General features: G+C 36.2%; 10 protein-coding genes across 24 annotated transcripts; 3 read left to right on the top strand and 7 right to left on the bottom strand.

Annotated features, from left to right (window-relative positions):
* The first annotated feature begins 3,081 nt into the window (after nucleotides 1-3,081).
* On the top strand, nucleotides 3,082-10,929 carry LOC105109591 (pumilio homolog 1-like). The gene is made up of 11 exons (XM_011004340.1): nucleotides 3,082-4,225; nucleotides 5,593-6,196; nucleotides 6,234-6,577; nucleotides 6,622-7,076; nucleotides 7,162-7,303; nucleotides 7,487-7,594; nucleotides 7,887-8,099; nucleotides 8,189-8,299; nucleotides 9,027-9,221; nucleotides 9,600-9,774; nucleotides 10,482-10,929. The coding sequence occupies exons 1-11, from the start codon at nucleotides 3,614-3,616 to the stop codon at nucleotides 10,523-10,525; spliced, it is 3,003 nt and encodes a 1,000-aa protein (XP_011002642.1). The 5' UTR covers nucleotides 3,082-3,613; the 3' UTR covers nucleotides 10,526-10,929.
* Nucleotides 10,930-12,120: 1,191 nt separating this feature from the next.
* On the bottom strand, nucleotides 12,121-13,681 carry LOC105109599 (S-norcoclaurine synthase 1-like). The gene is made up of 4 exons (XM_011004348.1): nucleotides 13,406-13,681; nucleotides 13,078-13,325; nucleotides 12,620-12,947; nucleotides 12,121-12,381 (listed from the first exon to the last, which is right to left on the bottom strand). The coding sequence occupies exons 1-4, from the start codon at nucleotides 13,679-13,681 to the stop codon at nucleotides 12,121-12,123; spliced, it is 1,113 nt and encodes a 370-aa protein (XP_011002650.1).
* Nucleotides 13,682-16,900: 3,219 nt separating this feature from the next.
* Nucleotides 16,901-18,819, bottom strand: LOC105109589 (protein SRG1-like). Its single transcript, XM_011004339.1, has 4 exons — nucleotides 18,544-18,819; nucleotides 18,200-18,447; nucleotides 17,774-18,101; nucleotides 16,901-17,204 (listed from the first exon to the last, which is right to left on the bottom strand). The coding sequence occupies exons 1-4, from the start codon at nucleotides 18,817-18,819 to the stop codon at nucleotides 16,944-16,946; spliced, it is 1,113 nt and encodes a 370-aa protein (XP_011002641.1). The 3' UTR covers nucleotides 16,901-16,943.
* Nucleotides 18,820-20,634: 1,815 nt separating this feature from the next.
* LOC105109588 (thaumatin-like protein) lies at nucleotides 20,635-21,842 on the bottom strand. The gene is made up of 2 exons (XM_011004338.1): nucleotides 21,645-21,842; nucleotides 20,635-21,521 (listed from the first exon to the last, which is right to left on the bottom strand). The coding sequence occupies exons 1-2, from the start codon at nucleotides 21,709-21,711 to the stop codon at nucleotides 20,845-20,847; spliced, it is 744 nt and encodes a 247-aa protein (XP_011002640.1). The 5' UTR covers nucleotides 21,712-21,842; the 3' UTR covers nucleotides 20,635-20,844.
* A 3,436-nt stretch (nucleotides 21,843-25,278) lies between these two features.
* Nucleotides 25,279-30,961, top strand: LOC105109586 (uncharacterized). 12 transcript variants are annotated; one of them, XR_839292.1, is made up of 7 exons: nucleotides 25,279-27,351; nucleotides 27,773-27,974; nucleotides 28,073-28,260; nucleotides 28,372-28,463; nucleotides 29,362-30,112; nucleotides 30,244-30,559; nucleotides 30,609-30,961. XR_839292.1 is itself a non-coding variant. In XM_011004337.1 (4 exons), the coding sequence occupies exons 1-4, from the start codon at nucleotides 25,554-25,556 to the stop codon at nucleotides 28,437-28,439; spliced, it is 2,256 nt and encodes a 751-aa protein (XP_011002639.1). In that variant the 5' UTR covers nucleotides 25,279-25,553; the 3' UTR covers nucleotides 28,440-30,138. The 12 variants fall into 12 exon arrangements, 1 of the variants encoding a protein (XP_011002639.1); XR_839290.1 differs by having other exon boundaries at nucleotides 28,900-30,112; XR_839291.1 differs by having other exon boundaries at nucleotides 28,372-29,504; nucleotides 29,961-30,112.
* A 5,982-nt stretch (nucleotides 30,962-36,943) lies between these two features.
* On the bottom strand, nucleotides 36,944-39,595 carry LOC105109585 (L-type lectin-domain containing receptor kinase S.4-like). Of its 2 annotated transcripts, XM_011004336.1 has the most exons (2): nucleotides 39,258-39,595; nucleotides 36,944-39,174 (listed from the first exon to the last, which is right to left on the bottom strand). In XM_011004336.1, the coding sequence occupies exon 2, from the start codon at nucleotides 39,127-39,129 to the stop codon at nucleotides 37,171-37,173; it is 1,959 nt and encodes a 652-aa protein (XP_011002638.1). In that variant the 5' UTR covers nucleotides 39,130-39,174; nucleotides 39,258-39,595; the 3' UTR covers nucleotides 36,944-37,170. The 2 variants fall into 2 exon arrangements, with proteins under 2 accessions (XP_011002638.1, XP_011002636.1); XM_011004334.1 differs by having other exon boundaries at nucleotides 36,944-39,595.
* A 4,560-nt stretch (nucleotides 39,596-44,155) lies between these two features.
* Nucleotides 44,156-46,923, bottom strand: LOC105109584 (ribulose bisphosphate carboxylase/oxygenase activase, chloroplastic). 2 transcript variants are annotated; one of them, XM_011004332.1, is made up of 7 exons: nucleotides 46,775-46,923; nucleotides 46,058-46,377; nucleotides 45,812-45,917; nucleotides 45,612-45,697; nucleotides 45,014-45,489; nucleotides 44,581-44,862; nucleotides 44,156-44,459 (listed from the first exon to the last, which is right to left on the bottom strand). In XM_011004332.1, the coding sequence occupies exons 1-7, from the start codon at nucleotides 46,817-46,819 to the stop codon at nucleotides 44,344-44,346; spliced, it is 1,431 nt and encodes a 476-aa protein (XP_011002634.1). In that variant the 5' UTR covers nucleotides 46,820-46,923; the 3' UTR covers nucleotides 44,156-44,343. The 2 variants fall into 2 exon arrangements, with proteins under 2 accessions (XP_011002634.1, XP_011002635.1); XM_011004333.1 differs by having other exon boundaries at nucleotides 44,179-44,459; nucleotides 44,546-44,862.
* Nucleotides 46,924-51,258: 4,335 nt separating this feature from the next.
* LOC105109582 (LOB domain-containing protein 29-like) lies at nucleotides 51,259-52,386 on the top strand. The gene is made up of 2 exons (XM_011004331.1): nucleotides 51,259-51,744; nucleotides 51,854-52,386. The coding sequence occupies exons 1-2, from the start codon at nucleotides 51,466-51,468 to the stop codon at nucleotides 52,229-52,231; spliced, it is 657 nt and encodes a 218-aa protein (XP_011002633.1). The 5' UTR covers nucleotides 51,259-51,465; the 3' UTR covers nucleotides 52,232-52,386.
* A 2,584-nt stretch (nucleotides 52,387-54,970) lies between these two features.
* On the bottom strand, nucleotides 54,971-60,103 carry PUR4 (purine biosynthesis 4). 2 transcript variants are annotated; one of them, XM_011004329.1, is made up of 4 exons: nucleotides 59,988-60,103; nucleotides 59,797-59,856; nucleotides 55,404-59,605; nucleotides 54,971-55,328 (listed from the first exon to the last, which is right to left on the bottom strand). In XM_011004329.1, exons 2-3 carry the CDS (start codon nucleotides 59,839-59,841, stop codon nucleotides 55,409-55,411), a joined length of 4,242 nt encoding a protein of 1,413 aa, XP_011002631.1. In that variant the 5' UTR covers nucleotides 59,842-59,856; nucleotides 59,988-60,103; the 3' UTR covers nucleotides 54,971-55,328; nucleotides 55,404-55,408. The 2 variants fall into 2 exon arrangements, with proteins under 2 accessions (XP_011002631.1, XP_011002632.1); XM_011004330.1 differs by having other exon boundaries at nucleotides 59,797-59,842.
* A 5,481-nt stretch (nucleotides 60,104-65,584) lies between these two features.
* On the bottom strand, nucleotides 65,585-67,030 carry LOC105109580 (putative DNA-binding protein ESCAROLA). Its single transcript, XM_011004328.1, has one exon. It carries the CDS (start codon nucleotides 66,915-66,917, stop codon nucleotides 65,907-65,909), a length of 1,011 nt encoding a protein of 336 aa, XP_011002630.1. The 5' UTR covers nucleotides 66,918-67,030; the 3' UTR covers nucleotides 65,585-65,906.
* Between the last annotated feature and the right edge of the window lie 1,026 nt (nucleotides 67,031-68,056).

Here is a 68,056-nt window from a genome sequence, read left to right as displayed (position 1 = left end):
TTTTATTTATTTTTTTATTAAAACGACGTCGTTTTGAATTTTTTTAAAAATAGAAATTGACCCATTCGACCCGGTCAAAACCCGAAACCCGGGCCTTGGACCGGGTCAGCCACCGGGCCGGGTTTAAAAACTATAGAACTACATTTTTTTAAAAAAATTGCGCTGTCTTCACTATTTTTTTAAGAAAATAAAGTATTCTCTTGAAAAATTAATTTAATTATCACATCATGAATTGAGTCACCAAATCAACTAAATTTCTTTAAACCAACTATATAGCATTTTAAAAACGCCTGCACGGTCCAGTGTCCATGTGGACAATAAAAAAAAAAAAAAACCTGCACGGTCCAGTGTCCATGTGGACAAGTTCTTATATCAACCCACCATACCGTGATGAGTTTCAAAACACTGGTTCGTTGTCATCAATTCAAGTTTTCACATGCTGGGAGCAAATTTGTTTCCAATCTCGCCCTTGATTTTTTCTCCCTCGTTTCCCGCCCTTTTTTTCTAAGAGCATCGTACATCGACTGTGACATGCGTGGGCTCTTGTTTTGAGCTCGACGGGCTTGACCTTGCGCTGCCTAATCTCTGTCTCTGATTAAGGATCAAACAAAAACACCTCGACGCACACGTTAATTTTTTTTTTTCATGATTAAAGATCCATTTAATTCATAGATATCAATCACAATCCCAAATGAAATCCAACACACACACGCACATGTTATTTATTATATATTATATTCGTTTTTTACTTTAATTTTTCAATCCTATCTTATAATTTATTTAAGCCTGGAGAGATGATGCATGAAGAAGAAGCTGTGTCGGATGAGATGGAAATAACAACAAAAAACTACAAGAAAAACCACACAAGGTTTACTGCGAAGAATGTTGCTCATGTGAATTCATAATTTTATTTTTTTTTAAATAAAATATATATGAATTGTTTCTTTAAAAGGTTTACAAAATATTTAAATAAATTAAGAAAACCAACATTCCTTAACAAATAATAAACTCCAAAATAAATTCGTCGTAATAAAACTCCTAATAAACATAGAAAAAAATTGACTCGATCAAGAGCATCTGGCCCTGAAATATAGTTTTGGAATATCCAACTATTCAAAAGCAACGCCATGGCTTTTTAACAAGAAAATTACCTAGAAAAATTTAAAATTGATTTAATAATTAGATTTTTTAATATCTCAACTCTAAGATCTTTTCTTAAACTTGGATTTATACCACTGATCCATAAAAATATGGATTATTATCCGAATACAGTATATCTAAGTTAGGTCCCCGTCTAATAATGTTGGATTATTATCCGAATTTAGTCGCTCTTGTCTACATCAGAAGGTTTCAAATCTGTCACGTGTCATCTTTACTAGCATCCCAGGTGTTTTTTTACCCTACTTGACATTTTTCTTTAACTCTCTGTTTTTATTATTTCTTGGTCTAATTTTTTTTTCAAATGGAATTAAGAACTTAACAGGTGTCATCATGCTCATGAACCATGCTATCATTTATTAGATGTTTAATTGGTGGGGGATGTCACGACCCACGCACCACTACTTAAATATAATAATATCAAAATATAATAATATATTTGATATGAAAAGTTTTTTAAAGTATTTTCTAAATATATTATAATATTTTTTTTATTTTTAATATTAGTAGATTAAACTAATAAAAAAATTTAAAAATATATTAATTTAAAATTTCTTCAAACCAATCATATTTTTAAAACATACTCAACCGCAATTTCAAGAGAAAAAAAAAAAACATGCAGGTAAAATTTGAGAGAGCGAAGACAGGGTGTGAACTTTCACAGAGATGTCGAGCATTCCAGATGAAAATACGCCGGGGGAGGGTGTGGCTATGATACCAAGGCTTGAGGGCATAAACAATTACAACGAATGCCATTCTATTTGTCACAGTGAATTACTTTTGTGTCCTTGGGGGTTAGGTTGGTCGTGTGGGGGCCGACTGCTCTATATTTAGGGATTGACGACCACTTCAACAAAACAGATAAAATCTAGCTGTCTGTTTTTGATTTTCTCTTCAATTTAAATTATTATAAATACATTAATTTATTGAAATTTCAAATTAAATAAGAATGTATTTTATATATTATCATATTAAATACCACTCAATTTATACATTATTTTTGAATAACAGTACACAACCTTTTTATTATATCAACAACTTTTTTCCAAACCCATCTATTTTTAAAAATCTTATTTTATTGCTTTTATAATAATAAATAGTTCATTGTTGTATAGTTAAATAAATAATATTTTAATTTTTTTTATTAATTTGATGGGTCTATAATTTGAGTTGTGAATTTAACAAATTAGTTTAGATTGACCTAAATTAGTTTAAATTATTAGTATTTTGATATATATTTTTTAAAAATTTAATTTATATACATTACATTTTAAGTTCATTATTAAAATTCGATGTGCAGATAAAAATTATACTAATCAATTACCTAGCAACAAGTTAAATCATTACCATAGGAGGATATGATGGTACATTAACTCTGACACATGATTGATAATGGATAAAAACAATATGATCTCTATAATTGTCGTAAAAGTTAGTTCCTTCTCCTCTCCCTTTTTTATTTTTTATTTTTATTTTAAAATAAATGCCTTGTGCTTAGATTTGCATTTGTGGATCACAAATCAGTTTGCTTATTCATAAATATTTTTGGAAAAAAATTATTATTATATTATTTTAATATATTAACATTAAAAATATTTTTTATAAACTTTAAAAAATATTATTTCAATATATTTTAAAATAAAAATATTTTAAAAAATAATAACTACCATAACAACAAATAAATTCTAAAATAAGATACAAGAAAAAAGGTTTCAACGCAACGCAACATATTTTTTAACCAATAGCTAGAGAGAGATCCCAAGAGTGACAGGAGGCAGGAGCCTCTTCGCAATTATACCCTAAGAAAAGCAAGAAAAAAAAACAAAAGAGGCAAGGAGCCTAACGCCACTATATATCAAGATGAGAAAACAAACGTGACCTTGTTGCTGCTATTACTTATTACCAAACAAACAAACCAAAGATACCGGTAAAAAAAGAAAAAAGAAAAAAAAGAGAGAATGAAAGATCAGTAATTGGGCATTAAATCATAAGAAATAAAACCCTAAAGACCCTTGTTGTGAGAACAAATCCGGCTAGAATCAATCCCTGCCTTCAATTGACAAATCCAACGGCTCAGATCTGTCCACCGTTAGTGCTTATCACTCTCCTCTTTCCTCACTTCACTCTGCTCCTTCCCCACTCTCTCTCTACCTTCTCTCAGAATAACATGGCTGAAGCCACCATCTTCATTGATCACCTGCTACACTTTTAACTACCACTCTGATCTCCGTGTTTATAATCAAAGTCCCAATCTCTGCCACAAATCCACTGTTTAACACGAAATCAAAGATTCTGCTTTCAGTTTCTTTCTGAAGTTTTAACTCCTGGGGTACATGGGTTCTTGGTTTTGATCAACATACCTACTCATTTGAATCTAACAAACAAAACCCGGTTTTGTTTTATCACTTTTTAACTAAAATTTAGCTCGAAGTTTTAATCCTTACACTTATATCTAATGATCACAGACATATATTCAAAGGTTTTGCCTGACATCTCAAAGCGATCAATGCTCAAAAACGAGGAGTTCAACAAGCTAATTAGAGAGCAAAGGCTACAACAAGAGGCAGCAAGTGAAAGAGAGAAAGAACTCAATATTTATCGAAGTGGGTCAGCACCGCCTACTGTAGAAGGGTCTTTAAGCTCTATTGGAGGCTTGTTTGATGGTACTGGGATTCCTGGTATCAAAAAGAGCAATAAAGGTGAGTTTTTGAGCGAAGAGGACTTTAGGTCTGATCCAGCTTATGTTAATTATTATTATTCTAATGTGAACTTGAATCCAAGATTGCCCCCTCCATTATTGTCAAAGGAGGATTGGAGATTTGCACAGAGATTACATGGTAGTAGTGGTGGTTCTAATTCCGTGGTCGGGGATAGAAGGAAGGGAAGTAGAGGTGGTGATAATGAAGGGCAAAGGTCGCTTTTTGCAGTGCAGCCAGGGTTCGGAGGAGGGCAGGAGGAGAATGGGAATGGAAATGGAAATGGAGTGGAGTGGGGAAGAGATGGGCTTATTGGATTGCCAGGTTTGGGGTTAGGGAGTAGGCAAAAGAGTATCGCGGAGATCATTCAGGTAAAGCTACAATTTTTTTTGTTTATTGTCTGGATTTGTGTTGGTATTAGGAAGATTGGTTGTTGGTACTGTATTTTTCGTTATCTGATAAGGATATTCTGTGGTATTGAGTGTAAATTTGTTGATACCATCATTCTTTTTATGTGGATTTATGTTGCCTAAAGTTGACTCGGTATAGCTATACAAAATTCTTGTTCGCTATTGCATGGCATGAAAACTCCACTTTGTTTTGATAATTAGCTGAATTAATTATATTGTAAAACTTTGTATGTGTTTAGACGTCTTTGTATGCTATACTGAGACTCACTGATACCATCGTTCTTCATAATTTTCATTTCCAGTTATTTGTTTCTTCCTTCGTGATAATTTACTGCAATACTAGAAGAACTCCACTCTGTTAAATCTTATTCCCAAGCTAGGCAGAGTCAGCTACAAGGATCTTTACTCTCCTTTCTGTTTTGTTAAATTCAATTTTTTGATGAGGTATCGCAATTTTTTGATACTTGATCCTCTTTCACCACTTCAGCCAACTCTCATATTTTTAATGAGAGTTAATAAATCTAATTTTCTGTTATTTAATGCCTTCTAGTATTCTCCTCATTGGCAGCTATGGCTCTTCTCAGTTTGGCTCCTCTTGCTTTGTTTGTTTGCCAACTATTTATTGTGCTTAAAAAGACGTGCCTGTCATTATCTCTGGAAAGGAAGAACAAGTTATGTTGTTATTGCTATTATTTTTCAATGGCATTACTCTGATGTGTCGAGGAGTGAGTAGTGACACTGGAGAGGGACAGAGGTCTCACCCCATGACAACTTTTCTATTTCCAGAAAGAAAAATTTAGGGTATTCTAGTTTGATGTTGATCTGAGAATGAGGACCTCTTATGTGATCCTTTTGCTTTCTTTACATGTTTTAGATTTCTAACTGTTTGCTTTCTCTGATCACTTGTAGTGCTGAAAAGTTGTGTAACTATACGTGATGGGGTCATTATTCTCTTTTGCTGTTCCTATGGATGTTGACTGAATCATGCATAAATGTCTACATGCAAATTTCTTTTATTGTATGTTAAAGCATACTTGATTGCTATGGCAAGCCTAATGAAACAGAAGACTTCATTGTTGTGAAATATCTACAGTCTACCAGCAGATTCTTTCCTTTTTTTTATTTATTTGAACACGTAATTGATGTAATTTGCTGATGATGGTTTTGGTGGTTAATTCATGTTATAAAAACTAGTTTCTATTTGAAAGAACTTTCCCTTTTGCATTCCTGTTGTTCTTGATTGATTGTATTTGCTCAAAATTTTTCTGAATTTCTGTCTATCACTTGCTTTCTTGATGATAGATTAATGGTTTAGTTTTGCAATATAGGATGATATGGGTCATGCAAACCCCATCTCAAGGCACCCTTCACGTCCCACTAGCCGCAATGCATTTGATGACAATGTAGAAACTTCTGAAGCTCAGTTTAGTCAGCTGCATGGTGATTTGGCATCTGTTGAGGCTCTATGCTCCAGTTCAAACAAACAGGGCATTTCTGCAGTTCAAAATGTTGGCGCATCAGCTTCTCATACCTATGCTTCTGCATTAGGTGCCTCCTTGTCACGAAGCACTACACCTGACCCTCAGCTTGTGGCAAGAGCTCCTAGTCCTCGCATTCCACCTATTGGAGGAGGTAGGACCAATTCCATGGATAAAAGAGATGTGAGTGGTTCACACTCATATAACAGTATCTCAACAAGCTTGAATGATTCTGAGCTCATAGCTGCTTTGTCTGGGTTGAAGATGTCAACAAATGGTCTAGTTGATGAAGAGAACCACTCACGGTCACGAACACAACATGAAATTGATGATCGCCATCACATGTTCAATTTGCAAGGTGATCAAAACCATGTCAAGAAACAATCATATTTAAATAAGTCACCTGCCAGCACAAACCTTAAAGTACCCACGCTGACTCTGAATGGTCGAGGAGGTTCTCCTTCTCACGCTGGCTCTGAATGGTCGAGGAGGTTCTCCTTCTAACCACCAGAATGCAGACAACATGAATTCTCCATATGCTAACTATGGCTTAAGTGGGTATCCTGTGAATCCTTCATCGCCGTCCATGATAGGAAGCCCTCTTGGGAATGGGAGTCTGCCACCTTTGTTTGAAAATGCTGCTGCTGCTGCAATGGCTGGAACCGGGTTGGATTCTAGAGCACTAGGTGCTTTAGGGCCAAACTTAATGGCTACTGCAGCAGAATTGCAAAATCACAGTAGACTAGGGAATCACACTGCAGGTGTGCCTCTTGTGGACCCATTGTATCTTCAGTACTTGAGATCAAATGAGTATGCTTCTGCACAGCTTTCAGCTCTCAATGACCCCATGCTGGATAGGGGTCAAATGAGTATGCTTCTGCACAGCTTGCAGCTCTCAATGACCCCATGCTGGATAGGGAGTATGTTGGTAATGCATACGATCTCCTCCAAAAACTTCAATTGGAAACATTGATGTCCTCCCAAAAGTCTCAGTATGGTGTTCCTTACCTTGGCAAATCTGGTAGCTTGAATCATAATTACTATGGAAACACTGGATTTGGTCTTGGCATGTCCTATTCTGGAAGCCCATTAGGGGGGCCCCTTCTTCCAAACTCATCTGTTGGATCAGGTGGTCCTTTAAGGCACAGTGAACGGAATATGCGTTTTTCTCCTGCAATGAGGAATCTGTCGGGGGGTGTCATCGGATCTTGGCACTCAGACGCTGGTAGTAACCTGGATGAAAGTTTTTCTTCCTCTTTACTGGAAGAGTTCAAAAGCAATAAAACTAGATGTTTTGAACTCTCAGAAATTGCTGGTCATGTTGTTGAGTTCAGGTAGCTACGTGATTGAACTTTTTCATCATTGTAGTTTAGGCTTCTGTAATTTCACTTATTTTATTTGTACATCTTCAATGAACAGTGCTGATCAGTATGGGAGCCGATTCATTCAACAGAAACTTGAGACTGCAATGACAGAAGAGAAGAACATGGTTTTTGATGAAATTATGCCCCAAGCCCTATCACTAATGACTGATGTTTTTGGTAACTATGTGATTCAGAAGGTATTTTCTCATCAGAAGAACTTGAATTCTTATGATGTACTTATCATGCCTTTGATTCTACTGTGACCTTTAGTGCTTATCATGTGCTTAAGTCTTTTCACACACCCTCACCTACTCTAAAGAAAGCGAAAAAGAAAAGAAAAGAAATGAGTTACATATAAAAACTTTCCTGTTTGTCTTCAGTTTTTTGAGCATGGATCTGCATCCCAAATAAGAGAACTGGCTGACCAGCTAACTGGCCATGTGCTGACCCTTAGCCTTCAAATGTATGGCTGTCGTGTGATCCAAAAGGTATGCTTCCTCAATGACCATGCTTATGGAACCTGTGCTATTTCTAAAGGTGTCTTGTATATTCTGAAGATAGTTTCTTCTATAATCTGCTGTTGTGCCTTATGCCTGCATAATTCTGTTTTTATCATAAGCTAGGCTGAAGACGTGGCCAAATCACTTTTCCTGGCATCTTACTGAAGCCCTTGCTTTGCTATTACTTGCAAACTAATGTTTGACTAAATGTAGAATGATGTGTTAGACTTGGTTAAAACCTAGCCTCTTAGTTTTAATGCTCATTGATCATTATAACCAGGCTATAGAAGTAGTTGAACTGGACCAGCAGACTAAAATGGTGACAGAGCTTGATGGTCATATTATGCGATGTGTACGGGATCAGAATGGGAACCATGTCATTCAGAAGTGTATTGAATGTGTACCTGAAGATGCTATACAGTTTATTGTCTCAACATTTTATGATCAAGTTGTGACACTTTCCACTCATCCATATGGTTGCCGTGTGATACAGGTGTGTAAACTCTGTTTTTACCTGTCACAAACATCTTTGTATGTTTGTCTATATTATTACATAGATTTGATTTGAATTTTATGTGACAGAGAGTGCTGGAGCACTGCCAAGACACCAAAACCCAGCGTATAATGATGGATGAGATTTTGCAATCTGTTTGCATGTTGGCACAAGACCAATATGGAAATTATGTTGTCCAGGTTTGTTGTACATATGTGAATGCTTCTTAAAGTATATGCATTTATTTAACATGGATGGCAATCCAGGGGCAGTTTGTGGGGTCATGTATGTAATTTTATGTTTTGAACATGTTTGGCAAGCAATTGCCAGTGCCAAAGAAGTGCCAATTTCTGACCTGTTGGTCATAGCCCCAGCTCCCACATAGAAGAATCCCTCTTTATTGCATTTTCTGCTTGTTGAGAACTTTAATTCTGATAAACTATTCTTTGATTGGCAAGTTGGTACCCGCCCTTAATTGTACAATTGATCAATGCTAGATAGCAACTTGTGTATAGTTCCATGCAGCACATTATGTTTGATCCCTTTACTGTTGTGGACTCAAAGATGTTCAGTTGATAATAAAACAACCAACTGTCATAATATTTGTGGAAACTTCTCGTGTTTGTATCTGTTAAATGAGCATAATGAACACATCCTTCTTTACCTGATTAATTTGGGGATTTCTAATCAATGACATCATTTGTGAAGTTCATCATGAAGTTTAATTGCCGCCAAAGCATTTGGCTGTTATTCACTGCTAACACCTTTGTATTTCCCTTCTTACAGACACGATTCATGTCCATCAAATCTGTTCTGCAGATTATTATGATAACTGCAATCTCCCTCCCTCTTTCTCTCTAAACACATATTTGGTTTCGTTTTATTTTTAAACATATTTGCTCTAATTGCTTTCAAATAATGTTGCAGCATGTGCTGGAGCACGGGAAACCACATGAGCGTTCAGCAATAATAAAGAAATTAACTGGGCAGATAGTTCAAATGAGCCAGCAGAAGTTTGCCTCCAATGTTATAGAGAAATGTTTAACTTTTGGCACTCCTGCAGAACGCCAGGCCCTGGTGGATGAGATGCTTGGCACCACTGATGAAAATGAGCCTCTTCAGGTCTATGACTTGTCTGTGTGCTGTACCCCTCATAACTAAGATGCTGATAAGCATTTAAAGTTTCTGCGTATTTATTGGCTTATTACCACATTGCATTCTCTCACATCTTTGCCTTGGTTATTGCTATTTTTTTTTTTTTAATTAGCTAATGGTTAGGTTCATTCTCTATAGTTAAAGTTTTAATTGGTGGACTGTGGCAAACTCTTCTGTTTAGCTGATATAATGTGAATCTGTGTGACTTTATTTGGTAATTTGCTTGAATGGGCAATTCTTCGGAGTCATTGATTCCCTGTTTTGACATCATTTCTTGTTATTCCCGCTTCAATGTCTCCGGAGTCATTGTTTCCCTGTTTTGACATCATTTCTTGTTATATGCAGGCCATGATGAAAGATCAATTTGCAAATTATGTTGTACAGAAAGTGCTGGAAACTTGTGATGACCAGCAACTTGAACTGATCCTCAATCGAATAAAAGTTCACTTAAATGCTCTGAAGAAGTATACTTATGGGAAACATATAGTTGCACGTGTAGAGAAACTTGTTGCAGCTGGAGGTAAGCATACTCCCTTTTGCTGCTGATTATATCTGGTTCTCTTGTAACTGATTTGCACAAAAGGAAGAACATCCCTAAATGCTGCAAGCCTTCGGTTCATTGATTTTTGTCCACTATTTGTTTAGTACTCGTTTTTTGATGTTTGATTAAAGACACTCTATTTGTTTAGTACTCTCGTTTTTTGATGTTTGATTAAAGACACGAGTGCTTGGATGAACATTTTGTGGTGTTTCATGAGCAAGATGAGCAGGAAGATTAATGATGTTTCATGTCATGTTTTGTTATTTCTGTAGCAAGTGAAAACATTATTCTATTTAGTATTTTATTGCTTGAAACATGCAGGTAAAATATTAAGATTTTTGAGGGCTGCCAAAGCAAGCTTTTCCCAGACAAGTGCCTGGATTCCATATGCATGTCTCATACACTAATTTAGGAAAGCTTTTGATAGTAATGCATTTTCTTACTCTAGATTGAAGAGAAAAATGCATGCAAAATATCTTTAAATGATCTTCCATATTCAGTTTTATTCTCCTTTTCTTTTTCAATGACATGAAGGACTAATGATACCTAGTATTCTGTCTTTCCTATTGGGGATGCTACATATTAAGATTTTCAGGTGTGGAAGATTAATGATCCATGTTAAATTGCATTGCTTGTGCAGAAATGGCTCTTACAAGTTCTCTGCCTTTTGTTTTGTTTTTTTGCAGAGAGGAGAATTAGCTTCCTTACTCTGCATCCTGCTGCTGCTTAGAAGGCTAGGGTTGTACAGCTAACTGAGGATAGTATTGAGCACCTCTCTCTTTGTACTTCTTTTCATATCTAGTAAGGGCTCTGTCTACTAGTTGAATAGATTGGAGCTGAATGAAAAATAAAAACTGTCGGTTGGACTGAAAACTGTACATTTTTAGTTTGAGGATATAGCTAGAATCAGGATAGCTGAGTTCAGATGGTGAACATGCCGAAGTTCTTGCAGAGAAGATAAAGAATTACTGTACAAGTTTTAAGGGTGTAAAAAGGGAGGTAGTTAATTTATGATCGTGACTGTACAAAATGTTACCAGGCGGAAACAGCTTTTGTGTTTAGGAGGGTATGGAATTTTCCTGATGTATGGGATTTGCTTATCTTTCTTATTTAAAAAACTTTTACTCCCACTTACAATGGTTGTCTGCTTGCCTGGTACAGGAATGGATTTCATTATGTGGGTATATCATGATTTGTCTAAAATTTTATGGTGCCCCTTGAATCATGTCACTAATTGGGTTCAAGAAATATATCATATCCCAGTTGACAATTTCAATTTTATTAGTATTCGGAAGTTTTCTTGGGCGTTGCTGCTTCGCTCGGCTGTCGTCAGTTCTATAGACCAGACCAAAAGAGTGCGTTGAACTCTCCTTTCGGGCGCTCCAAAAGTGTGCGTTGAACTCTCCTTTCGGGCGCTCCCATGAAAATGTGATTGTAAAGAAACGCTTTTCACTCAAAAATCTGTTCTGTTAGGATTTTTCTCTTCATATGCCAAACCCAAACCGTTCGGTCCCCCTTAAAAGCTACTGTTCGGTCTACCTTAAAAGCTGATTAGATAATCAGCTACGTCAACGGCGAAGCTAGAAAACAGAGCTTTTGGAAATGGGTTTCTGAGTGTCATTGAGATGCTTAAAATATTTTCAATAAACATCTACATCCATGGCAATACAGCTACACCAGCAGCGGTAGTCACAGCCAACATTTGTGCAACATGGACACAGATTTAGGCATCCGGTTTCCTAAAATTATTGAAACCCCTTGCAATTCTCTGTATGGGGGGATAAACGAGGCCGAACGAGTAGGAGCTCATAGATATGAACGAGCTGAGCAAAAATCAAAACCAAAAAAAAAAAAAGAGAAGAAAAACCAGCTTTTCTATATAGTAGAAAGCTCATGTATCCTGTTGCTGGCTTGTAATCCACTCAGTGCTATCTTAGATCATCTCCAATGACAAAAATCATTTAGAAAGGCTAAATTGTTGATATGGCTTTTTAAATAGTGTAAATTTATATATATATAATATGCACCCAATGGAAAAAAAACCATTTTAGCAACCCAATTGTATTTTAATATATTTAATATTAATACTTTTGGTTTTTTGAAAAAAGTTATTGAGAAAAATTTAATTGATGAGAAAAGAAATCTTTAAATAATATATTTTAATGTTTTAGCTATTTTGATAGATGCACAGGAATGCTTTTTCTATGATAACCTTCGATTCTCCCATTAGAACTGCAAAATCATAGAAGGAATAGTGTTTTTATTTTTGGCTTTTCTATAGAAGATGCACTTGCTGTGCTAAAATAGAAACACATGGCAATAAGTTCAGTTGCTTTCTCTCTCGACTTTGAGAAGTTCGGTGTTGGCTTTTCCATCCATTTTCTTTGACAAAGTATGTCTAAGGTAGTCAACATACTTAATCGCTTTATACATTTTAGGGCGATTATAATCATCCGCCATTGTCTCAACTGGACCTAGTTCCGCGTCATCATCCGGAATTACAAATGTTGCAATGGACATTCTTGCCGCTGTCACACTCGTCACCGCCCTGTGCTCAATGCTTTTGTATACTCCATTGCTCCAACTCTGGAAAATATAAGAATAGAATCAGACTTGCAGACTACTTTTCGCAACACTAGAAATGCCTTGCCAAATTCTTACCATAACTTTTTTAGTCTTTTTATGCAACAAAAAATCTTGAAGCATTGCTCCTTGTGAATTTCAATAAAATCTTTATCATTCTTGGAAGGAAAAAACAGGAAACATATTTTTAATGTTGTCCTCGCAACCGAACTGAAGAGTATGATTTTGAACTAGAAAATACCTCAATAACATCACCAATATTCACTACTATGGCATTTGGAATTGGTTTCACAGGAACCCATCCTTCCTCGTGCCTTGTCTGGAGACCAGTGATATCATCATCCTGGAGAAGAAAGGTTATGGAGCTCGCATCAGAATGCGGACCAACTCCAAGCACAAGTTCAGGCCTCGAGCAGGTTGGATAATAGTTCATTCGTATTCCTTGCTTCATCATCTCCCCATGCAACCGTTTTAGAGCATCTTTGTCCATTCCCATTAACAATGATATGTTGGCAAAGATGTCCTCAGTCAGCTTAAGAATTTCTGCTGAGTACTGTTCGACTGCCTCCCTAAAAATTAAAGAGAGAACCACAGAGGAAAAAGGTTTGACTTGTTTTTAAACAATAGAGAAATACCTAATATGTTACATAAGCTGTATAGTTATGTCATCTCCTATTGGAAAAGCGCTGAAGTACATACTTGAAACCTGGTATCGTAACCGGCCAGTATTTCATTTTCTTGTATTTTGGGGGTGATGTCACCAGGAACATCAAGTCACACCAGTCGAGTTTTTGATGCTCAGAAACTACATAGCCTTGGCCATATCCATGAATATCATTAGCCGCCATTGCATAATTTCTTTTCTCTTCCAATGGAAATTCAAAAAATGCTGCCACAGCGGCCTTCATTTGCTTTATCACCTCTTCTGACACATCATGATTTGTTATCTACAAAAGAAAAATAAAAAGCATTCTCAGCTGTGCTCTAGCACAAACAAAATTCCAGGCAAAATCTCGTTGATTTGTACCTGAAAGAAACCCCACTCCTTGCAGGCAAGATCTAGCTTCCTCCGTTCATCCTCGTCTCCATTGACTAGCAAGGAGAAATTTATGACTGGTATCTCGGATGAACCTGTACAAATTTCAGTTTCTACTGGTCTGTCTCTGTGTTCCTGTATGTATCTTTCAGGGACACACTGAGAATCTTTTCTCACTATTTCTTGGACACTCGGTACCGGCAATGATTTTCCCCAACCCAACACCTTATCTCCCTGCATGTCTCCATTTTCAACATTTGGATCCATTTCTATTCGTTAAATCTTGTTCCCTAAGTTCAGGTATATATATATATATATATATCGACATTTGGATCCATTTCTATTAGTTAAATCTTGTTCCCTAAGTTCAGGTACACACACACACACACACACACACACACATATATATATATGCCCAAGCTGGTACGTAGCAGACTTGCTTCTTTTAAACTAAAGGACAAAAAGGAATCTATTGCTTCCGCTTCTTTATAGATCCCCTTAAAGAAATTATTGGAGCTTTGCACCTTGTTTGACTAACCAAATTTCAATGTTTAGTGTAGAGAGATATTCTCCAAGTGTTAGGCGGTGACAACAACATGGTTTATTGAAGAGCCAATGTTGCTTAGTTCTTGTTTCACACACCTGTTTTCGCTATAATATATTATGATAGCAATTCTATCTAGCTGGGAATAATGAATATAGTGCAAGAACTGGTAAAAATGTTGTCTTGGCGTGTCACGATTCATCGATAGTTCGATCTCAAGTATCTTTCTACGAGTCCCTTTCCATCAATTTTGTATGATTATTTTTTTCTGGAGTCTGCCAAACACAAGATCGTAATTGTTTCTTGTAATGTAACCATCATTTTCCCCTTTCAATAGTCTTCAATGTTACTCATAATCAATTTGAAGGAGGGTTTGTATGAAAATTTTATATGCGTACCGTTACTTCTTTTATATAAAAGATTTGGAGTTTTCAAATATCGTTAATTTTCACTGCATATCATTGTCAACCTCTCGAGACAGTGTTCGCTTTTCCATCCATCCATCAATTTTCTTATACAGAATATCTAAGGTACTTGATCCTTAGCACGTTAGAGGGCGATTGCAGACATCCACCATTGTAGCATTCAGTGTCGCTTTTCCGGTTCCATTACTTCTTGTTTGATTTCCAAACTTGATAGATTCTTGATTTCGGTGCTGATGGGTTGCGACGGCATGGTAGCTTGAAGGGTCATCGTTGTTTGGTTCTTTTTCCGCAGTACTCTGTTATGGCTTTGTTTTACACTGAGGTAATTGTTATAGTTGTGGTTTGAAAAAAATTATTTTTAATTTAAGTTAAATTTAAAAAAATATATATTTACTTAAAATTGAAATTAAATAAAAAATAATTTAATATATTTGATTAAAATTACTTTTTAAATTAAAGTTATAAAATAACTAAATATATATATATATATATATTAATATTAATAATTTTTAATTAAAATATTATAATTTAATATTTTTTGTCTTGCACAAACCAACCTAGTTATAATATTAACTGAGTCTTGATTGACTTATAGGTACAATATAAATTTAATAATTATGAGATATTAAAGATGTTCAAATTTAAGATATCGTTATAGTTTATTGAATTAAATATCATCTGCTTCATTAACATGTGACTTTTGTTTTTCGGTCACCAAAACCAAACGTGCACAAGAGGCTTGACATGATCATTTGTTAGTTTTTGTTACAAGTTAGCAATACCCTATTATTTGCTATTTGTTTTCATGAATATATAATTTGATTTGTACGATATTTTTACAAAAATATCTTTTAATTAAAAGCATGCCAAGATTATGTTTACTTAAGTCTTTTTTTAATATGAATACAATAAAATTATAAAAAATAACATATAAAAAATAATTTATACTTCTTTTAAACAAAAAACCAATTTAAAAAACATGCTAATAAGCAATTTATTACCGCGTAGTTAGTGACATAAAAATGGCTTCATACATTAGAAATCCTTGTCTCCGAGGGCCTTTTTTAAGAACATTGGAACTTAATTTGAATTTATTTTTCTTTTGAAAGATTACATATTGAAAGTTCATGTTTAGGTAAAAATGATCAGCAAACAAAATAGATCCTATAGTTGAACATAGTTAATGGTTTATTATAAACCCAAGCTCGCAGTTAAAAATAATTAACCTTTTTTACAAGAATCCACCAACTTAGCCATGACCATGTAAGAAGATCCTCCGTCACTCTTTGCCACCACCGCATCTTCTCTAGTTTCAGAGCTCTTTCTTGAACAGCTTCGCCTTTCTTCGAGTTCATCAGTTCAATCACATGCTCCTCTAGCTCGGCCGCATTGACAAATTGAGTCCTCATCTACTCTCCACTATTCACTTTGCAGAACAGTGGAGAGCAGCTAAATGCAACAGAAGAAGAAAAAGGGGAAGGGGAAGAGCGGGCTATCCTAGGTGGTGGCGATGTCTGGCCGGCGGTGGAAACGACGGAGACCGGTGGTGAACTGATGGTCCAATGCTCTTTACTGTTCATTTTCACTGCTAACTTTTTTCCCCCTCTGTTTCTGCTATTCTTCTTACACGTCTCTGGTTACTGTATTGTAACACAGTTTGCAACAAAACAGCTTGAAGTTGCTTTAACAAATTTTGCAGTTCAAACACAAATGATGATGGGTCCCACAAACTTTAAATTATGGTTATATCTTAACTAAATATATATAAATAGCTTTTTTATATAAACACAGTTGCAGCGCCAAAAATGCTTCCTTGTTTGAGTGAGTAACGGAGGAACTGGTACAAAAAACTGTCTTGAAGTCAAATCACTTCTTCGACAGTTCATAAGTATCCTTCCAGGAAATCATAGAAGGTCACTTTCTGTCAACATCACACACAAATATATAATTAATGCAGTTACTGGATTTCAAGAGGACAGAAAATCATGACGGAAATTAGACGGAACCGATTCCTTTCTTTTTTGCCTCTTATCGCATCACTTGTATTTCAAACAATCGATGCCTAGGAAAATTAGAATTCTGTTGTTTTTTTCTTTCTAAATCACATAAAATTTTGCTTTTCAAGCTCGCATAAAATGTGTTGTTTGAGTGTGTTGACTGTTGAGGAATTTTCATGGAATGCAGGCAATGCCCCCTTTCGGGCAAATTATATAGGGATTAAATTTCCTAATTTTTCTGTTCGTGTGGCTAAAATTGTTGAAATCCTGTACAATTCTTGGTACCGGATAAGCCTGGGCCTAAATGCCAACGATTTTATAAGTAACGTAATTGGCATCCACTTTCCCTTTTCTTTGGATCAAATGTCACAGAGCATGAATCTCTTTCTCGTAACAAGATCAAACTTAAGGCCTAAATAGCAACAGCTGGTCACAGAAAAAAAGAAACCCAATAAGTTCAGTTTATTTTTGAATCACAGAATACTCCTGTGTATTCTGCTGCTGACATGGAGTTCATCTCTTAGCTCTCATTATCCCAAGTAGAAAGAAGCGGTAGCGGCAATTCAAATGCTTTCGTTTCCGACTTTGAGAAGCTCGGTGTTGGCTTTTCCGTCCATTTTCTTTGAAAAAGTATATCTGAGGTAATCGCCATACTTGATGCTTTTGTACATCACGGGGCGATTATAATCATCCACCATTGTCTCCACTGGACCTAGTTCCACGTCGTCGTCCGGGATCACAAATGTTGCAACGGACATTCTTGCCGCCGTCACATTCGTCACCGCTCTGTGCTCAATGCTTTTGTATACTCCATTGCTCCAACCCTGGAAAATACAAGAATAAAATCAAACTTACACAATGAGCTATCGAATTTCTTTTTTTCAAACTTGCACAGGAGCCAAGCATGGGCTGCACCTTGGTGATCTTTTAATTCTAAACTACTCAATTTAGGGTTTCTAGTCTCCTTGTTAATAAAAGAGGCAGAGAGGAGTGCTTTCTGCAACACTAGAAAGTAAAGGTGAAAAACATCCAAAATCATCAGAGACTAACTTGATGCAGATAACAGAGATTTCAGCCAAAATCTTACGTGATTCGCTTCCGGCATCACCTATTCGAAACTTGTTTAGCGATGTCTCCACTTGTAATGGGAGCAAATTAAGGCACAAAAGCATGGAGCATTACCATCACATTCAAAAATATCCGGCAAAGATTTTTTCCGGGTAACAACCTGATTCATTCCTCGTTCCTTTCTTCCTATTCCTAATATACATGTGTTGTAGACTAACTTGATGTCTTTGCTTTTTGTAAATTAATTTCAATAAAATTCAAATAATTGTTTGAAAATTAAAAATAGAAAACCAACTGATAAGTATGGTTATAAATTATAAAATACCTCAATAACATCACCGATATTTGCCACTATAGCATTTGGAATTGGTTTCACAGGAACCCATCCTTCCCTGTGCCTTATCTGGAGACCAGTGATATCATCATCCTGGAGAAGTAAGGTTATGGTGCTTGTATCAGAATGTGGACTAACACCAAGCACAAGATCAGGCCTCGAGCAGGTTGGATAGTAGTTCATTCGAATTGCTTGCTTCATGATCTTCCCATGCAACCGTTTTAAAGCATCTTTATCCATTCCCATTAACAAAGAGATGTTGGCAAAGATCTCCTCAGCCAGCTTAAGTGTTTCTGTTGTGTACTCTTCTACTGCCTCTCTATAACATAAACAGACGATAAGAATTGGACAGAAAATTAAATATATGATATGGTGCGCATACACACGCATTCTGTGGCAATCACTGAGAATACATACTTGAATCCTGGTATTGCAACCGGCCAGTATTTCATTTTCTTGTATTCGGGCGGGAGTGTCATCAAGACCATTATGTCACACCAATCGAGTTTTTGATGCTCAGAGACTACATAGACTTGGCCATATCCTTGAATATCATCCGCTGCCATTGCGTACTTGCTTTTCTCTTCCAGTGGAAGTTCATAAAATGCTGCCACAGCAGCTTTCATTTTCTTCAGCACCTTTTCTGGTACACCATGGTTTGTTATCTACAAAAGAAAATAAAATTGCACTCTAGTTCTGCTATTGTAGCACAAAACAAAATTTCCAGGAACATGCATGCAGTGGCATTAATTTGTTTTTACCTGAAAGAAACCCCACTCCTTGCATGCAGTATCTAGCTTTCTCCGTTCATCTTCGTCTCCATTGATTAGCAAGGAGAAGTTTATGATTGGAATTTCAGAGGTAGTTGGAGATAAATTAGTAGCTACTGCCCTGTCTTTGTGTTCTTGAATGTATCTTTCAGAGAGAAATTCATGATCTTTTCTCACCATTTCTTGGACGCTGGGCACTGGCAAAGATTTTCCCCAAGTCGGCACCTCATCTCCCTGCATTGCTCCATTTTCGACTTTTGGATCCATTTCTATTTGCTAAATGTTTTTCCCGAGGCTGATCAGATATATAATATTTCTGCAAGTTGATAAAAAGATTTGCTTCTTTTAAACTAAAAAAGGAATCCATTGCGTCCACTTCTTCATAGATTCCCTCAAAGAAATTATTGGAGTTTTGCTTCTTGTTTGACAATTTCCAAATTAAAGTTTTTTTTTTTAAAAAAACAGATTCTTGATTTTGGTACTGTAAAAAAAAAAAAAACAGATTCTTGATTTTGGTACTGTTAGGTGGTGACAACATGGTAGCTTGTAGAGCCACTGTGGTTTAGTTTTTGTTGCACAGGCTGCTTTGGCTATGTTATTATGACAGCCTTCCTGGTATGAATAAATAATGATGCAACTAGTAAAAAGACTGTCTTGATGTGAAATCAATTCCTCGACAGTGCTTAAACATCATATCAGGAGATCATATAATTTTTATATATTAAATTTCTTAGCCCCTGGATTTCAAGAGGCCTCTTAATCATTTATCCTCGGGAAATTACTTATTCAGATGATTATTAACTCAGCGCCACTAAAGCATTAACCCTCTAGGAAAGTCTAAATCGATGATACAAAGAATATTTTAACCAGTTTTCACATCCAGTGAGATCTTAAGTAAGTTATCCATATTTAAATTGATGAATTTACAAGGACGTCTTACCCTTCTTTTTACCAAAAAATAAAAATAAAAAAATGAAACGAAATCCATGCTTGTTTCATAGGGGCTGCAACCATCTACACATCCTTATGGCATTCAGAAGACAAAGATAAAGGAACTGGATTCTCCATTCCCCTCTTCAAAAAAATGGTGTCAGTGTGGCACGATTTGTGGTCATTTTGATGGCATAATTTGGCTGTATGGAATCCATCAACCAGAGAATACATGTCGGTGCCATCTACTGATGATTCTGTTCAGCACTCTTCCTCGGAAACTTTGGGGTTTGGTTATAATTCTTTCACTGATGAATACAAGTTGTAAGATTGAAAGAATAAATCTTCCAGTCGCATGAAAAGTTACAACTTTCCAGCTCGCTTTGATGCCAGCTTTTACTGGGAACGAAAGAACCAGGATGGAAAAACCATTGTTCTTTTGATTTAGCAACAGAGAGGTTTAGTGAGGTAACAACGCCTGATAAGTTCTGGTTACGAGAAATATGGTCAGGGGTTGTAGGAGAGTGGCGTGTTGCTACTACACGCCGCGGTTCAATAGCAATTTCAATGCGTGGACAGTGACAAAAAATGGAGAATATTATATCAGATGGTTTACCTACAAATATGAAATTATGAGGCCGATTATGTACATTATAGCATCACAGAAACTGGGTTTCTTGAATTTGACGAAGATGAAAATTTTACAAGCAGATTCGGTGCATCATGGGACAAATTTCATGCGGGGTATGAGATGAAAGTTTTCAATGAATCTGAAGCTCGAAATTATTGGTGCCTCTTAAGTATAGCGATCAATTTTACCATCCAATTTCTTTAGCATTTGATAACGATTTCGCACAACTGTTTCGGATATCTTTGTCTTTACATTCTTCAGTTGAAAAAAGTTTGCGTTGTTCCTCCTACCCTTAATAAGCACACATTCTGGAAACCGCATTGTCGTTAAGTTGTGTGTTCTCTCCTATGTGTTGTAGTCTCCATATCTGTTTAGATTTTATTCTTTGTTCGAAATTCATGAAGTTCGACTTTGTTGTATCTTATTGATCCAAAACCACTTGCATAAAATTCACTCGTTCGTGGAAATTAAACGACATCTATAATAGCACGTAAAATGAAGAACATCCTTATAAGCACAGCGGCAGAGGAAATAGAGAGAGGACATCGAAATTAAATCAGTAGATCAGTCCCCATCAAGTGAAATCCACACCGTGTTTTCTCGTTAAGCTAGCTTATAATTGCCATACATAACTAGAAATCAAGCAAGTGTGAAAAATAAAAAGAAGAGGGCTGAAGATAACATGTCAATCAATGCTTCTCGTCCTCTGGATTCCTGAGCTTAAATCACCATCAATTAGGAGGACAAAAGGTAACAACATACCGAGAAGCCTTACAAGTCTTAAGCCCTGAAGCATCATCAAAGGCAAAGCTATAGGCCTTGGGACAAATTGCCTTAAAAAGATGACTAAAAACAGTAGGCTTGCAACTCTTAGGATTTGCATACTCCCCAGTACAACAATATCTATCAGTTTTTGCAGCCAAGCATGCACTCTTGCAACCCACCACCTTCCCCTGTCGCTTCACAACCAATGTAGAAGGGCAACAGATATTCAGATCCGTCTCACAAGCGGCAATTCCACACCCTGCACCACCACCAACAGGCATCATGGAAACTGGAACATTAAATCCATCAACCAAACTCACATCATAGTAATGCAAGGCGGATTCTGAAGTTCCAAGTGTCATTTCCACTAAAGTTGCTGGAGGGACACCACCAACGCCTCTACACTGTAAAAGGCCGGCACAGTCTCCGGTCTGGCATGAACCTCTGCCAGTGGTTTCATCAAAACAGCAACCTTGTCTTGGCCAAATTCTTCCTGACCACTTGTCAGGGACTTGGAGGACTGTTTGTTCTCCGCTGAGTAGAAGGAAGCCGCCTTCTCTAGGGGTGACATGCCCTGCAGTGCCAAGGATCCCAGGCCATATGCTGTCCTTGCAGTTGTTTGCTATAATGAGTTCAGTCCCATCTGCAATTAGAAAAAGAAGAGGGAAAAAAAAAAGGAACAGATGTCAGTTCTTTAATGCAGAAGTTGTAAGGAACCAGTAACCACATAGAGTTTAGATTTTGGTTGTGCAAGAGAGAAAAAAACCTGTGATGGAAAGGGAGATGATCATGCAGAGGAAGAAGAGAAGAAACTGATGAGAAGAAGTCGACATTTGTTCTTGAATTTTTGGTGATTTTGGGACCTGTTGGTTTTATGGCATATTTGTACACGAGAGGGGAGGTGGGGGTTGGATTTCCTTACGTTCTGCCACCACGAAAGGATTTTGACTGGTTAAACAACGGCTTTGTGCAAAAACGGTTTACTGTAAATCATATGACAACTGTTGATTTTCTTGCAATGCTTTATTTTTGTTTTTTCAACATTTACTGCTGAATTTAAGAATTTTTTGTTTTTGTTTTGAGAATATAGTTATGAACTTGATTTTTTTTTATTTATGTTGGGTTTTTGAGTCAGTTTGCGTGTATTACGACTAATCCCCACGGTCCACTGAATACCTTGCAAACCTAGTAGGCATGTAAGGCACCACGGGGTGACAGGCATGCACGCCAGGGCTCGAATCCAGATGTAGTAGAAGGGGACCGCTAGACCAATCACTGCAATACAGTTATGAACTGGATTTTTTTTTTTAGATTAACGTGGGTGTCCGGGCCAGCTTGCGCGCACCACAACTAATCCCACGGGCCTTGAAGTTAACGACCATGTAAACTTTCAGTGGTCATCATATGAGCAACTAAAAACTCGAACCGAACCTAAGACCACAGAGGGAGCAAACCGGCTGTTTTTTTAAATTTGAAATTATATTAAAATAATATATATATTTTTATTTTTACAATTAACTTATAAAAATAATATAAAAACATAAAAAATTACCTAGATGGTTAATTATGAACTGGATTTTTTTTTTTTTTAGATTAACGTGGGTGTCCGGGCCAGCTTGCACACACCATGACTAATCCCACAGGCCCTGAAGTTAACGACCATGTAAGTCTTCAGTGGCCATCATATGAGCAACCAAGAACTCGAACCTGAGACCACAAAGAAAGCAAAACCTTTAATTCCAAGTCTTTATCACTTAACCACCACCTAAATGGTTAATTATGAACTGAATTTACTTGGCTAAGTGATGGTATTTCTTATTCGAAAGCTCCACACATAATAAAAGATTGGATAGTGGTTATCTTCATTAATTTTTCAAACTAGTGTAGCTGTAATTCAAAAGCAGAAATCACGCCTCTTCACCTTTCCACGCCCCCTTCAGCGTGAGATTCCGTCCTTCGGGTCCAATAATTGATTAAAAAATTAGATGTTATCGGTGTTTGCATTCATGTAATCGATAAAGATAAAGGTAACGTTTGAATGAATGACTGTTTTTAAAAATTTGAAATTATATTAAAATATATATTTAAAATAATATATATGTTTTTTATTTTTACAATTAACATATCAAAATAATACAAAAACATAGAAGAATATAAAAAAACATTTCAACAGTATTTTTTCAGCAAAAACATACACGATGAAAGTCTCCGTGAGAGGACTTCCAACAAATTAGTGGATTATGAGATGGATTCCCACAGGCCCTGAAGTTAACGACCATGTAAGTCTTCAGTGGCCATCATATGAGCAACCAAGAACTCGAACCTGAGACCACAAAGAAAGCAAAACCTTTAATTCCAAGTCTTTATCACTTAACCACCACCTAAATGGTTAATTATGAACTGAATTTACTTGGCTAAGTGATGGTATTTCTTATTCGAAAGCTCCACACATAATAAAAGATTGGATAGTGGTTATCTTCATTAATTTTTCAAACTAGTGTAGCTGTAATTCAAAAGCAGAAATCACGCCTCTTCACCTTTCCACGCCCCCTTCAGCGTAAGATTCCGTCCTTCGGATCCAATAATTGATTAAAAAATTAGATGTTATCGGTGTTTGCATTCATGTAATCGATAAAGATAAAGGTAACGTTTGAATGAATGACTGTTTTTAAAAATTTGAAATTATATTAAAATATATATTTAAAATAATATATATGTTTTTTATTTTTACAATTAACATATCAAAATAATACAAAAACATAGAAGAATATAAAAAAACATTTCAACAGTATTTTTTCTTTTAGCAAAAACATACACGATCAAAGTCTCCGTGAGAGGACTTTCAACAAATTAGTGGATTATGAGATGGATTTGTAGATGATGCAAGCTGTAAGTACTAAGTAGCGATTAATCCTCGAAATTCGCTAATGGATTTCACGTTAAATCAGATTCACAAATGCGTGGTTGATGCGCTGGACATCTGGTTAAAATATTGGTTACACGAGATCTTAATACAAAATCGCGACTCGATGGTGGGTTTGTTTTTAGAGATAGTTTTTTTAATGTCATTTTAAAAAATAAATTAAAAAAATATTTTAGTTCTTGTTAGTTAAATTTAAATATATATTTAATGAAAATTATAATTAAAGTTGTATAAAAAAACATGTATAAAATATTTAAATAAAATATTTTGTTTTTTTAAAAACAGTAAAAAGAAAACCAGTAAAAAATTATTTATGAAATTCAATTAAAAAAATATAAAAACTACGGCATAAAATTTATATTTTAAACTTAATTTTATAGTGCATTCCACAACTAAGTTTTACATTATACTAAATATGTTATTGTGTTTGTTCACCATTATTGTAAAAATTAACAGAAAATAAACGCAACCTTAATTTAACCGCAACCACTTGAATATATTTGAATATTTACGAAAACAAATATATTAAAGTAGAGCTTAATAAAATATTGAAGCTTGAGAACATGGCAGCTCTTCAAATCCCAGGAATTCTAGAACACAAATGAATTGAGATATTAAATCCCGGCAGATTTCCGGCCCCCGTCTATCTTTGTGTGCGAGTACTTTTCTTCAATTTTATGAAAATATTTAGCTGTGGTGGGAACAGTGGCAGAGGGCGGTGAGGATGGCAGGGGCCTGTTCCTGAAAGACAAAGGAAACGATTAAACTAGTAAAATATTAATTTTAATTCTCTAAAAATATTTTCAGATCATGACCCCTTCTAAAAAAACAAAAAGCTCTGTGTCTCCACCCCTCGATATACACTGATGAAAGGGTATGGCAGATATATTTTATTTTCCTTTCCTTTCTCTTTGTTTAAGCATAAGCCATCGCGATGGTAGTTTTTTCTCACATCCAATCCAGATCCTGGTTGATAATAGAAGAAGCAAATTCACAAAATATTAAATCTATTTCTGTTTGAGGAAAAGAATTTCACACAAAACTTAGTAAATTTGCATTCGAAAAATGTAAAAAAAAAATAAAAAATTAATCTAACAAATAAAAATAAAAATAAAGAGGCGTGTGCAGTAAATAAACAGTTAAATTCCTGCAAGAAAAAGAAACCGAAAACAAATAAGAAACTAAAAACCGCACGCATTAACCGAAACCTTTTGAGTTTTGAGGTGGTAAACAGGGAAGGAAAACAACGTAACTGCCATGAACCAGATGTTACTCACCGGTCGGTCTATTTTTATTATTTCCAATCACTCCAACCGTTTCCGGCTTTCTCGCTAGGAAACTGGGACTTCCCCTTCATAACTGGTCGACTCGGTAAAACCGAGAAGATTATAGTTAAAACCCAAATTCGGCAAATCGCAAACCCTAACCGGTCCGTCCGGTCATCAAAACCATTAAAATCGGTTTATAAAAAAACATTTAAACTCCCTTAACTCGGTCCTCTCTCTAAAAAAAAACACAAGAACTCAACAGTCGAAAACCCAAGTAAGTTTATTATCCTCTCTTGTTATGTTTCATGTCTTTAGTTCTTGCCTTTTTGATGTCACCATCTTTGTCTATGCAAAGGGGGTTTTGTCAGTTTAGATTGTCTCTTTGAATTTAGGAAGATAGAAGGGAAAAGTTCATATTTTTTTTTGAATTTGGGTTTAGAAGGATTTAAGCTTTGGTGGTAATTGATTATTGAGGTTTGTTGAAATGGGCTCTAATTTGGAGCCAATTCCGATAACATCGCAAAAACATGACCCGGCGTGGAAGCATTGTCAAATGTTTAAGAATGGAGAGAGGGTGCAGTTAAAATGTGTGTATTGTGGCAAAATTTTTAAAGGAGGAGGGATTCATAGGATTAAGGAACATTTAGCTGGTCAAAAGGGTAATGCTGCTACTTGTTTACAAGTTCCTTCGGATGTTAGGCTTATGATGCAACAAAGTTTAGATGGGGTTGTAGTTAAGAAGCGGAAGAAGCAAAAAATTGCAGAGGAGATAACGAATTTGAATCCAGTTTCTAGTGAGTTAGGGGTTTTTGATAAGGATGTTAATACTGGAATGGAGTTAACTGGGGTTTCAGATGCTATTGACCCTGTTTCAAGTTTGTTAGTTAGTGGAGAAGATGGACTGAGAAAAAAAGGCGGGGAGAGGAGGAAGAGGGGAAGGGGTAGAGGCAGAGGTTCTGTTACAAATTCGAAAGCTGTTGTTACCATGAGTAGTGTTATGCCGTTATCAGGGGGTAAAAGGACAAACGATCACATTCATATGGCAATAGGGAGGTTTTTGTATGACATCGGGGCATCTTTGGATGCTGTGAACTCGGCTTATTTTCAGCTAATGGTTCAAGCAATTGCTTCAGGAGGATCAGAGGTTTTAGTGCCTTCATACCACGATCTTCGAGGTTGGGTACTGAAGAATTCAGTTGAAGAAGTAAAGAATGATGTTGATAAGCACAGAGCAACCTGGGAAAGGACTGGCTGTTCTGTTTTGGTTGATCAGTGGAACACAGTAATGGGTAGAACTCTGATAAATTTTTTGGTTTATTGTCCTGATGGAGTGGTGTTTTTGAAATCCGTGGATGCATCTGATATTATTAATTTACCAGATGCTCTTTACGAATTGCTTAAGCAAGTAGTTGAAGAAATTGGAGCAAGACATGTTTTACAAGTCATTACTCGAATGGAAGAGCAATTAATCTGTGCAGGGAGAAGGTTAGCTGATACTTTCCCTAACCTTTATTGGGCTCCTTGTGCAGCACATTGTCTAGATTTGATACTTGAGGATTTTGCAAAACTTGAGTGGATAAATTCAGTAATTGAACTGGCGAGGTCTATGACAAGATTTGTATACAATCATAGTGTGGTTTTGAATATGATGAAAAGGTATACTTTTGGAAATGATATTGTAGAACCAGGAATTACTCGCTTTGCCACAAACTTTGGAACATTGAAACGAATGGTTGATCTTAAACATAACCTGCAGAACATGGTTACTTCACAGGAGTGGGTGGACTGCCCATATTCAAAGAAACCTGGGGGGCTGGAAATGTTAGATTTGGTAAGCGATCAGTCATTTTGGTCATCATGCATCCTAATAACCCATTTAACTAATCCTCTCTTGCAAGTTCTGAGACTAGTTGGCAGCAAGAAGAGGCCAGCTATGGGATATATTTATGCAGGAATGTATCGAGCTAAAGAAGCAATTAAGAAAGAACTTATAAAGAGGGAGGAGTATATTGTCTACTGGAATATTATAGACCATTGGTGGGAACAAGAATGGAATCTCCCTCTTCATGCTGCGGGTTTCTACCTTAATCCCAAGTTCTTTTATAGTTTTGAAGGAGATATGCCCAATGAGATTCAGTCTGGGATGTACGATTGCATAGAAAAGTTTGTTCCTGACTTAAATGTCCAAGATAAAATCATCAAAGAGGTAAACTCTTACAAGAATGCTGGTGGTGATTTTGGGAGGAAGATGGCTGTTAGAGCTAGGGACACTATGCTTCCTGGTGAGTCCTTCTACTCCGATGCCATGTTATAGATTAGTTTTTTGATAGTTAGATAACATGCATTTTCAGATCTTTAGTACCTGGGAGCGGAAGCATCCGACTTATAATAAAATTTTGCTCTGGCCACCCTGCATCTACACATATTCATTCTCATTTGGTATATATGATTAGAACATTAGATGCATCATTTTCTATATACAGCAGGACCATTACTAGAACATTGTGTGTATCCTGCGGGAACTGTGAGACCTGTTAGACCAAATTAGTGGTCATCATGCATTGTGGTGGTTCAAATGCCTTCTTGGCATGTAGATGCAGGAATTGCCTTTTATTTTTAATTTTTTTTTCAAAAAATTCTGTGTTGCATGTGGTGTTTTATCCTATTGGAATATGTTAATCTGATTTTTTTCACTGTTTATAGCTGAATGGTGGTCAACATATGGAGGAAGTTGCCCAAACTTGGTGCGTTTGGCCATCCGTATTCTCGGTCAAACCTGCAGTTCAATTGAGTATAAGCGAAGCCAGATTCCTTTTGAACAATTGCATGATACAAAAAATTGCCTGGAGCGTCAACGACTCAGTGATCTAGTTTTTGTTCAGTGCAACTTGCGACTCAGACAAATGTCTGTTTTACTGATGGAAACCTTATACAACTATAGATTTTACTTGAAAATTGGGTAAAAAGAACAGTCTAACTCCTTTCTTAACAATTTTTTTACAGGGTTGATGAGAATGAGGAACAGGATCCTATATCATTTGATAGCAATAATACATTGAAGGACTGGGTCGAGGGAAAAGAATTGTGCTCGGAAGACTTTGATGCATTGAATTGGATGGCAGTTGATCCACCTTCTGACAATGCAAGGCTCCTGGGAACTTCACACAGTGAAATCGAAGACTTAGGTCCAGGTGCTTTCCTAAGTGCAAAATACTACTAAAGAAGCTCTTTCTTCTAGTGTGTTATTGTTGGTTAGAGAAGCTTTCTTTTCATTTAATGCAGTTGTTTTGGTAAATATGCAGGGTTTGATGATTATGAGATTTTTAATAGAGTAAAAGAGGGCGAGGAGGAAAATGTTGAATCAATGTAGCAGGTCAACAGAAAAGCATCCAAGGTACACTGGTCTCACCTGGAGTATTTATGACAATCACTGAGTTGCCTATACTAGAGAGATATTGTGATCATCTAACTTGACTCTGTGATTGAAGTAGACACAATTACCAATGGATTAGGACTTCCATGTGTGTAAAACCAATTACCAGGAAGACTGGTCTTGACCAGGGTGAAAGAGAGAAAAAGATACGATTGGGAATGGTTCTATTAGTAAATGCAGCCAGGTAGTTTTTATGTCAGAGAAAAATGCATTTCAATTGACAGATGAATGGATGTGGTTTTATACATAAGCATGCTCTTGTACATTTAATCCCTTCAACTAACATTCATGTCTTTTTAGTGCTAATTTTTATTCTGCCAATTAAAGTCACTTGGCATTGTAACCAATTGACCAGGGATCAAATCCTTCTTACACAGTTACACTTGGGATTGAACAGGAAAAGGGAGGTTGCCTCCTTTTATGGAACCAAAGGTTCAATTAGTCTTCTGATGAACAAATAAACAAAAAACTTTTCTGCAAAGGTAGGTGTTCAGTTGTGAATAATTTGTCTTTTTCTGCCAAGCATTTCTATTTTGGCAATTGAGTTATACCATATGATGGGATCATTATAGCCCTGATTCATGGTATTGGTTGATAATGGACTTCTGTCTTCAAGATGGATTAGAGTAAACAAAATGGGGAAGAGAAAAAAGTGTATGATAAAAGCACTAGTTATTTATTCAATATTTTCAGAGTCTTATGTTTTAAATCGAATATTACATGTTCTGATTCTTAATCATGGTTGAGATTTGATTTTAGTTGAGGTTCAGATTGTATAACAAATTAAGATGTGCTGAATTTTTGGAGAGTAAGTGGGAACATTTTTTTGTTATTGTTAATACTTCTTTCTTGCACGCAGTTGTAACCTTTGCATTATCATTTATGAACCCATTACAATTAATATTTGCAACCATTGGAACATAAAAGAGGTCAGCTGAAACAGAGAATCCCTAAACTATTGAAGAACTGGAGAGGGTTTGAGGCTGAACTTCCAAGATTAAGGTAAAACATTATGCTACAACGTCCAGCCTTAATTGTCTTCAACATTTAAAGTTACAAGATTTGTTCGAAGAAACAACGTTAGTGCTAGATGATTTATTTTTTATTTTCATTCCATAAGTGATGAAGGGTTTTGACCAGGGTTTTGGTATTTATCAACCTTCGTTTATTATGGAATTAAACCAACTCTGGTTTTAGGAAGGTTTTGAGGAAGAGTAGGAAGAATGTGTGAAAACTACGAGGGTTTCTTTTGTGCTCCTTCGGAGGCTTGACATTTTTGTTCAAATATGATACATCTCAAGATGTAGACTTCTGTGATTCACTCAGAGTAAATGTGATTCTGTGTAAATAGTGGATCTCTGCGATGTCATGTTGAAGAATTTGATGGATGATTGGCATTTTTTATGCTGATTTTACACGTGCAGTTGAAGTAACTTCAACAGTCAAACTTCAACGCAGGGAAAAGACCCCACTAGAATTTCTCCTTTTCTTCCTCTTTCTTTTTCGCTACACTTTGTTCAACCTATTTGCTGTCAGATAGTTGGTTCTTGTTTCACGTGTGGCACTACAATTGACCTTGCTCTAGGAGAGCTTCAATAGGAGCTCGCAAGGTGAAATTCAATCAACTTCCATTTAAGAAATCGTCTCTTATTTCACATGCTTTCCTTAATTTAATCTTCTTCAAAACCAGTGTGCCTTTTTATCTATTTCCTGATATTTTTAGACCAAATCAATGCATCAGCTTCAACTTTCTTGGGTAAATAAGCTGTGTCAATGTGGCCAGCATCTTTGACCGGTGAAAAAGCTTCAACAATGCCTCATTTACTTGCGAATTGCACAGAGAAACAGAACAAGAGGAACTTTTAATCAACAGCTATTGAAGGTGACTTCCATCCTTTCCTTGTTTATTTGTCTTTCTAGTTTTGTATCAGTTGCTATTACAGTGTTTTTAGGGTAACTTTGACTTAGCGATTTTCTTTTGTGGTTACAATGTGATTAATTTATACATCTGAGATAGTGCATTAACGTATTCACTGTGTCCCGTGTTGTAGAAGAAGGTTGAATCCTAAACTTATCTACCCTACACTGTGTCCCGTGTTGTAGAAGGTTGAATCCTAAACTTATCTACCCTCTACAATTTCTCGTGTGTTTGTGCTGTAGAACTCATGTGAAGTCAAAGAACAATGTCGTGTTAAACTCGATTGATCTGTATGGAAGCAACATGGTGCGTGCCATTCACTATCTTGCAAAATCACGTTCATTCAATGTTCAGTACACTAAATCAAAAAACCTTTGACATTGTAGGATGGTAAACTCATTCACTCAAGTTTCCACGTCCTTTTTAGCAGCACATCCTTATCCCACTATAAAATGTCCTGTAACCAGTTGATAGTTGAAGGAACTTTTTGCATATAATAGTGAGATTTTGCAATATTCTTAAGAATAAACTGAACGACCCATCAAAATCTTGCTGTAATTGATGCTCGTGTTCCTTTTCTATTGATGGGGTAAAGAGGTTTTCCTCATGGTAGCAGTAGGGAGCGCTGGCCAACTTCCTAGGAGCCCATTCCCATGGCATTACATATCTCCATGAATGTACTAGATTTAAAAAGATGACATTTGACACTCCGTAATGCTAGCAGTTTTGAATAGATTGTAATATTATTCCGGCGAATTCAGATGATATAATTTAGCAATTAGGATAACTACTTTCTTGCTTGTTGAGAGCGACATATTTAGGAGTAGGGAATACCACAGCCTTAATTTCTTAGCAAATGGCCAGTCCCAGAGTAAAAGTATAGGGAGATAGTCTTTTTATGGGCTCATCAAATTCGTCATGCAATCTTGATCCATTACATCAATACGGCACCACTTTACCATGTCGAGAGAACTGTACATATCATTACAAGAAAAATACAATAAAAATAACGATCCTCGAAAGGAAAATATTACCAAAAAAATAAAAATAGAGGCGAGCGGGGCTATCAGGTTTTTTTTTCCTCTCCCTCACTGTGGCTTCCTGCCTTCATTTCCGCCAAATATCAGTAAGGCCTTCTCCAGGTGACTTTGTACTGACCGCGTCCAAATATGTCAGTCAAAGCAGCAGATGACTGAAAATGACCCTCAAACTCGCTTCTACCATCACCATCGCCATTGTAATTTCTTACATCATATCCATCGAGGGCTTGAACAGCCTCAGACAATGCCATCTCTTCCTCCTAGTGCCTGACAACTTGCCTTGTTGCAGGCAGGCATCGCATTGGGCACCTTGTTAGAAATTAGAACACATTAGCCCCAGTTTCAGCAAACCAACAGCCCGAAGCTTATCAAACTCGCCATTCAATCTTGGCGCACTACGATCCACATCAAGATTCCACCACTTTTCCACTTACCCCAGACCGGTCCACCAAATTGAGCTCCTCAGGCAATGCTGCACTGCTGTAGGCTCAATGACCCCAACACGTCTCCTTCCACAAACTAAAAGAGCAAGCGTGCATCAAAGGCAGACTTATCTTGTTTGCTTTCACGACAGATTCGCTTCATTGCAACTTGAGTATTAGAATTTGGCAGAGTTGCTTTCTAAACCTTACCAGAACCACCAAAGATAAGTAGTTTCTTGTCTTTGAAGCCACTAGTTGCTTTCTTGATAGGAAAATATGTGAGGACCAACTAGAAGCTCTCATGCTTCAATCACATTTACATTCTTAATCTTCCTGATGGATAGCGATAGCTAAGATTATGAAAAAACAGCCGAAAGTAAGACACCTACAATCAATCCTGGGTAATTCTTTTTAGACCCTGAAAGTGAAGAAAGAGAAGATAGAAATACATAGAAAAGACAGGAGAAACCGATCTTTCAGAAAAAAGGCGGTAACCTAACTTCTAATAGATTCTTGATCGAATCGTAACTAACCCATGCTTGATTGGCCTGCCACTAGTCTATGTTGAGATTATCAAGAAAATATTCAGCGGGAACAAATTTGTTTGATTTCAAAATATTGATATTATTGCCGATCATCTTTATGCGTGTCAAATTCATCTGCAAAAATGTGATTGGTTAACCTACTACCATCGGTTCCATTGAAGATACCTAGATACTGCTTTGCAAGAGCACTTGTGAAGCATTATCAGTTAAGCAGAGTATGGCATAATTTTAAACCTCAGCAGCCCCATTTAGGGTCATGCTGTTGCTTACATGCTTGAAGCCTGTGAAGTAGAGGTCATATAGACCAGCTGTGAATAAACAGGATTTGCAACGAAAGGAGAAACAAGAGAAGTGTGAGCTTCATGAATGGGGAGATGAAATAGCGAAAGTTGGCCTGTGTGAAACAGAGGATGCTGTGTTTTGGCTCTCTGTTTTTCCTTTTTCCTGCCAGAATGCTGATCTCTTAGGGTATGATATATGCTACATTTTTCACATGAGATAAAATGAGGATTCAAAATGAAGAACAAATTTAATAATAAAGAGACAGAGAGAGAGAGGTCGCGTTGAATTAACTTCACAAGTGTGGACCCTGGATGCCCGAATGAGCTTCATTGCCTATTAGGACTTTGGGTCGGTGCTTCGTATAAGCTAAGCCTCGAACTTATGACATGGGCAATGCATTGGATTGGGGGTGTAGACCAAGAGCCAATCACATTGAATCATTGAGATTACGAGAGGGATTTATATCAGCAGACAAGATAGGAGAAATCGTTTAGCGGAAGAAAGTGAAAGCCTAATCTCTAATATATTCTTGACTGGATCATAATCAACCCATGCTTTAATGAGGTTACGACTAGTGAGATTCAAATCTTTCTTTTTCTGAATTATCAAGAAAATATTCAGCCGGAACAGATATGTTTGATCTCATGTTGTTGATTTCAACACCAACATGGTTAATCTTTGTGTGTACGAAATTCAAATGCATAAATGTGACTGGAGAAGCTACCACTAACGGTTCTATTGAGGAGTCCCAGATACTGCCTTGGAAAAGCACCTAGCAGCTCTTTTGAAGTAGAGAGAGTGAAAGCAAGGTCATGGCCACCTAGATTCGGATATCTAGTGACCATAGCAAAAACAAAGGGAGTTGAGAAGGGGAATGCTTTTCCATGACTAAAGTTCTTGAACTTGATTGAATGAGTAAAAGGCATGGTCTTTTATGCCTTTAGCACTGTTTGCTAAGCTTGGTAAGCCATTTTTTTCGATCTCAGCAGCGAAATTTACGCTCGTATTTCTTTTTAACATGATTGAATCCTTGGAAGTCGAGATCATCAAGCTGTACAAGAACTCGGTTTTGGTTTGCAAGGAAAAGGAGAAACAAGCGTAAGTGTGATGGAGAGCGGAAGTTTTTGGGTGGACTTTCCGAAAAGGCAGCTGCTGAAGAGGAACTCTGGCTTGGTTTCGCACGGTTCTGAAGAAGGTGATTGTAGGAAGCTTTGCACTACCAATACTGGCCATTGTTGATTTCTATCACCAGTTATGGAAATAAAGGTCGGTCCGGCTTTATTGAGATTTAGGACACCGACCCTTAAATAAAGAAATCAATCTTACCTTAAGGAAGAAATGTCATAGTTGTTAGTAGGGGTGTTAAAAGGAACCGGCTTGTATGTAATATTTGTATGATATAGCATGATGATAACAAGTTAAAAAATCTAATAAATAGATATCACAGGTCGGGTGTGAGTTTAAATTTTTAAAATTCATTCAACTTGTATAATTTAATGTAAATACTCGGATTCTTAGTAAAAATAATTTTTTTCTTATTTTTCTTTTCACTCACAACTTTCTCTCATTCTTCTAATCTCTTTTCATTTTATCTGTTCCTGCTTTCATAGAAATTACAAATGTTTATTTTGAAGTTTAATCCAATAAAAAAATAGTGCATTTTAGAACTTCAATATTTTTTGTTTTATAACTAAGAAACTATAAGAAAACAAATTAAAATTTCAAAAATCTAGATTAAACTTTTATTTTCCTAGTTAAATCAAAAATACTTTATAGCCTTTTCTTACTAGTTTATTTTTATATTATATCTTATCATAACTGTTTGATAAAATACAACTGTAATTTTATATTTGTTTTGTTTTTATATAAAAAATAAGATGATTTTTTTGTTGTTCCAAATATATATATATATATATATATATATATATATATATATATTTTAGAAACTTTATCTAGTTCTGCAATTGCAATCCAATATTCTTTTTTGAATTGTTGAAGAATAAGAAAATTAATATATTTAACTAGTAATACTTTTAATATTCATAAAAATTATTGCTCAACTCGATGTATCCAACTGATTTGGGTTCTAAAAAATAAATAAGTCGAGTTTATATTTTGTATAAAATTAAAAATTAAGTTGGATATAAATATAGATTAAAACCCATTCTACTTTTCAGTATACAAAAATTAAAAATTCACAAATAGAATTTGAACTTAAAAAACCTTCCTAATTCCCAAGTCAAATTTCAGTGGCGTATGTTAAACATTGTGGGGTATTCAAATTATTATTTTTATGCCTTTTTTTTTCTTCCAATTAATTGTCCACTGCTATCTTTTCTAAGAAAAAAAAGTCTACCGCTAACTTATTCCTTAAAACAGTACGGCCCAATGGAATAAGATTAGACTTAAAATCATAATCAATAACATAATAATTATAGGGTTGAAAATGAGAACAATAGGGACATCAAACTTTGATCATTCATAGCAAAGTATTCCTAAAATTACTCGAATGCAACAATAAATGGCTCGGAATAAAAAACCGACGGGCAATTAAAGCTTTTGGGAATAACGTTGAGTTTGACAACATGTTTTTACTTTATAACATCCAATCCAATTTAAAAACCATCAAGTAATAAATTAAAGAGTGTTGATGATTTACTATTTATTTATATTCAATGCATTATAAATTATTGTTATAATTTTTTTTTCAACTTTTTTTTTGTTTATTTTTTAAAAAATTATCTTTGTTAATTTTATTTTTTTAATATTAAGTTGGTTAAAAATTTTATTTTGTAATTTTTTTTAAATAATGTGAATTACTATGGTGTTTTTAATATTATTTATTATTTTTTAAAATTATTTATTATTTTATTTTTTAATATTGAGGTGATTGAGAATTTAATTTTGATATTTTTTAAAAAATATTGTTGATTGCTATAATGTTTCTCAGCATGGTTTTTTATGATTTTCTCTTAAATTATCTTTTTTAATTTTATTTTTTAATATTAAACTGGTTAAAAATTACAATTACAATTACAGTATAAGAAAAGTACATAATTTTCCTTTTAAATTACTGTGAATTGCCACAGTGTTTTTTCTTATATGGTTTTTTTTAGTTTTTTGTGTTTTTTTTGTAATATTTTTTTCTAAAATTATCTTTGTTAATTTTATTTTTTTAATATTAAGCTGATTAAAATTTAATTTTGTAATAAAACTTAATCATATAAAGAAAGCATTATAATTTTCCTTACAAAACAATATGGATTACTAGAGTATCTCTCAACATTGTTTTTTATGATTTTTTCAAAATTATCTCTATCAATTGTATTTTTTTTAATATTGAGTTAGTTAAAAATTATAATTATAAGTTATTATAAAAAAGACTAAATTACGTGGGAAAGCACAATAGTTTTCATCACAAAAATTATAATTATAAGTCATTATAAATAAGACTAAATTATATGGGAAAGCACAATAGTTTTCATCACAAAACATTATAAATTACTATCATATTTCTAATATCCGGTTAATTTTTATGTTTTAAAAATATTTTTTAAAAAAATATTTTTTTATATTTTTAGTATTTTTCAATTATTTTAATGTAATAATACCAAAAATAATTTTTAAAAAATAAAAAATTATTATTTTAATATATTTTTAAATAAAAAATATTTTAAAACACATTCACAACCATTATATCGAATTATTCAAAACAGAAAGGAGCATGCTGCCCCTATCTTCATGCTGTGCAATTGCTTTTGTACGTCACAAAACTTTACCACTTGCTGATAAAAAACCTTTGGCAACTCCCAAGAATTGACACAATTCTTCTTCACAACGCTTTTTTTTCCATCTTTTTACACAAATCATGATGGTATTAACGAATGTATACACAAGATTGAATAAACAATAATTGTTGGTCTAAGTAGTTTATTGTTTTTTTAATAAAATTTTAAGTTCAAATTTCATATATAGAATATATTATTGATGAAAAAAAATTAACTAGGATAATTCGACTTGACTAGATTAATTGAATTTCAATGAACTTTCAAGTACTAGAATTCAAACTAAAAGAACAAGATTGAATCAAGTTGTAAGAGTTATACAAAGTTTAATTTGACTAAACTTAACTGAATAAACATGATAATCATATCAACATCGATTTGATTGGATTAATCGAATTTCAATAAACTTTTAAATACTAGAATTCAAACTAAAAAAACAAGATTGAATCCAGTTGTAAGGTTTATACAAAGTTTAATTTGACTAAACTCAACTGAATGAACATGATAATCATATCAACATCTATCTACTTGTGAAATTACATCCTGTGTTTGAGATATGTTAATCAGCTTCTTGACATTATGACAAAAACCACTATCTTAAAGAGAAAAAAAATCTGTCCCCTCAAATATAATCATACAAAGAAAAGGAGAACCTCATTGTAATTTAATGCTCTGGCTATTTGCATTCACTTCCACCAGAAGATGGAAGAGCTGAATCTGAGCCAGCTTCAATATCAGGATCCCCGTAATCACCATCGAAGGACCATGTACTGACCTTCTCCAAATTTGATGATATTGGATATGAATGCTTATGATCCACCAACTCCCTCCCAACCTTGTTTGCATTAACATTTTTCCCATCATATGCATTTGGGGCTGCAACCAACTCTGGCAATGCCACTTCTCCTTCCAAATACCTCGCAACCTGCCTCATTGGAGGCCTCGCATTCGGCGCATTGTTAGAGCACATTAGCCCCAGTTTCAACACGAGAACGGCCTCGTGCTCGTTAAACTCACCATTCAATCTTGGATCCACTACATCAAGAATTGAACCACTTTTCCACCTATCCCATACCAAATCCACCAAAACGAGCTCCTCCGGCAATGCTTTAGGCTCAATAGGTTTCCTTCCACAAACTACTTCAAGCAAAAGAGCACCAAAGGCAAACACATCTGAACCTGTAGTGGGCTTGCCTGTTCTTGTTAGCTCAGGTGCTAAGTAACCCAATGTACCCACCACTTTAGTGGTGATGGGGTTAGAGTTACGATCATATAACTTGGCAAGACCAAAGTCGCCAAGTCTTCCATTTAACTCAGAATCTAATAACACATTACCAGCCTTTATGTCTCTGTGAATCACAGTCTGTTCCCATTCTTCATGTAAATACAAAAGGCCTGAGGCCACACCTTTGATAATATTGAACCGTTGTTCCCATTTAAGAATTGTTTTAGGATTATCAAATAAGAACTTGTCCAAGCTCCCATTAGTCATGAAATCATAGACAAGTAGTAAGTCACCTTGCTGCCGACACCATCCCAGTAACCGAACCAAATTTCTGTGACGAAGCCGACCGATGCTAGCAATCTCAGTCAAAAACTCTTTCAAACCTTGTTTAGACTCGTGACAGATTCGCTTAACTGCGATTTCAGTATTAGAATTTGGCAGGGTTCCTTTGTAAACTTTGCCAAATCCACCAAATCCAAGCAACTCTTCGTCTCGAAAATTCTTCGTTGCTTTCTTGAGTTCTTGGTAAGAGAATCTGTGAGGGCCAATATCAAGCTCCCATGCCTCTGTGACATCTGCTTTTTTTTTCTTGCTGGAAAGGTAAAATGTAGTGGCCACGATCAAGATTATGAGAAAAGTAGCTAAAGTTGTGACACCTAAAATCAATCCTGTGTGATTCTTTTTATGCCCCGGAAGAGAAGGAAGGGAAGGAAGAGATAAAGATTTAGCCTCTCCTTTCATGCTGAAACTCCATCCAAGGATATAGTGTGTGCTTGTGAGCAAGCCAGTTGATGAAGAGAACCCAACATACATATAATCTTTGAAAATAGGCGAAAGATCTAGCTTACAGGATAGGATAGGAGAAACCGGTCTTTTAGAAAAAGATGAAAGCCTTACTTCTACTAGATTCTTGATCGAATCGTAATCAACCCATGCTTGAATAGGCCTACCACTGCAAAGATTCAAATCTTTCGTTGTTGAATTAACAAGAAAGGATGCAGCAGGAACGGATTTGTTAGATATCATGCTATTGATATCAATGCCAACATGGTTATCATTTATATCATGCAAATCATAGTCTTTAACAGTGTCAAACTCAACCGCAAAGAGATGATTGGAGAAGTTTCCACTGTCGGTTGCATTAAGGAGACCTAGATACTGGCTTGGAAGCGCGCCTGGGAGCTCTTTTGAGGTGGATATTGTGAAAGCAAAACCATGACCTCTTATTCTTGGATTCTCAGGAACTATAGCAAAAGCAAAGGCAGTTGAGAAGGAGAAGCTTTTTCCATTACTAGAGTTCCTGAATTTGACTGGAGATGAGTAAAATGCATGACCAACTGTGTGTTGAGTGTTGTTTGTTAACCGAAGTATGCCATTTTTTTCAATCACAGCAGCACCATTTAGGCTCATGTTACTGGTAACATGATTAAAGCCTGGGAAGTAGAGATCATCTAGCTGAGAAAAAACTGGGTTTGTAAGGAAAAGGAGAAACAAGAGAAGCTTGATCATCTGGGACATGATAGAGAGGGAAATTTTACCTGTGAAACAAAGGGTGCTCTGTTTTTTAGCAAGAGTGAAAAGGTTTTTGAGCTATGAATCTCGCTATAATCTTGTGTGTTTATATCATTTTGTTTGGTTTCGACAAGAAGGGATCTAGAAAGGAGAACGGAAGGGGTTTATGGAGGCTGAGTGGTGTAGATAAAATCTATGATTTGATTCCTTCCCTTAGCAAAGCACACACTGCTTATAGGCAACTAAGAATTCAGGGCCACAGGCCAATTGAGCCTTATCCATCAATGAACATGGAAACTGAAAGGTCTGGCTTTACTGTTGGTTGCATTAAAAGTCATGTTATTCAGCATGTAAAACGTTGTTGCTACACTAGGTTTGAATTAATTTGACAAAGCCAATAAATTAGAAGCGCAAGAAGTTTACTCCCTCTAATGCTATGATAAGCCAAGTATTCTTCGTCTTTTATTTACAACGAAGAGTCTAAGATCCAAAATTTCTTTTACAGAAGAGGACTCGCATACAACTATACCATAAGCTCTTCTTGTGATTTTAGTCACGTCAAATCTTGGTTGCAGTCAGCTGATTATATATTTGAAGTGAGATTGATAATGTTTCTGAAATAATAGACAGTGGGGTTCGTGACGGTAGGGTTTTTGTTTGTCATCATGCTTGCAAACGAATCAATGTCAAGGAGACGATAATCATTATTATTTCTAAGATTAATCAATGCCAGATAAATTCTGGATCATTTTAGCAAATCATACCTTGCGATACTCGGACGCAAGGATAATCACAGTCGATATCCGAGGTGATTACCAAGGCCATGATCTGTAACTTTACATGTCCTTGTTGTTAATGTCGTATAATTTTATACCAGGCTTAAAGTGCCATGATTATTATTTCTTTTTTAGATTAACGTGGGTGTCCGGGCCAGCTTACGCGCACCATGACTAATCCCACGGGCCCTGAAGTTAACGACCATGTAAGCCTCCAGTGGCCATCATATGAGCAACCAAGGACTCGAACCTGAGACCACAGAGGGAGCAAACTCTTTGATCCCAAGTCCTTACCACTTCGCCACCACCTAGATGATTATTATTTCCTTAAGATCAAGGTCGAGGTTATTTTGCATAATTATTATCTCCTTAACATCAAGTGTCGAGGTTATTTTGCATAATTATTATCTGTTAGCCACCGACGACAAGCACTACTGTTTCCCTCCAACTTAGTAGGACCCACCGAAGATGACAGACCACTAGCTCAGTCGAAAACGACAGCACGTTTGAAAGAACTGTATAATGCGGTCTGGGCATCCATTCATGTGGTTGTTCTCGTGCTCAAAACCCCACTGTTTTTTAAAAAAAAAAATTATTTTTTTTGTTTTAACTTATATTTTATAAATTTATATTATTATGTTTGAACTTATATTTTATAAATTTATATTATTATAATACATTTTAAAATAAATATGTTTTAAAAAAATAATTATATAATTAATAAAAAATAATATAAATTATATATTAAGACTTTACTTAATAAATTAAGTTTTTTTATTAAATTAATTTTTTAATGTAATGAATTAAGTTTTTTTATTAAATTATTTTTTTAATATGATATCAGAACTTTAATAATTAAATGATCATGATTTAAAATTTTATTATTTTTATTTAATTAATTAAAAAATAAAATAATATATATTTATACAAGTTTTAAATATAAAAAATTTAAAAATATTTTTAAAAATATATTAATCTAACAAGTTAAGTTATCAATATATTATAAATATTATAAATTACATATTAATCTAACAAGTTAAGTTATCAATGACCACTATCTTAATTGTCGGTGTCCACCAGACCACAGCCTTCGACCTCCTTCCTTTTCATCGGAAACATCCTCGTTTTGGTGTGGGAAATCAAAACCTCTCGAGGAACGAAGGTATGTTTCCTATATATTACGGTCGGTGCACCAATCGAATTCCATATTTCTATATGGAAATTGCTTACAGCCTTCTAATTTCTAAATTTGAAGGGTACCAGTTTTTCATTTCCTGAGTTCCAGATATGGACTGTGCGTGGACTTCGGTAGGGGCAATCTCGTGATCTGCCCACAAACTGAAGATGTTCATTCACGTGAACATTTTACATACCGAAAATATAAACAAAATAAAAGTCTCATAAATAGACCCTTAAAGTTGAATGGACATCCTGATTTTAAATGGATTTAACGTTTGATTTGTTAATATGTTAATGAGCTCTCTATAACATAGAATTTCCAACAACATGTAGCCAAGCCTTGTTGTCACCGAGGCCACAAAAATTGTCTAGAAACAGGGCGTTGTCTGTATTTTCGATATTAAAATAATCTACAACTTTAATAAAATCAGGCTTCGAATGCCTACAGATTTCTAGGTGTTAACTTTGTAGGGCGCTGGATATTTTATTAAATTTTATTCATCTAGCTCTAGAATGTAATAAAAATTATTTAAAAAAAAAATTGCATGTAAATACATTAATAATATTTTTTTATTTTTTAAGATTTATTTTTGAAGTTATCACGTTTTTATCCAAAAAAATTTAAAAAATATTGAAAATAATAATAAAATTTAAATTTTAACAAAAAATCAAGTTAAATCTTGATTAATATGATGTTGATCAATGATATGGACCGCCTGGAGTGTAGAAATTGTTGGTCGCTTTTCACTGGACAGTACAAGCAATGGTATCCACGTAAGCAATGAGGAAAAGCGAGTGATGAGAAGCATGGAAAAAAGGGGGAAAAGACAAAAAACACCGACCTAAGGTTGACCATGAAACATACTGGTTTTGGTTTTCCTTTTCTTATGGTTGACGAAAAAACACTAACCAACAGTGTCTGCAGCCCACGGGCTTCATTGGCAGCCACTTGTCCTGTGACCCTGGAACCGAAGTTCAATTATTAAATAGTTAGTGTTAGCATCTTTTGCAATGGGAGATTGTAGTCTTCGATGGCCGGGCTGTGGTTTTGTGCCAAGATTTATCTGGAACAGCAGCAGCAGTTCATGGCTAATGCCGTCAAGGCAGCTGTATCTTGATTTGGGATATGACCTGTTCAGTCAACGAGCATTCAAGGTCTCTGTTTTTTATTTTTATTTTTTAAGTAAATGATATGTTTTAGAAGATAATTATTAATTTATTTAATGAAATAATTACTTCAAATTTTTAATTTATATTTTAAATTAGTTTATGTTAAAAAAATATATTAAAATAATTTTCATAACTATTTATTTTTTTAAAAAAATTATAACTCTCGACTGGCACGAGTTAAATAGCCAGTGAGAACTAATTTCCCTTATTCTACACAAGACAAGGTCAGCCTGTGTGCCATGTGGCAGACTCGCTTTTTCTCATTCCCAATCATGAGGACTGAATCTACCTACACTATGGTCATGTCAAATGTTTTTAGATATAAATAACATATCCAGGTGTTTTGACGAAAATAAATAAATTTAATTATGTGATCGATTTCTTGTATTTTAAGATACTTAACAAGTATAAAAATAATTTAATTAAAAAATATTTTTTAAAAAATATATATATAGTCAAAATGAACAAAATATTATATCAATTATCATATCAAATATATAATTTTAGATTATAAAATCATGATAATTTTTAAAAAAATTAATTAAAAACAATACAAAAATAATAATATTAAAGTCAACTCAAGTTCATTATCAAATTTATAATCTGAATCTAGAATTTAAAATTTAAAATAATCCTATAAAAAAATAATTCAAATTCATGAAACACTAAGTGCATGCGGTCCGGGAGCACTCTGGAACTCATCTTTCCATACAAAAGAAAGCCAAATAAAATTATGAATCCAATTACTTAACCGACTTTTGGTGACGCAGCTCAATTAATCGATACCAACCGTATAAAACATGTAAAATGGGGTCCCGGGAGTCATCCCCCTTTTTCTCCATGTAAAAAGAAGACCTTTTGAAATTCCGGCGAACACCTCTTCGAATTTTGTACTTGTTTTCTCCTCTCTACTCTCCAAATCGTGGACTTTAAATGAAGAAATTCAAATTTAACACCAATTGCAAAGTGGGAACTGACCAGTGGAGCCATGTCAACGGAAATATCAAGTGGAGTTAAAACGTTGGTTTTCTTCTTCTTTTTTATTGATAAATTTCGAAACTCGTCAAGAAATTCCAATTAGAAATTAATCCAAGTGACGATAACATAACCTCTCCTTTGTAGCTGGGGAAAAATGATGTGGAGATGGATAGAGTTGACAAGTGCAACAATCTTCTTGCAAGATGGTTAAGTTGGTGCTTGCAAACATGGTTTTTTAAAAATTTAAAATATTTTTTATATTTTATATTCATATACTAATGTTAAAAATAATTTTTAAAAGATAAAAAATATTTTAATATATTTTTAATAAAAAAATTTAAATTATAATATTTATCGCATTCTAAACACCCCTAAAAACCAAAAAAAAACTCTATTGCAAATCTACTTGTAACTCGGACGAAAGTATTTGATCGATGTGCCCTATCGGCTACTAGCAGATGCTTGTTTGCGCATATGGGTCTGGGGTTGAAAATTGTCGGTGGGGTTATCTGCCCCAAAATTGCCTCAATGGGGCTATCAATCAGGAGCTCTTGATAAATACAAGATAAACGGGCTGTGGTTGCTCGAATAACCCATCTATTGGGCCTTTTAGGATCTCAGTCAAACTATTTCTTTGTGTGATTTGTAAGAGGTTAGCTTTCGAAGATGATACCCGTCCCAGATCCACTTTCGCACCCATCTTTTACTATGCATTTAACGCATAATAAGAGCATGTGAAGTAGATGCAAGCTATATAATTTTGTGGATAAAATTGTTTATAAATCTATGGAGTATTTTGAGGTGCAAGGAGAATATATCTGCGACCAGCAAAAATATATGGATATGGCAGTAGGAAAATAAAGCACCCTTTAAGATTGAACAGTGCACATTACGGGTCCATGGAACAAAATCAGAGGACAACAATATCCATTCAAGACTATGCAACAATATAATTTGATTATCCTTAGAAAGTGCTTCTCCTTACACACCCACAAGCCTAGAAAAGGAATTAGAATTTGTAAGTGCAGCTTCCATCATCACTCCTTGCAGTTGGATCAAAGTTTGCTGCATTTGGATCAGTACAGCCTTCAGCGACAGGTACCTTTACTTGCTGTGCCGCTTGGCCTGCAACAAACAACAACGAAAGAAAACCAGCTTAAGAAAAACTCCTGTTCCAACTTTATATACAATAACAGAAGCCAGATGCAAACCTCCCATCCAAGCCTCTAGGATCAAGGGATCTAACCATAGAAAGTTCCTCTATCGATGGAATCTTGATTGGCTTCACCAAGAGAAGCCTCGCTCAGGTACTTGTCAGCCAATTGGACTCTCTTCACATTCTCTTGCTCTGCCACAAGCATGTTTCCGTACTCAAGGAGCTTCTCGATTGTCATCGCCGGCTGCTCAAAAGTTGGGGGTCCTTCCCTTGAGTTCACAAGTTTCTTTCCAATGCTGTCAACACCAACACCTGAGACCCACTTCCTCACCTCATCGTCATAAACTCGGGCCCTGAGAGCACCAAAGAAATCTGCGCAAGCACAACATATTAGCCACCCCAAACAAAAATGCACCCAAGGTCTTTTCGAATGCTGAGTCTAACATCTGCTTTGTGAAACTTGGTTTCAAGAAACACTTGTCGCCAATAAAGCTTTCAAAACTCTAGAAGGGAGCTAGCTTACCGATAGATTGACCAGGGAAGGTATCAACAAGCTTGATAATATCGTCCTTGGCAACTTTATCACTCTTGAATATTCCAATGCAGACACCAATCCTGTCATCTCTGGTTGGAGCCCAGTAGAATTTCTCCATACGACCATCACGGATAAGAGGAGCATACAATGTTGAAAAATCGTTACCAGTGACGATGATGGGGACACGTGGATTCTCCTCCTTGTTGTACATGCCGGGAAGTTGCACATTTGTTGGGTTGTCAGCAATGTTCATGAGGGTAGCGTTAACCATCTGGTTGTTGACGGTGTATTGGGTAGTTCCACCAAGTCTACCAGCTCCGGCATCAAGATCGTTGATGAAGAGGCAGCACATCTTTCCCTTCTTCTTGATTATATCAGCCGCCTCACGGTACCTTTGCCTGATAAGTTTTGCGGGTTCACCAGCGTTCCCACTTTCCAATTCTCCAGCACTCATCATGATTGGGCTGAAACATGGATTATCATCAGACGAAACGGTAACGAGCATAACAGAAAGATCTATAGTGTAACATATTCAACATGTACAAGCTGTCAGGCAGAAATAAAGTTGATGGAAACAGAAACTCACTTAATTCCCATCTTGGCAAAGACAAGTTCACACTGGAAGGATTTTCCTTGGCCTTTGCCTCCCCAGATACCCAAGATGAGAGGAACCTGCAACAAAGTCACGGAAATTGTTCAATTTTTTTTTCAAAAAATACCAATAGAAGATATTATTCAATAATATACTTAATTGACTATATAAAAGAAGTCAGCTGTTATATATACCTTGATATTAGGCAGGTTCATGAAGTTCTTGGAGATGTGAACAACAAGCTTGTCCATGAAAGCAGGAGCAATGTAGTAACCATCCATGTTGTTGTCCAAGTCGTACCTAAAGCACAGTCACCAAGTCATGTTCATAATCGAACTTGTCCACAACTTCAGACGAAACGGAAATCATAATTCATAAGTATTAGCTAAACAGCGAGAATAATCTACAATAATACCCATATATAAAAGTGTGGTACTTACGTACGAAGACCTTGACTGATGTACTCATAAGAACTCAAAACGGGGTTGTGAGTTCCGGTTCCCTGGGGGGCTTGGAAAAGAGAGTCCACCATACCCTTTCCTCTGGTGATATCTTGTTGGTCATCAGACATGTCTGTAACAAGGCCTCCCCATCTGTCCTTGTCGCTCTGCTTCTGCTCATCGTACTCTGCAACAACCTTGAAGCTCCCTGATGAAATTTTGGAGTTTGTGAACCTTGATGAGCTCACTTTCTTCAAGCTGTTGCCAAAGAAAGCTGAATTCGGGACTGTGGATCCAGCGCCAGAGCCATTCAAAGCCAGCTGCATCAAGTTATGACCACATGTATAGATCAAACTAATTCATCAGGAATTCCAAGTTCTTAACATTCAATGTAGCACAACCAAAACTAAGCCCATCGTCATTTCTTCTATGAATAATTGAACCCATTAATTAGTTAGTTCAACTTAAAGCTTCTAATCCTAGTTCATATAGTAATCCAAGACCAAGTTAATTATGAAAGGCCCAGAAGTGAAAAGAAACAAACACCAATACAAAGACCAGCAAAATAGTTACTGTGTTGGATGGTTTGAGAACCCATGATCTTAAAAGCGAGTAAGAAAACAAGCTATATATAGTTGAAGATGTCCAATTTAAAGCACATGATGCAGGCATTCAGTACTTAAAGCATGAAATGGCGGGAAATTAAGATTGGAGTACCGGTGCTGTGTTGACAGCTCCAACGGTTGAGATGGTTGCTGCCATGATCAAACAGCAGTGGTTGATTGAGGAAGTAATGCAAAGGGTAGATTGACTTCTAGCTAGCAAATGCAGAGTTTTGGCCTTTGAGGTGCGAAGCGAGGACTCCAGTGAGGGTCTTATAGCAAAAGAAAACTGGTGTCTCTGAGGATTGGTTTTCAAATTCCTAACGGCCACATACTCAGGATTGGATTGCTTCCACGTGGCATTAGGAAAATAGTTTCAAGCGTGAGTTCCTCATCGAGTCTATGAGATTAGGATTTTGATGTGCTATATGTGCCACTCAAATTCTTGGCAATTGTATTGTTACCACAGAAGCTTGGAAGCTAGAAAGACCCCTTTTTTATGTGTCTTCAGAATTTTCTCTCCTTTTTCTGTTATTTCGTGGTGAGCAAAGCGTCTGTGATTTCCAGATGGTTCTTTTCTTTTTGTCCCCTTTTTTATCATTATTAGAGATGAGCTTCGTTGCGAATATTCCATCTATTTAGGGGTCCCTCTCGCTTGTTTTCCTACAATTTTCTTGTTGGATGAGAAGATATTTCCGAAATTTTTTCTGGTTCTGATGAATTCACCAGAGAGGACGATGGTTTTGTCCATACGACTGTTCAAGAGTGTTGTCCATTCACGGCGAAACGGAATTAAAACACAGCCACATGCCACAACGACTACAGACGATCCAGCTAGAAAATCACCTTTGTAGTCTGGACCCAAACTCCTGGCATTGAGGCCTTTCTTGTTAAGTCCAGATTCACTAGCATTTAGCTTTACGGACTCTCAGCATTCCGGAACTAAATATGGAGGCCTCGGATTCGGCCCGTGGCCGATAATAGCCTGGAAGAGGGCCGTCTCTGATTGGAATGCTCTCCTAGTCCTCTGTCCTCACACCTCGAGTCCTCCATTACTTCGAGACGCAAACTGTAGGATGTCGACTCAAATCGGAGGTGGGTTCGAATTCGAGGGAAAGTTGCAAGAAAACAAATAGATGTACAACTTTAAGTTTGGAAGACCTGTGTGCAAATCTAAGTAAGCAAGAAAGAATTATTCTCCAAAAGTAAAAATAATATATCGACAACAAATCTCCTTAACAATTAGGAATAGAGAGAGTTTTAAGATGCAATGTATGATTCATTTATAACTTCAAAAGCTGTCTTGTGATAAAAAAGCAAAAAAACAAAAAACAAATTAGGCTTCCTTTCCAAGTTGGAATTTTAAGATTTGTATAGTGATAAAAAATATATATGTTTTTTTTTTCCCTTTCTAAATTTGAATATATGAGAAAAAGATATTTAATTATATGAATGCATTAGATTAATTGAAAAACAAAATCCCTTAAGGAGAAGATTTGTCTCAACTGAGTGATTAATTGGTCTAAAAATATCTTGAATTATTGAATTTTTTTTTAATAAAAAAACTAAAAGATTTTGTTAAATCTATATTTATAAAACATTTTTAATTGAAATAATATTTTATGTTTTGTAATGTTTTAATTTTTTCTTTTTTTGTGAAGTTTTTTTTTTAAATTTCACTCTTCATCAATTCAATTTTTTATTTTTTTTATTTTATAATTCAGTATTATATTATTTTAAAAATTGTGTTTGATATTTTTTTTTATTGTTTTTGGTTTGGTTATATACTAGTATCATATATTCAGTTTTTTTTTAATTTTAATTTTTAATATTAGATTTATTGGAAGTGAGGCTAAAAAAAAATTGATTGCATTCTATGAATTTATTTCTATCTCGTGATCCAAGTTGTTAATTTAATAAATTAATTTGAATTATCTTGGATTAGTTTTTTTAACTTGTCTTTTCAAGTTGATTTTTTATACCTTGATATTGGAATAGTTCGGAATTAAATTTCTTAATTTTTTTTAATTTCTATGCGGTAATCACAAGTTTGATAAATTAAATCGAGTTCACTCTATTTATTTTTATATTTTTTTTTAATTTATTATTTTTAACAGAGTTTTATAATTTTTTCTATTTATTTTATACGGTAATCACAAGTTTGATAAATTAAGCCGAGTTCACTCTATTTATTTTTATATTCTTTTTTAATTTATTATTTTTAACCGAGTTTTATAATTTTTTCTATTTATTTTATATAGAGTTATTATAATCTTACGTAACCATCTTAAAATTTGAAAATAAATGAAATTAAACATGTTATTGTATCAATATTTAAAGAAAATATCATGTAATATGTATTATATTTTAAATTCTAATTATTATTTTTATATTATAAAACAAGCTGCTTGAATATATATATATATATTTTTTGTTAAAAAATTAATTTGAGTGATAACATAACACGAGACAATGACTTTTAGCGACCTTTCTACGTCACGGTTGTGAAACTCGTATGTTTGTCTTGAAATTGCAAGTTTTACCCTCTTCGTTTTTTACTCCAGGCAGACTAAGCCTAGATTTTATCCGGGACTCGAGACAGAAATGTAAACCACCGACACTAACATGGCATTCGAAAAAAGAAGAAAGGCCGCTCCTTCAGTAGGCAAGAAAACTTTGTAAAAAATATTATTTCGAACAAACAAACAAGCTTAATGGCCTAGGGCACGAGAAAACACATCTTGAGGAACGAATACTTCTTTGGTTTGAATCCATCAAAGAGACCTGACTCTATATCTCAATTTTTTTAAACACAAATTAACTGCTTTTGCCCTCAGATTAAGCTGGTGGATATCTTTAATTTTTAGTTTTTTTTAATAGAATGGAAATAATAAATTCATGGTACATCAACCAAACACACCTTGTGAAAACTTGAGCAAATTCTGACTTGAAAACCAGGCCAAGCAATTATATCGAATTGTAAATTCATTAGGCTCAGAATGCGACTGCCGAGTAAAAAACATGAGTAAGATGTTGATGTTCTAGCATGATTTTCAAAAAACTGCAATGGGAAGAGTTGATGACAGCTCAAAATTGCCTAGGAAATAACTGGAAAGGAAATGCAACGTCACCTAGAACCTATAAACCTTGCAAAGTGTTTTGAACTTCTGCAATAGGTTCATGAACATGCAAATATAGGTTCAAGGATAAGAGCTAGCAAGCAAAGCTTTAGCACTTGCAGATGGATAAAATGATCATTATTCCATGATAGAGAAAGACACTTTCATCGTTAAACTCGAAAGCCGAAAAGCTCCCCCCCTCCACCATCCCATAAACACCTGCTTGTCATAATTTCATTCAAAACAAAAACTTAAACAGTTTTGAAAAGACAGAAAGTAGGAATTAATGTCACTGAAAACAGCATTTTGTCTCCCTGTTTCTCTCTCTATCATTTGCCCATGTGTGCTTTATTTCTAGAGCATTGAAGCATAAGAACAGATAAGAAAAGTAAGCACTTACTAGTTGCAACTGTTGCTGATAGGCATCTGAGTTACTCTCTTGGCTTTGACAGAGGTGGATGGATGCTGTTCGAAGTCTTCAACTGCCTACTTATTGTAAAGTGGCCAACAGCCCAACCTGATTTAGTGTAACAATAAAATATGCTTAGTTATGGATAATTACCGCATTAAGTAGATTAAAAGCTGCATGATAAGGGGAATTACTGCAAACCAGACAAAAAGCTGTCATGAATCATGCACACTATTTCCAATGACTAAAGCTATGAATTCTGCATATAAAACAATATCAATTTGTTCTCTTCAACTAAAAGAGCATATTTAAAGCCGTAATGCACACAGCTTGATTTTGATTGAAGGAATAAAATATTGGCTAACAATGTAACATTATTTCTACGACACCGACCATATTGGATTTGACATTGTGCCAATTCTACATGGTTGGATCTGAATCCAGGGGAAAATAATTAAGAAAGTTACAATAAGTTGCTGACAAACATGCGCCCAAGTCTCTCTCTCTCTCTCTCTCCTTTCTCATGAAATGAACTCTTGAGGACAGAGACATAAATATTACCAAACCCAATTAGTGAGATGGCATCACAGCAAAAATAAGGTCAACATTGACAGGCTGCATATCTTGATTCAACTGCTTTGTTGAGACTGCATTTTCACAAATAGAGAATGGCATGGAACCTAGAATCCAGCAGCCGGCTGCAAAAGGAGTGGCAAAGGTGTACAAAAGGGCACTAGAAAGCTTTGTGGATACACAGTTTAGTAAGATTTATGAAAATTCCCACATATATTCCAAGTTTCAAAAGTTCGAGGACCCTTGTTCTGTATTTTCTTAAAATCATTCTCTTGAACAAAGAACTTTTCATAATGCAAATTAAAAGGAGAATTGGCTATTGTACTTGCCTGGCTGATGACATTATTTTAGGATAAATTACTATTTAAAGCAATTATATCTCTCTTTTATTTTAGCCCTACTAATGATAATGATGATTGGATTTTCCATCAGTTTATATGTGGAGATTATTAACGAATAAAGTCCTTTTAAGGCACGAATTAGGAAAACCTTACCCAATTTGAGAATGAAATTGTAGCCCACAAGGGAGACCCAAAAGAAACCCACTTCTAGGAAAAGTGAGAATGTCTCTTGCCACAACAAAAAGCGTTTTTGACACTTCCAAGTGATGATTATAAAGAGCAAATCTCAACTCTAGTTCCCAAACAAACCAGCTTTCGTACAAGTATAATCACCTCAACACAGATAAGTAAAAGGCATAGGACAATGACAGGGCTGGGCTCTTCATGTGGAGCATGCAAATTCCTGCGAAGAAAGTGCACAAGTGAATGCGTGTTTGCACCGTATTTCTGTTATGACCAGGCTGCAGCCCACTTTGCCGCTGTGCACAAAGTGTTTGGTGCAAGCAATGTTTCAAAGCTATTATTACACCTACCAGTACACAATCGAGGCGATGCTGCTATCACCATATCTTATGAAGCACTGGCTAGGATGCGAGATCCTATATATGGCTGCGTTGCTCATATCTTCGCACTGCAACAACAGGTGTCTAAATTGTTTCTCCATGTGCCCGAGCACTTTACCAATCACCTAGAATATAAACGAGTTCTAGCCGAAAACACGAGTCTCTTACATTGTTTACCTTGTATTGCAGGTTGCCAGCTTACAAGAGGAGATAGAAATCCTTGAGAACCAGATGGCTAGTCTCCCAGTTGGTGTCGCCGGTTTTGGAAGTTCGCCAACAATTTCAAACACGAACTGTGAGATGCTGTTTTCCTTCCAACAAGATGCCATGAACACACAATATTACCAGAATCCACAGTCTGCACAGCTAAACCATTCAGGATATACAACTGGGAACCAAACTTTTGATGGCCAGATGAGCATGCCTCTTCCTCCTTTATATGGATGGGAAGACCATGACATTTTTTGCAACTCTCACCCACGTCCTTTAGAGAGACTCCTCGAGGAAGTTGACAAAGAGATCTTCGCATATTGTTCATGGCCGGACAGCGGAAACATCATCATATGAGAAGATCCCAACTCTAGGCGAAAATGTTAATGGCAAGTCAGGGATTGTGCAACAGATGTTTCATGCATCAACAAGGAAAATTTTGTGTTCGCATCTTTGTAATTTCAGTTGTGTAGATTACAACGATTTCAAGGTCAAGGTATGAGCTTCCAAATGAGCAGTTCCAGTCACCTCAAAATATCTAACCTCACTCCCGCAAGCAATCATATAGATAAGACACATCCAGAAAATTCTCTCAACAGTTGCAATGACAATATCCCTTGCGGTTGGCAACACCACCAGTCATGAATCATAGGGCCATCAAGTGATTCAAAGTATTCAATAGATAACTTTTTTCAATACCACAAATGCGAGGAACTTCAAATGAATTCCTCAGAACCCAAACCAGACTGATTAGGCACTTTGCAATCAGGTCTCATGGTCATGAAAATATATTTCAGATTAAAAGAAAACCCAATCTATCTGGAAAATTATTTACATTCTGCATGTCAAAATAGATCATTCAGTAAGTAGCCAAGAAAAACATGTGCCTTTTAAAATGTACTAAACACGATTATGCTAGGAATATATAACATGGTGTGCTCAATCCAATGAAAATGCATCCACATTAAACACATAGAAGTACCATCTAGAGAGAAGGCTTCACATATGCAGTGCCTTTCCAAGCATAAGATTGAACTGATGCAACTACGAGTAGATTCCGACTTGTAGCAACAACCACAGTTTGCTCTTTAGGACCGGTTTGTCTATCATCTTATGTTGGGGAATACCCCTTGTGCTCCACGCATGCTGTTGCGCAGAATTATTGAGCTCCTTCTCATATGCAATTTGTACAAATGCAGATCAAGCTCTGACACCATTAAACATCACCTCACTATCTCATTAACAAATTGCAGGATTAATGACTGCATATAAAAAAGATCATAACCATTTATAAGTAATTTATATGTACATATAGATGATCGAATTCCAAGAGTATTATAACTTCATTGTTAAAATTAACAGGGGAAACGCCCATGCTAGAATAACAACATAACTTTAAGATGAATACTTCTCTATCCACTTTCTGCAAGGATGACTGCCTTCATATTCAAACCTAGAAGTGGCTGGAACTCCTTGCACAGAGAGGGCATTGAGCCTCAAGCATCGTCCCACAGCATAAACAGCAAATTTTGATTTTCTAAAACGCTCAAGTTTGGCAGAATCTTCCACTCCAATGTACAGCCGAAAAGAAAACAGTGCACTTTACAGTGTGAAATTTCGTTAAGTCCACTATTTAGCAGGTCTGAACCCAAATTATTCTAGAGAGTTGTGGAAGGAACAAATGGAGGGGCCTCTGCACATTGCCCGTGATTTGTCAATAACAGCAACACCACAAGAGGTCCAAGCTAGAATTGATTAAGGCTTCCTTAACAAATGCGAGCTTGAATAACATAAAGAACTTTTCTGGCTGCATCTGGGAACAAATTTTCGACTCCCATTTTGTAATTTTATCACAATTGTGATTTTAAAGATAAAAGCATAGGGGTATTCTACTTTCATCATTCAGCAGCGCATCTTTGTATTCCAAAACGAGTTCCCACACATTGGCACCCTTTACTATCAGACTAATTACATCAGTAAAAAGTTGATGAAACTACTGCAGAACCAGATAAGGTACCTAAGCATAGGATGATGAAACTAGTGCAGAACCAGATAAGGTACCTAAGCATATAATAATAGACAGAAAGACGACATACAGATAGACAGGCAGGCAGATGCAGAGCTACATGGTTTTATATGATACCATGTTATAATAGCAAATTCTCAGCATGCTCAAGATAGCTTGAGTAAAATGTTTTGGCACAAGGTCATCTGGACATAAATCTTCACAGCAACGACATGCAAAAGTGATGCTGTGATTCAACAACAACTAAGCCTCCAAAAAGTGATACTGATAGGGATACAACAACAGCAAGTTATTTAACAACACTATGTGCAGTTAGTGGAAGCACTCCTGTTTTGACAAAAATACAGCCAATTTAAAAATGAAGATAAGGGATTCAGCTCTAAATATATATCTTCTCTCTTGGGAAACTGTGACCTCAAATTTTAAATGACCTTTAGGCTTCAGCTAATAACTCGGTAAAGCTTTTTCTTTTCTTTTCTTTTTTTGGTTATGCATGTGGGTGAATAAACAAAACTTGAACGGGGGCATTAAATGTGTGGAGCAAACAGCAAAGTATAAACAAATACACAAAGTAAACCTAAGTTGGTTGGCTCATCAAGTTTGACAATACTCACAATACTCACAATAGCCACCATCTCGTTACTGTGTTCTACTAAACAGTTGTCTACTGAAACATAGATGTCATTTGTAAAAGATAACATAAAATATTTACCACAAAATACGTAGGGTCAATGCATTGCAACAGAGACAATGTTTGCCCATGACATGGAAAACCACATAATCCTTCAAGACAGTAATTAACTAGGGAGGTTATCCTGAATTGACCGATTCAATGAACATAAAATTCATTCAATTTCACAAGCCACATTATCCTGTCTACCCTGCAAGACAGTTGCTTAGATTAACAACTTGGTTTTCAATAAAAATGATTCATGGATTGCACGACTGAAATAGTTCATTCCATGCTGGCTAAATAGGAACCTCTTCATCTGGACATCAGCATAATGAATGGAACGGTCATTGTAAGGAGATAACCTCGGTTCTTTATGCCACTCATCCATCACAAAGGATGGCCAAAAAAATAAAATTTCCATTAATAGTAAAAATTCTTCATGCATTGCTCATTTAGTACTGTAACAACAATACAAAGGGATGGAAGTCAGAACATAGTTAAGGGAACAACATGAAACCAAAAAACCTGTGAACCCCACATCCACTCAAACTTCTGTGTAGTTTTGGCAGATAAAACTGAGGAAAAAGTTTGAAACCTCGTAGATACTTAGATTTGAACAAAGTTGGCAGATAAAATTGAAGAAAAAGTTTGAAACCTTGGAGATACTTGGATTTGATCAGAGAAGCAAATCCAACACCTGACTTCAAAATGCTCTACGAGCCTTAATTAACAATGAAACCATCCTCATTAGAGGTCTGAAACAGAAAAATAGAGTATCAGCATGCAATTAAAGCAAAACCATGACAAGAACGTTTGTGAAAGACAATAACCTGTCTCAAGAGCACCATTCTCTGGCATTCTGGAACATCCTTAACCATGGGCTAGGGCCTTTCTTGTCCACATTCCACTGTGTGGGGTACCAAGGGAACTGCCACATCAAGAAGCAACGCTCAGGATGAGGCATCATTGCAAGATGCCTCCCATCAGGAGAACAAATTGCTGCGACTCCTAAAGGAGAGCCATTGACATTGAAAGGGTAAACTTCTGTTGGATTCCCATCATCATCACAATATCTTACTGGGGCCAAGTTTGAATGAATCACTCGATCAAGAACGCCATCATCAGGAAAATATGCTCTTCCCTCACCATGAGCAGCCCATACACCCAATGTGCTGCCCTCCATTCCTTTGAACATGATAGCAGGCGAGTCCTCTATTGTCACACTTGTAAAGCGGCATTCAAACCGACCAGATTCATTGTGAACAAACCTTGGTTGTGCTGGGTCCCCTCCAGCACCAAACACACCCCCAACTTGGGGGCCTGGGACCCACCCCAATAGAGCCATGAGCTGACACCCATTGCAAACACCAAGACTAAAAGTATCAGGCCGCCTATAAAACTCTTGAAATTGATTCAAAAGAGGCTCGTTAAATCGTATGGAAGCAGACCAGCCTTTTGCAGAATCAAGCACGTCGGCATAGCTAAAGCCACCCACAAACACAATACCACGGAAATCACATAGAGAGATAACTCCATTCAGAAGGTCTGACATTGTAAGATCCCAGGGTTCAAAACCAGCAGCATAAAAAGCTGCAGACATCTCTCTATCTCCATTGCTACCTTCCTCTCGAATGACAGCTACTTTTGGTTTCAAAGTTGCAACCATATATTTCTCATCTGTAAAAGAAGGAGTGAAGGACATTCTCCAGGTAGGTTCATGCCTAGACTTCAAACCTTCCTTCTCTAAGTCCACACAAGAAGCTAATCTTTGAAACTTCTCCAGATGGAAACTGGTTTCCTCCCAAGTGTCTCTAAGGAAAGAGGTTTCCTCCTTCAAGCAAGTTACCCCATCAACTTTCAATTCTATCAAGGGTGAGGCAGTCACTTGTCCAATGATCTCGGCAGAAACCCCAGCACTGTAGAGCTTTTGCATTACAATATCCAAGTTCTTTCTGCTAACTTCAAGAACAAGACCAAGCTCTTCTGCAAAGAGTGTTTCAAAGTGGCTCTCCCTTTTCGAAGTCAAGTCCAAAAGAATACCATAATTCCCAGCAAATGCCATCTCCAGGGCACAGACAAGTAGCCCACCATCACTAATATCATGGCCAGAAGAGATTATTTCATCTGAAATAAGATCCTGGACACACTCAAAAGTTTTTTTCAGGTAAGAAACATCGTCTAGGTCTGGGCAGTCATCACCAACTTGACCAAAAGCCTGAGCAAGTGCAGATCCACCCAGCCGCCTCTTTCCATTGGCCAAATCAATGTGAAGCAGTACACCCTCATCTCCTAGCTTCAGATCAGGGGTTACTGTTTTTGTTATGTCAGGGCAAGTGACATATGCACTGATGACAAGATTTCCCGGGGCCTTAACAACCTCACCACCTGCATGGGCTGCCATGGAAAGACTGTCCTTGCCCCCATCAATAGCAATGCCAAGTTCAATCATAGCTTCTGAAAGAGCTGTGGCAGCATCATACATGTCAGCTCCTTCCCCATCCAGCTTGGCAGCGTACATCCAATTCCCACTTGCCTTGACATCAGAAAGACAAGTAACCTTTGCCCAAACCAGATTAGTGAGAGCTTCTCCAACAGCCAGTCTGGCCATTGCCTTCGGATTAACCAGACCTTTGATAGGTTGTTCCCCAATGGCACAGGCACCTCCAGTCAAGTTAGTGTAAGTCTGTGCAATGACAGCAACATCAGCAAGTGTAATTTGCAAAGGACCAACAGTTTGCTGTTGTGCTACAAGACCTGTGACACACCTATCCACTTTTGTTGTCAGGAAACGTTTCGAACATACAGATGGAAGTCTTAATACTCTCTTTAAAGCATCCATCACAGTGATCCCTGGAGCAATATCAAGTGGCTCTCGTGCTGGAACCACCCGATTAAACTCAAAACTTTTCTGAGGCATGTCTCCAAGAACTTTCTCAAGCTCAAGATCCACAGCAGGAGGAGGAGGAGGGAGTCCATTTGCACGACATTTCTCAATAGCTGAACTATCAACCAAAACAACACGTCCCTCACCACTAATTGTTCCAATAACAGCCATCGACACCCTTTCCCTTTTGCAGATTGATTGTAAGAGGTCACGGCTTTCAGCCTTCACCAAAATTGCATCTTGCTCCTGATACTCTGCGCCCCAAATCTCCAAAACAGACATTGTGTGATCACCAATAACAATTGCCCTGATGTCAATTTGAGCACCCTTTGGATATATAATTTCCTTAACAACATTACAGTTACCACCAGCTCCCTGATCATGGATACTGATGATTGGATTATCCTCACCCATCTCGATGCAGGAACGAACAACACGATACAGTTTCTGTGCCATCTCAGCATCTCCACGCTGTACAGCATTAAAGTCAAGATCTGCATCATTCTGGCCACTCACCATGCTTGATGCGGCCCCACCTCCCATTCCAATTCGATAAGCAGGACCTCCAATCTTTACAACCAGCATGCCAATATCAGGTTCCCCTTTCGTTATGTGGGTGTGATCAATTTGCCCAATGCCTCCACTGAACATAATTGGCTTCAACCATTCCCGCCTCTCCCCACTAGGAAGTCGCATCCCGAAAGTTCTAGTGTAGCCCTGAATCAAGGGCTCCCCAAATTTGTTTCCATAATCTGATGCGCCATTGCTGGCATCAATAAGAATCTGCAAAGGCGATGCCAAGTTTGATGGGTATGCAAAAGAATTATCTTCCCATGGGGCATAAGACCCCTCGATGTTCAGATTCCCAACACAGTAACCAGCTGTAGATGCAACAACAAATGACCCCCTACCAGTTGCATGGGTATCCCTGATTCGACCCCCTGCACCGGTCTCTGCCCCGGGGTAAGGTGCCACTGCACATGGGAAATTATGAGTTTCAGCTGTAAATAAGATATCAAGGTCACGGTCAGTTACATTTAAGGGGCATGTCAAGCCAGGCTGAACTGGCCGCAATTGCTTTACAGGGAAGCCTTTGATTGCACTCGAGTTGTCCTTGAAACCAATGACAGAATTATTTGGATTCACCTGCAAAGTGCTCTTTACGATTTGCATAAGAGTTCTATCCATGGGCTGTCCATCTATAACAATCTTCCCAGTGAAAAACCAGTGCCTGCTGTGCTCGCTATTAGATTGTGCAATGTCAAACAATTCCACGGTTGTCGGATTCCGCTTGATGTCCTCCCTGAACAACCTAGTATAATATTGTAAATCTTGCTCATCAAAAGCAAGCCCCATCTCCTGATTGATCTCCTCCAACGCTTTTCTCCCCCTCTCCATAACAGGAACATGTCGAACTTCCTCTGGAACTACACTGGTTTCAAAAGATGTAAGCTTCTGAGTATAAACACCCTCAGTCATCCGATCATGAACCATTGCAGCAAACTCATTGATTTGATAATCTGGCAACACGCCTTTGCTGTACAACAAGTACCTTCTCGACCGTTCCAGTCTAGTCACCTCTGTCAACCCACAAGCACGGCAAATTGATACAGCATTAGCAGACCAAGCTGTGGTAAAAGACAATCTAGGCCCCACCTCAACTATCACAGCATTCACTCCTTCCTTCGTCTTCTTCTCAAGAAAGCTTTCAATCCCCAAATTCTCTGGCTCATAAGTTTCTTGGAGAAGCCACCTAAGACACCCAAGCTTCTGGCTCGAGACCCCAGACTGAATACCGATATTAAAACACTGCTCAGTTTGTAAACCAACAATCTTGTTAGAAACTTTCGTTTGAGCAGACTTAAGTAATTCAAGAGTTGCACTCTCTTGAATCAATGGAATGCGATAGAAATGAATTAGTTCTTGCACAGGCTTTTCAATAAAACTTGATTGCTCATCAACAGAACTTGTCCCAGCCCCGGAAATGAAAGCTCTAGGCTTTGATTGAGCACGACATCTCAACGAAACACCCCTTTTATTAGATACACCAAATGCAATCTTATGATTACGAAGCGTCCCCCACAGCAACTGGTTTCGTCGATTAATAGGCAAGTCTCCGTGTACAAACAGAGACTGCCTATGAGTGCCCTGTAATAGAATTACAGAAAGAGCACGAATCACAAAACCAATCACATAGCACAAGAAAGAAGAAGAAGTGGGTTTCTAGCAGAATTAACAAGAAACTGAATCCTATAAGAACAGGAATGAGAAAGATAAAAATGAAAATTTTATCCTTCATAACAAAAAAAAAGAAGTTATCATATAGAAAAAGAACTCACACGCAAGAATTCTGTTGCTGCAGTAATTTCTCGAGCACCCGCCATTCTACTGCACTTATACTAATTCAATAATCATAACAGAAACAAAAACAAACAAAAAAATAACTACATAAAAAATAGAGGCAATTTATGAAATAAATGATTGTCAAAACATGAGAGACAACATAGCATTAAAAGAAAAAAAGGTTAACCTGGAGCAACGCTATACTGGTGTGGTTAGGGTTTTGTGTGCGCGTAAAACCCTACGCTTAGAGTAAAGTAAGAGAGCGTCTATTTTCTATGACGAAATTTGTGCTATTAATATTCGTTCACCGTTCCGCCCCTTGCATAATAATGGATATTGATATGCATAAGAGTCCGTAGCCTATTGATTTTCGCTCTAATGACAATCTTACCCTCCCCCTTGTTAATCTAACTCACCTGAGTCAGTTTTTTTGTTTTTTTATTTTTTTTTTGTTTAATGTCGTCAGGCTTTCTTGCCATGGATATTCCTTTTCCTTTCAACCTTTAAACTTTCTTTTTTTAACTGTCGCTGTAAAAAAGAATCATTTGTTTAGAGGCATGTAGTTGTGTATTTATTTGGAAATATTTTTAAAATAAATTAGATGTAATTAAACATAAAAAATTATACTGGACACGATACCTAAATTATAAGAATATGGGGAGCCATTTTCTTAATTTGATTTGAAATCCTAATAATTGTTTCGATTATTCATTATTTTTTATATAAAAACTTATTTAAATATCTTGGTTGGGATTTTCAATTAAACCCTGATTTATGATTGATTCGATTAATTGTAAGGTTTTATTAAATGCTGTTGTAAATCCCATATATTTTTATAATATGATCCGAAAACTTTGAAAGATTTAATAACGGCCTAAATAACATAAGATACTTGGTAGAGTTTAGGATACACGTACGAGTTGATATCATGGTGGAGAGACAAATCCAGCAAAGCCGGACGACAGGGGTTTTCCTTTTGTCCGGTGAATGGCACGCTCCTTTTACGCCACGTATCACTTCTTTTTTCAACGGCGAGCGCCGTTTGCGAGGGTGTGGAGAGCCTATTTTCTCATGCGCAAATCCCATTTATGTTAAAACTCAAAACTACAGAATCCAATTTTGTATGAGAGCTACAAGGAAATAGTTTAATTTTTTTTTTGGCATTGTTTACAATTTTAATAATGTTTATTTTTTAAGTATTTTAAAAAAAATTATTAAAATTTTATTTTTTTAATAAAATTTATTTGTAACATTAACACAATAAAACTATTAAAAAAATATTTAAAACTTTTTAAAAATATTTAATTACCCCATAAACAACAATGTTTTTAATCAATCAACCCTTCAACCTCGAATCATTTACACTATTGTACCAAACACATTATTTTTCCTTCAATTTCCATGTTAATACAACGATTATGTTAAACAATTATATATATATATATAAAAAAAAAAAACAGAAGAGAGAATTGTTTTTTAATATAAAAAATGGCAAAGTAAAGTCTCGCCAAAAGATATTATAGACGTACCAGGTTAGACATGAATATATAGAAAACTCATCCCAATCAGCCGCATCACAATCTCTGCCGACCAAAAAACACTAATCAATGTTAACATGACCTTGACCAGAAGCTTTGCAATTTGGAACACTCCAACGGGTATGATGTGATTAATATCTGGTTTTATTTTTATATTTTAAAATTATTTAAAAAATTATTTTTTATTATTTTTTTGTTGTGTTTTTACGTTGTATTGATGTATTTGTATTAAAATGTTTTTTAAAATATTATTTTAATATATTCTAAAATAAAAAATACTATAAAAAATAATATTTACCATACTTTTAAATATACTCTAAAATTAATTTAATCATGAATTACATGTAAATTACAAGGAAGCGGTTCACCTTGAAGAATGTTGAAAGTAAAGGGATTAGACTTGATTCCAACCCTTCCTTTGATCATTAAATATGTGTTTAGTTTAAAAGTGTGATTATTTTTTTAAAAGATACAATTCTCTTAAAACATAAATCACATCTTATAGAAATAAAAAATACATAGTTTTTATATAGATCTTATTAAAACAAGCTAACTACATCTCTAAACTAAACACTTCTTTAATCAAAAAGTAGAAAACATCAAAGATCTAGATTAATCAAATAATACAAAATTAAAAAAATCTATATTTTCTAGAGAAATTTTTCTAGTTCAATCCTCGAACAAAATGGATTCTAGTTCACGATAATTGATTTTACTGCAACATCTTGCAATTGGAGTTGCTAATCATCTATTTAAACTCAAATTCACTTAATTTAATTACACATAAGATTTGAAATTAATTAATAATATACTATAATTTTTATGCTTGGAATAAAATATCAAGTCATATAATTAAATTTGATTAGCAATCTCAACTATTCTATCCTAAATCATAAAATATTTTCTTTGTTAATGTGAAAATAAAATCCATAATTATTTTATGATAAATCATGATGCATTTACGAGTTGGATTGAGATACAATTTCATCTATTTTGAGTTGGATTTCCTTCTATTTGGAATTGAATTTGTCTGGATGCCGAAATTAATTTTGTTTTTGGTGCCACCAAGTGCTCATATTGATTGCTGCAGTCCTCAAGTGTCTGTCTCCACGCTTGCTTGTTTAGAGCACACAAATAGAAATGACTGCAGCTTCTCTCAATTCCCTCTTGATCCCAAGCTCTTTCATCAGACCAAAATATTTGTCATAATAATGACCCTGCCCTTGTGCCTCTTCGTATCAAATTGCATATTGCAATATGGTCTGCAAATATGGTGGTTTTTTTCTTCACTTGTTGATCTGAGAAGGATGAGAACTGAAGTGAAAAATGTGTAATAAGCCTGCTACATCACAAGCTATCAGTTAAATTGTGGGTGCAGATGTATAATAAACCTATAGTTAATTGAAAATGAATCCTTACACCCCACGCATCATTCTTTGTTGAAAATCGTGGTTCCCCATCAACGTACAGAGGTGCTTGTAAACGGGGATTGATGATCAGTGGAGGTCTGGCCGAAGGGTAAGTTCATCGTCAATGTCATATCTGGAGATCCATTGTTGGGTCCAAGAGCTCTTAAATCCATTGCCAATAATAGAGAAAATCCCTGCAGACAAGACCCCTAACATATCTATTCAAAGATTATCTGCCTGAATAAAAATTTCATCAATGTTCGTTTCTTTATCCAATGCTTTTGCTGAGGAAGAAAACGAGGCATTAAAGATAAAGGGTTTTTGTAAGAAAAAATAAAGAGGGTACTTTTAAAAAAACTCTTTGATTTGAAATTACTATCCTCTGATTTGCTGGTCTATTTTTCATGATCTCGAATTTAAATCAATACTTTTAAAAAGAATTCTAAACACATACATTGATTTAACACTTGAAATTAAATTTAAAAAAACATGAATTAATTTATCACTTGAAATTAAATTTAATTCCAGTGATTTCAAACGTGCCATGAAACATTCAACGAGGCCATCAAAAGTTGACGAACGGGAACCATAGCATTAGCGAAATGTCAAGGCGGCAGGTTTTGGCCAAGACACCACCACTTGAATGCAAGCTACCACTAACGTCCAAAGTAGTGTGCAGAGTCTCCACTTCCAGACGTCAACATTCAATTAATGCTTATTATGGTTCACCTATACAGCATGGTGCCCGAACAGACGAAGTCAATGACACATCGAGGGCAAACAAACCGACATGACAAATAGCCTGTAACTTGTAATAACATCCTAGTTCAATCTGAAACACACGAAGATTTGAGCCTACATGTGCATGCATTCAAAATTATGTGCACTTGAAATGATGGAAGAAACCCATGTTCGAGTTCGAGTCCAAATCAAATGAGTTTCGGTAGTGAGAGTCGGAGTCTAAAACATTCTTAAGCGTTATAAATGGCACAACGTGCTGGTTTTTTTCTGGATCAGTAGCGAAGGCAACAGAGACAGATTCAAGAAATTAAACGTAGTTCATATGAGACCAAGATATTGCAAAGCACACCCACACCCGCACCCGCACACAAATCAAACAGCAGCTGCACAATGAGATAAAGAAAATTCATGAGGCATTTCAATTTTTCCTGGAATAGCACTCAAATCACATCACTTAATCCAGCTGTTAACAACTGACTTGGGCAAATTAAGTGGTCATGGAAAATGGCTCGTTTTCTCCAAACAAAATCAATGACCAGTCGTCGTGCAGTTACATAGTATTCTTCTTTGACACTCGCCACTTGCACTCGCAATAAATCTACATCTGCCCGCTGGAATTGTCAATACAAGAAACCTTTCCAGTTGGTCACCGAGATCCACAATTTTGCATTTCTAATTGAATCAGAAAAGCAATCCTTCTATCTGGTATTCTATGATTGGAATTCTTGGAAAAATGGCATTCTTCCCTTTGATATATGAGCCACCTGCATAGTCGACCATGCTTTCACCCCCATCCATAGAAAGTTAAGGTCTTCCCTACTTGCGTTAATGTCGCATGCACACAAATAGCTAGCCCATACCTGTTCATAATTCTTCAACGTCTATCTAACCACATTGAAAACTTGTCCTCAAGATTACATCAACCACCTTTGACTAAAATGGTGTAAAATGGACAAAAATCTTTCAAAATCCTCACGGCAGCTTACCCAACTAGCAATAACCAACATCTTATCATACCCAAGTAAGATAACGACACGCGCGGTCTCGGTTCTAATCTTTCATTGCAAACAAATTATTATTTTGGAGCTCAATAATTAACAGAATTAACAAATTTAAAAGAAAATCATGCCCGCAAGATCACACAGAGCTCTAGTTATCGCTAGCTATAATCATCGGAATGCAATTGGCTTCTTCAATCTTCAACTTACAATAATATATGTTAGAAAGCACGTGCATTTAATTATTTTTCTAGCTGTAAAGCTCATCCACAACTTGAGGGCATTATATAAATTGATTGCATGATTGTACAAGACAAGAAAAGACGAGAAAGAAATCAAACTGAATCAAGTTACTAAAACAAAAGATGAGACATACTGAAATAGATTCGCTCTATGGCAATCCTCGCTGAACTTCTTTTTCTAATTAGAACTTACTAGACTGTCGAGCAATGAAGCAAAGATTGCTATAGATCGAACATACCCAGACAACGGTAAGCTCGTCGCAAACTTACCCAAGTTTCTTATTGATTAGCAAAAACATGTTTCACCATGCATGCATAAGAGTTACAAACTAGTACTTCATATCTGGACTTTCTGAACTTGGACAGTACCCTATATACACACACATAATTGGGTACATGTGGTTATTGAAACCTAGACATTTACATACCAGTAATAGTTTACTGGAAGCTGCTACATGCTAGATGAGATTGGAAACCATTTGCCACATTTGGCCAGGAATAGCCCCTCGTGTCAAATAGAGTCATTCAAATGATCAGCTCAACTTGGGATCAACTGTCCCAACGTGCACTAATGATGTAAAATTCCACGCCTTTCAAAAGTTCGACCAACTTGGAATATGAAACGACCGATTCTAATGCAGGTGCAGATGAATCAAACCCCACATTTCATAGTCAAAGGAAAAAAAATCAACCATCACATTGATGGAAGCTGACTACTTCCAAAATTTTCCCAAATCTCACATTTCTCAAACAATGTTTTCACAAAATTATAATCATTCCGATGAGAATAAAACCAAACGAGGCATAAGATAACATACCAGAATATGCTTGGCATGCTTACCTAAGAAAATAAAAAAGGTTCCAAGATCTCATCCACAAATTTCCATTAATTAGCACCAATCCCAGTTCCTGACTGGTATATTTCTTCTCTCCCTACATCATCAAAAAATAAAATATTCTTCCACAAAAGGATGATTAGAGAAAAGCAAACAGATCATTACATCAACGCGTTTCAACAACATCGCAAAACCTGACGATTAGAACCAGCTAGTTTACACAAAAACTAATCCAAAATGTCCTACCTTCTTCGCTGTGCTTACATGAAACTGTCTAAAGTATTTTGCACGTGAGTCAGCTAATCCAAACTAACAACTCTTCTCTTTCTCTCAAGCACATTCTTAGTAAGAGGGGGGAGGGCGGGGAGGGGGACACCAAAACATATCATGTGGCACTTGTCCATTGGGTAACAAATTAGGAGGCAAATTGTACCCAGGGATTGAAACATGCTCACCTAAACCCTGAGAAGATTGAGTCGCTGAATTATTACCGCCACCGCTACTGGCACCACCACCTGCAGCAGCATTGCCATTATTAGTCCCTGGTGAATTCACTTGCTGTTGCAATTGCATCCCTTCTTGCTCTTGCTCCTCAAGTGGCAACCTTTCATAAGTCGCATTACTGAACGTTGCTGCAATCACCATCACCGGCCCTGCTGCTATCAGCTCCCCCATCACAGTACCTCCCACCACCTGTCCTTGTCCGCCTGCCAAATAAACAGTCAGCCCCGTTGCTCCTGGAGGCGATGGGGCAGGGAGAAACGAACCCGACAGTGACAAAATCTCGAATCTTCCATGAAGAGTGATAACCCCACCGGGTGCTGCGGGCTGCCTGAGAGTAACATTGTTCACAATACCACTGCCGCTAAGGATAGAAACACCTCGATGGCGGCGATGAGAGAAAGTGGCAATGCTCTCCACGATGTCACTGCCGGAGCTGATTTCCATGACATGGCTGTGGAGAGAATTAGGGCTTTCTTTGGTGATGACAATGGGAGGTTTTGGTTTGTTCTTTGAACCAGCAGGTCGGCCTCTAGGCCTGCGAGATGTGCTACCACTGCCTGGTTCAATGGTTTCGAGAGCAGTGTGGTCGCCAGATTCTTGGTTGTTGGTGTTGTCTCTGCTATCTTCATGTTCCTCTTGGTTTTGAGTACTGGGTGGTGTGGCGGTGGTGGTTGTTTTAGGGCTACTGGTGTTGGTGTCAGTGAAATCCTGTTCTCTTCTTGGACCCAACCGGTTCAGACCGGGAGGAGTGCTGTCATCTTCAAGATTTCTCAAGTGAAGAGATGAAGATGGAGATACCGGATCTACACCTCTCATGGCAACATTTCCAGCCCACCAGCGATTTGCCATGTTTGATTCTTGATAGAACCAAAAAAGCCTAAACTTTTGAACAAAAAAGAAATCCAAGAGACAATAAGCTAAAGATAGCTTATTTGTACTGCAACTTTTTTTTTTTTTTTTTTTGCGAGAATCAAAAACCCTAAAGATTAGCCTCCAGATTGATAAAAAACCAGATCAACCAACGTAGATAACAGAAACCCACTCCTCTAAACCCAGCAACTCATTAAGATCTGAAGCCAAACATGCAAAAAATTCTCAACTTTCCCATTAAAAAGACCTTGAAGAGGAAACACCAATATAAAAGAAACTCACCTAGCCTCTTTCATGAATACGTGAGTACTCCTATATAGGTGCAAAGTTGTTTGGTCAAGGAAAGAACAACTTTACAACGCTGAAAGTACACGGGAGTCAGCTTAGTAGGGCGAGCCCAGAGAGTTTCTGTTACAGCCTAACAGGGGGTCCTCCAAATTTTAGAAGTTGACGCTGCCTGCTGCTATACCAGTTCAGTGATGTGGGTGTACGATAAAAAGCACATAGGCGTACGATAAGGTTTCGTGTAGTGCGTATCACTACATCCTATAGCGGTTTGCAGAGCCTGGTTTTTTCTTGTCTCCCTGTTATTTTTTCTTTTTTTGGTTTTGTGAACTGCAAGTTTCAAGCTTCTCACTCAATAGCTTTTTATGCTCTACGCCCACCCACTACTTGCCATAAAAGCTGGACCAATGACCTAGCATGACACTAGTCAATAATTACGGATTTTCTTGGTAAATTACCAATGTACCATTATGTGAAAACTTTGATTCTTCTGTTCCTTTTCCCCTTCTCGATACTCGGTCGAAATCATTTAAAAATAAATAAATTTTTTTATTTAAAATTAAATTCTTTTTATATTTTTATATTTTTTATATACTAATATCAAAAATAATTTTATCTTTTAATATATTTTTAAATAAAAAATATTTTTAATTACAACCATTCCTGTATTTTCAGGTAATTCTTTAAACCATGTCTCTTTTTTTCTGTATTTGAGAGCTATGGTTATATTGGATATGTTTTTTAAAAAAAATTATAGTCATGTAATATATTTTTTTATAGATATTTTTATTGGTTTGGATAATGTTTTTCATAAAATAAGATATGGATAGACT

Source organism: Populus euphratica, unplaced genomic scaffold (assembly GCF_000495115.2).
Source record: "Populus euphratica unplaced genomic scaffold, PopEup_1.0 scaffold227.1, whole genome shotgun sequence".
In the NCBI taxonomy this organism is placed as follows: domain Eukaryota; kingdom Viridiplantae; phylum Streptophyta; class Magnoliopsida; order Malpighiales; family Salicaceae; genus Populus; species Populus euphratica.
This window is presented reverse-complemented; position numbering and strand designations above follow the sequence as displayed.

Bases quoted from the DNA above. Each gene is read 5' to 3' on its own strand.
- LOC105109582 (XM_011004331.1), top strand. From the start codon at position 51,466: ATGACAGGGCTGGGCTCTTCATGTGGAGCATGCAAATTCCTGCGAAGA. The intron at 51,745-51,853 runs GTGTCTAAATTG...CTTGTATTGCAG, and splicing joins TCTTCGCACTGCAACAACAG to GTTGCCAGCTTACAAGAGGA.
- LOC105109589 (XM_011004339.1), bottom strand. From the start codon at position 18,819: ATGGATCCAAAAGTCGAAAATGGAGCAATGCAGGGAGATGAGGTGCCG. The intron at 18,448-18,543 runs GTAAAAACAAAT...TTTCTTTTGTAG, and splicing joins AGGAGTGGGGTTTCTTTCAG to ATAACAAACCATGGTGTACC. The intron at 17,205-17,773 runs GTATTTTATAAT...TGTATTTTCCAG, and splicing joins ATATCGGTGATGTTATTGAG to GGTTGGAGCAATGGAGTATA.
- LOC105109588 (XM_011004338.1), bottom strand. From the start codon at position 21,711: ATGTCGACTTCTTCTCATCAGTTTCTTCTCTTCTTCCTCTGCATGATC. The intron at 21,522-21,644 runs GTTTTTTTCTCT...TTCTAATTGCAG, and splicing joins CATCTCCCTTTCCATCACAG to ATGGGACTGAACTCATTATA.
- PUR4 (XM_011004329.1), bottom strand. From the start codon at position 59,841: ATGGCGGGTGCTCGAGAAATTACTGCAGCAACAGAATTCTTGCGT. The intron at 59,606-59,796 runs GTGAGTTCTTTT...ATTCTATTACAG, and splicing joins CAGCAACAGAATTCTTGCGT to GGCACTCATAGGCAGTCTCT.
- LOC105109586 (XM_011004337.1), top strand. From the start codon at position 25,554: ATGGGCTCTAATTTGGAGCCAATTCCGATAACATCGCAAAAACATGAC. The intron at 27,352-27,772 runs GTGAGTCCTTCT...CACTGTTTATAG, and splicing joins TAGGGACACTATGCTTCCTG to CTGAATGGTGGTCAACATAT. The intron at 28,261-28,371 runs GTGCTTTCCTAA...GTAAATATGCAG, and splicing joins AATCGAAGACTTAGGTCCAG to GGTTTGATGATTATGAGATT.
- LOC105109580 (XM_011004328.1), bottom strand. From the start codon at position 66,917: ATGGCAAATCGCTGGTGGGCTGGAAATGTTGCCATGAGAGGTGTAGAT.
- LOC105109591 (XM_011004340.1), top strand. From the start codon at position 3,614: ATGATCACAGACATATATTCAAAGGTTTTGCCTGACATCTCAAAGCGA. The intron at 4,226-5,592 runs GTAAAGCTACAA...TTTGCAATATAG, and splicing joins GTATCGCGGAGATCATTCAG to GATGATATGGGTCATGCAAA. The intron at 7,304-7,486 runs GTATTTTCTCAT...GTTTGTCTTCAG, and splicing joins GTAACTATGTGATTCAGAAG to TTTTTTGAGCATGGATCTGC.
- LOC105109585 (XM_011004334.1), bottom strand. From the start codon at position 39,237: ATGTCCCAGATGATCAAGCTTCTCTTGTTTCTCCTTTTCCTTACAAAC.
- LOC105109599 (XM_011004348.1), bottom strand. From the start codon at position 13,681: ATGGATCCAAATGTTGAAAATGGAGACATGCAGGGAGATAAGGTGTTG. The intron at 13,326-13,405 runs GTACAAATCAAC...TTTCTTTTGTAG, and splicing joins AGGAGTGGGGTTTCTTTCAG to ATAACAAATCATGATGTGTC. The intron at 12,948-13,077 runs GTATGTACTTCA...TTTAATTTTTAG, and splicing joins GTTACGATACCAGGTTTCAA to GGAGGCAGTCGAACAGTACT.
- LOC105109584 (XM_011004332.1), bottom strand. From the start codon at position 46,819: ATGGCAGCAACCATCTCAACCGTTGGAGCTGTCAACACAGCACCG. The intron at 45,918-46,057 runs GTAAGTACCACA...ACTGTGCTTTAG, and splicing joins ATCAGTCAAGGTCTTCGTAC to GTACGACTTGGACAACAACA. The intron at 45,490-45,611 runs GTGAGTTTCTGT...TCCATGTTTCAG, and splicing joins TTTGCCAAGATGGGAATTAA to CCCAATCATGATGAGTGCTG.